At 32.9% G+C, this 72,089-nt stretch overlaps 2 protein-coding genes, 1 long non-coding RNA gene and 1 other non-coding gene across 5 annotated transcripts in view; 2 read left to right on the forward strand and 2 right to left on the reverse strand.

Annotated features, from left to right (window-relative positions):
* Nucleotides 1–22,516: 22,516 nt before the first annotated feature.
* LOC109790003 (peroxisomal adenine nucleotide carrier 1) lies at nt 22,517–29,241 on the reverse strand. The gene is made up of 5 exons (XM_020349088.3): nt 26,721–29,241; nt 24,958–25,189; nt 24,565–24,699; nt 24,083–24,240; nt 22,517–23,764 (listed from the first exon to the last, which is right to left on the reverse strand). Exons 1-5 carry the CDS (start codon nt 26,849–26,851, stop codon nt 23,479–23,481), a joined length of 942 nt encoding a protein of 313 aa, XP_020204677.2. The 5' UTR covers nt 26,852–29,241; the 3' UTR covers nt 22,517–23,478.
* Nucleotides 23,666–24,714, forward strand: LOC145955808 (uncharacterized). Of its 2 annotated transcripts, none has more exons than XR_014432508.1 (3): nt 23,666–23,799; nt 24,032–24,306; nt 24,576–24,714. It is a non-coding gene; the product is annotated as an uncharacterized LOC145955808 (long non-coding RNA). The 2 variants fall into 2 exon arrangements; XR_014432509.1 differs by having other exon boundaries at nt 23,677–23,799; nt 24,103–24,306.
* Nucleotides 29,242–34,523: 5,282 nt separating the features above from the next.
* On the forward strand, nt 34,524–36,502 carry LOC109789999 (berberine bridge enzyme-like 22). The gene has a single exon (XM_020349084.2). It carries the CDS (start codon nt 34,524–34,526, stop codon nt 36,111–36,113), a length of 1,590 nt encoding a protein of 529 aa, XP_020204673.1. The 3' UTR covers nt 36,114–36,502.
* A 34,153-nt stretch (nt 36,503–70,655) lies between these two features.
* LOC109790001 (uncharacterized) overlaps nt 70,656–72,089 on the reverse strand; it is a 1,598-nt gene continuing 164 nt past the window's right edge. The window contains exons 1-2 of the transcript XR_014432510.1: nt 71,056–72,089; nt 70,656–70,926 (exon numbers count right to left, since the gene is read on the reverse strand). The exon at nt 71,056–72,089 is cut by the window's right edge and continues 164 nt beyond it. This is a non-coding gene — a transcript (uncharacterized LOC109790001). The remainder of the gene's footprint in view (nt 70,927–71,055) is intronic.

The following is a 72,089-nucleotide window of genomic DNA, read 5'->3' on the forward strand; positions in this document are numbered from 1 at the left end:
GTTTAGACACTTCAGCAAGGTCGAACGAGTTCACACTCGATCATCAACAAAAGACAGTCATCACAATACTCACAAGGTAGGGGGCAACACCAGAATCCTTGTCAACCATAATCTACTTCTCTGCCCATCAACACAAGGGCACATCAAGCCCCTCCTACCCAACATCCTTGGGTCAGCATCTACCACAAATCAAGCAAACCAATGAGGGCACCGACAGTTTCCTCAAAATACAACAAAGGTCTAGAGAGACGGTACTCACCTCCCAATTCGGTATATGACAGAGCTGTGAGGGAAAGGTCTGGAGAGACGATACTCATATCCCAATTCGGTATGACAAAGCCGTGAGGGAAATGTCAAGAGAGACGGTACTCACATCCCAATCTGGTATACGACAGAGCCGTGAGGGAAAGGTCTGGAGAGATAGTACTCACTCCCAATCCAGTATACGATAGAGCCGTGAGGGAAAGGTCTGGAGAGACGGTACTCACCTCCCAATCCGGTATATGACAGAGCCGTGAGGGAAAGATCTGGAGAGACGGTACTCACCTCCTAATTTGGTATACAACAAAGCCGTGAGGGAAAGGTCTGGAGAGATGGTACTCACCTCTCAATCCGGTATACGACAAAGCCATGAGGGAAGTTGAGCTACGAAAATACTCCCTCTTTAACAAGCTACAAATAAAAGAACGCACTATCATAAGAGAAACAATGGAGCATCTACTTGAAGACCGAAGATCAGGTGTACAGTTTGTCAACCTTGTTACCCAATAAAGTACGCAACCAATACTCAACTACTCTAAAGGGTGAGGATACGAGCAAATACACCTATCCAAGGAAAACAACGCAGAAGCACCAAAGAGACGAGGAGAAGACCCAGACAAAATGTCTATGTCTTTACTTGCCTTTAGAAAAGCAACACATAGTTATTCCAAATGACAAGTAAAAAGGGGCAGCTGTAGACACCCAATTTCGTCTAGGGGCATACAAACAAGGAAATTGACTTATATTATCAAGGAAAGGAGCTTCCAAAGCATGGAAACAACAAAACATGACATCAGAAGACATAAAGCCTAACAAAAGGTGACTTAGTATCCTAGAACGGGCTGTTCCCAAAATGGAACGGCCCGTTCCCAAACTGGAACGAAATGTTCTTAATCTAGAACGGTCTGTTCTAAAATTGGAACGGACCGTTCCAAACCATCAAAAAGCCTAAAACCCTAGTTTGGAATAGGCCGTTACAGAACAGGTTATTATGAGTAAAATTTGAACCCAGAACGGACCGTTCCAATTAGGAATGGGCCGTTCCAGATTCTTATTTTACCCATAAAGGACTGACATAGAACGGGTCATTCCAATCCGGAACGGTCCGTTCTAGTCAGTTTTGACGTCTATAAATAGGCAGCTCGAGCACTGCTCCAAGGGCTAGAAAATTTTGTCCAAGACTCCTTAGAGCTCAAAATTTCTCTCTCTCCCCCTCTTATTGTATTTCTTGAGTTTTGTGAGGCATATTGTAGTGTGAAAGGTAGCTAAAAAGCGCCTAAAAGTCTCCATAGTACTTGAAGATCTATTAAAGCTTGCTATGAGGTATTGCTCATCAATTCTCTTGCTCCATCTTTCACTTTTTTTTTATTTTAAATATTATTATAATAAAAGCAAATATGTAGACATTTTAGGATCAATCGCTTAATTTAAATATTAGCATGTAAATAACCATTCATAAAGGGGATTAAGTATTTATATTATTATTTTTACTATGCTAACTTTATCATAAGGGTACCGATTAAGGGCGTTGTAGGGATGCTTAATAGCTTCCCTACACGTAACCGACCCCCGAACCCAATTCTGGTTATCAAGGCCATTATTGGATCTTTAAAAACCTTTTCTTTTCCCAATGTTTTGAGTAAAACATTGGTGGCGACTCCATGAACCTATTTTTCAAAACCTTTAATTAAGGATTAGTCTAGTGTCCGGACATTCCTAATTGATGAGATTTTGAAATAGATGTCTAAATCATAGGTCGCAAGATCAGAAATTTTTGGGTTGCAACATCCATTGGTCAAGAGACTTTTTGGATGATGTCCAAAAGTAGAATCGTGAAAACTTAGGTTAAAAGTGGACAACATCTTACTAATGTAAAAATAATGTGTGTGTGTGTGTGTGTATATATATATATATATATATATATATATATATATATATATATATATATATATATATATATATATATATGAAGAGTGTTATAATAACACCAGTGTAACTTTTACTAAAGATTACATCGCTCAATAACTTTATATTAAATATGAATTTTATAAATTTAACTGTTAGATTGAGAATTCATATCACTTTATATGTTTACAACTTGAAGGTAATCAAAATATACTAAAATATGAACTTTCAATCTAACTGTTAAATTTACAGAATTCACATTTAATATAAAGTTATTGAACGGTGTAGTACTTAATAAAAGTTACATCGATGTTATTATAACTATCCTCTCTCTCTCTTTATCTCTCTCTCTCTCTCTCTCTCTATATATATATATATATATATATATATATATACTTTTAAATTATCTTCATTCACTACTAGAAAAATACTATTTTACATCTATATATCTACATCAGTTTTTAAAGAAACGATGTAAATAAAAAATGTGGTGACAATTTAGTAAATAAATAAAAGGTGTAAGCATATTTACATCGGTTCTGTAAAAAAAACGATGTAGATGTGAAAAATTCTACATCAGTTATTTTATCGACCGATGTATAAATGAAATCATAGAGCTATTCTACATTGGGTTTAACTTTGCCCGATGTAGAAGCCAAGGCCAAATTTTTGTGCTAACAAACCCTCTCAACATCTCAACACTCTCACAAACGCTCTCAACGCTCTCAGGAGCGCTCTTCTCTTGTTGACCTTCAACAACCCTAGAGGAGCTCTCCCTCTCAGCATCTCAACACTCTCGCAGGTGCTCTCAACACTCTTTTGGGTGTTTTTCTCTTGCTGACCATTGACAACCCCGGAGGAGCTCTTTCAAAACGACATGGGGCTCCAAATCCACAAACGCTCCCGGAAGAGCTCTCTTGAAATGTGGTGGTGCTCGCGTGAGTTCGTCGCCGAAGGGAAGACCAAAAGATTCGTAAGTTTACCTAAAAACTATTTTGGAATTTGCCAAAGCTTGCTATAGTATGTGATATATTGTAGTTAGGGTTTAGGGTTGCGACGGACCCACCACCCAAGCCTTGCCGGAGAGCCTCGCCAGCTACGCGCCTTCGATTCCCGCCGTTGAAATGCCTCCAACTTTGGATGATGCGGAAGCGGATACCGTTGACACGATTAGTGGGTCTGACGAGATAGTGGTGATGAGTACCAATTCGGAGTCTTTCTTTGTGAGAAGGATTGTAAAAGAAACGCTTGGAAACAAATGTTACTTGCACCTATTCGGAATTGATTTGACCAAAGTTGCTTGCACCTGTTTGGAATTGTGATACTTATCCACCAGCAATGAATTGTGGAAGAAGAAATATGAGGAGGAGTTTGGAGAAGTAAGAGAGGGAAGAGGGCGCATTTTCAAGGATTTGTTTACTTTGTAAAAAATGTGATATTTCAATGCTAATCCTCATTATTGGGTTTGATCCAAAATCAGCAATTGCTATTTCATAGTGTAAGCATTTATATGTTCAGAATTTATACTGATGTTGCCAATTATTGGATTTCTTGGGAAGAAACTACTTGTTTATAAACTAGTATATTACTGAAATGGTTTCAAGTGTTTTGCCATTTTCTATGGTTATTTCAGGTATGGTCACAGGTGCAGCTATCTCAGCTGTATTCTTCTACTTGAAGCAAAAGCATCTAACACTTGATCAACCTCTTATTAATTATGATTTGATGCTACTTATCCAACCTATGCTCATGCTTGGATTCAGCATAGGAGTGCTCATACAAGATTGCACTTTTGTGAGGCAAACATTCACAGACATCAGCAACTATTACTGTCCTTGTCTGCAGACAAATAGTCAATGGATCTATATTGGTTTGGTTTTGGTATCTGCTGCTGTTATGCTGTCTCTGATCTTCTGGGTCATCTATGCAAGAGAGCGGCGGCACCGTGTTTACACTAAACAGTTCTTGGACAGCTAAATTTGTTGGAGCATAAACTACATTAGGTACATTATTTATGGTTCTCATGTACATTTGAGTTATAGATTGTACTGACTTGGTTCTCTTATTTTATGTGATGTAGATTATTCAGCTTACAATTACCTATAATTGAGTAGAGATGTGTGAAAAGTACTCAAGGAAACGGTTTAGGCGGTGAAACAAAGTATTGGTGTGTTTTGATGTCAATTTTTTCATTTAAAACACAATGACATTGTTTGATTGAGTTGCTCACTTTGCTTTCTTTCTGTTGTGTTTTGTTGAATGCAACCACTACTTGAGTATTCTGATAAACAAATCAATTAAGTCTTTAACTAATCAAGCTTTTCAGGACGTGAGTGTAGTGATTTTGATATAGAATTTTATTTCAATAAAGCTGCAATGAGTTTAGTACTTTAGTTAAAAGTTTATTGTAATTTTTTACTTTTACAAGCTCAACCTGAAAGTGCTGAGAATGGCTGAGTTTTTCTTGGTTTATTCCATATGGTGTGCGTGTTCTTAGTTTGACTCTTTTAAAATTAGAAAAAAAAACAAAAAAAAAGTAATAATATTTGTTAATTACAAATTTAAAAATCAATACTATAATTAGTTTTAAATTTTATTTTATAAAAATTTGATTTTATCATATTTTTTGAGTGTTTTTAATTATGAGTGAATTTTATCTCCTATGCTCATGCTTGGAATCCAACCTATGCTCATGCTTGGAAATTTTATCAAATTTTTGGGTAAATATTATTAGTTATTGTTAATATTAGCACTAGTGCAAAAAAGGGCTATTACGTCACCCGATTTACGTCGGAAACGAGAAGACGTTGTAAAAATGCGGAGGCAGTTTCGTAAATATGTGGAGACTAATTTACGTCGGACAACAAAGGATCCGACGTAAATTAGGCAATTAATGTCGGAAGTGATATTGTTTGACGTAAATTTACGTCCGAACCCCCATAGACCGACGTAAATTTACGTCGGACCCCCATAGACCGACGTAAATTTACGTCGGACCCCCCTAGTCCGACGTAAATTTACGTTTGAGATACCCATTCGACGTAAATATTCCACTATATTGGCCAACGTCTCATTTTCCATTCCCGCGCTCACAGTGTATACGAAATCTATTAGCTTTTCTCTGATTTTCTAAGTCTCCCATTGTGTTTATTTGTGCATTGAACGTTTCCAAGTCTCTAAGTGTCTGCACGTTGCTCGTTTGAGGTTAGTTTCTTGTCCACGCAATTTTTCTGTGTTTTTTTTTGCTATTTGTTCATCTGGAACGAGCCGTTCTGCTTGTAGAAAAGGCCGTTCTCCTTGCAGTACGGGCCGTTCTCCTTGAAGTACGAGCCGATCTGCTTAAATTGTTGTGTTTGTAAATTGTTGATCTGGAACGGCCTGTTCTGATTTCAGTACGGGCTGTTTCAAATGCATTAAATATTGACTTTTTTAGGCATTGACCTTTAATTTACCATCGTATTAGTAGAAATATTTATGGATTTTATCCGAAATTACTATCGATTTTTTAGGTTTGTAGTTTATGTTAGAAGAATTATGAATAACTAAGTCAATAGTTAATTTATGTTAATATATAGATAATGAATCGAAGTTGGATGAATGCAAGTCGCATTAGTCAAGAGTACAGAAATGGAGTCGCATTAGTTATTATGTTGCTATATTGTTATTATGTTTTTTACTTTATTTGTCTATTCAGTTAATTCATTGTTTTAATAATGAGAGTTTAATTTTTTCAGGATTATGGAGGATTCTGGGTCTGGCAGTGGAAGGAGGGAAGGTAGATCTGTCACCCGATTGTCTGGGTTGACAGCTGGGCGCATTGCCAAGGAGAGGACACCGGTTGAGGTGGATCCTCGTTTTGGCAAGGCATCAGGCCCAAATGCTGCCAAGTTTAAGAGCTATTTGGGAGTCCTAGCTCGACGACATGTTTCTATTATCATTCCATCATGGGATGACGTTCAGGAGGTTGACAAGAACCTCATGTGGCAGGATATTCAGGTATATACTTTCACATCCCTTGAATATTATATAACTTAAATACATTATTTATTAATTGTTGTTATTTTCATAGCAAAATTTTGACATTCCCAACACTGAAGTCATGAGGAGGAAGATGTTATCTGCCTTGGTCACTAGGTGGAGAGACTTCAAGACTTTCTTGACACGGGAGTATGTATTTGGAGAGCGAAAAAATGAGACTCCTTGTCTAAAGTACCAGATCACTGATGAGGAATGGATGCAATTTCGTGCCACTCGATTGGACCCTTCGTGGCAGGTTAGTTATTGATAACTCTTACATTGACACAAATACTTAAGGTATATTTTAATTAATCTCATTTTCTTTTTTGTATTATTGCAGGCTAAAAGAATAGCTGCCCAAGAACGACAGGCCAAGAATGATGCACCCCATCTATTGTCAAGAGGGGGATATGAAAGAAAAAAAAAGGAAATGAAGAAGGCTAGGACAGAGGCAGCAGGGGTTGAGTCTGCTGACCGTGTGGAGTCACCTCCCCGCCATGAGATGTGGATAGCAGCCCGGACAAAATCAGATGGGCAAATGACTTCTGAGTCTGCAAGGGTCATTGCTGATAAAATAGTAAGTAAAAATATACAAACTAAGACTCTTCATTTCAACTCATTTAATTCATAAGTGTAGTTTAGGGTATATTTATTGTTAATATGTTGTAGGAGGGTTTAGTTGATCAAAGCACCCAGGGCTCATTTGTTTCCGATGGTCGGAATGATATCCTCACAACGACCATAGGAAGGCCAGAGCACGGAGGCCGTGTGCGTGGTATTGGTGGTTCTTGGAGCCACCGAGATTTCTTTGGTGCCCGATCATCGAGGAGCACTGTTGACTCTTGCAGTTAAGAGGTTATGCAGAGAATGGAGCAGAGATTGGAGATGTAGTTTGAAGAGAAATTAAAGAATATTCAAAAAGAATTTGAACAGAAGTTTGAAATTTTGGCTCATTCTCAGCAACAGACTGCAGTTGCTCATGATGGTATTCGAGTCAGCACTAAAGGGAGTTGTGATGCTCCAAATCCCTCACCGGATCAAACTCACACTGATGTACCAAACCAGTGTGAGTTATATGTTGAGGATGACCCCCCACGGTTAGTGGCTATTGGCCGAGTATTTGAGGGTGGCTCAACCATCCATGGTGTCCCTCTACAGCTAGACTGGACACGGGTTGTGGTTGACCAAGTTCAAGATGCTGCTGCTCCAGTGCCTTTGCCCAATACAGAGGTTCAACTAGTGGGGCAGGCAACCGGCACATTCTTAGCTTGGCCAAAACATTTGGTCATGCCGCTTTCAGCACGGGCAAAGGTAATTATATTATTGCTCTTTTATATTCTTATAATTCTATTATTGTTTAACTAATTTTGATTATTTCTTTAGGATTTTATCAATCGTGGTAAGGAGGTCATGAGAGAACCTCATGTTGATGATGCTAATATCGCAGAAGCTGAGGGTGATCCCATATCTAAGCTTCTAATCATATTACCACGATTAAAGAAGAAGCCAATTCAATTGCAGTGGGACATTAGAGTTTTTGGAGTTGATACCTCTGATGTTCCACTATACATATCTCTGCCTGATGCATTAGAGATTGTTGGGGGAAACTCCATGTTAAATATATCTATCATACAGCTGTGGGCCATGTAAGTCATATTTTCTTTTATGAGTCTAAATTTACAATAATTACATTTAACTTATAATAATTATTTATGTTAGGTACATGGACAAATTGAGTGTGGAGCAAGCACAAGCAGAAGTATATGGATTTATTGAGCCTCAATCAATCCAAAAATCAGGAAACACTTAGGTCCAGATCCAGCAATATATGCAAACATGGATGAGTGACTCAAGAAGAGATATATACATGGCTCCATACATTGATGGGTTAGTTTTTTAATTGGTTTTTTAATCATGGTAATTTTATAACTAATTTGTTTGTCATACAATGTAGGTCCCATTGACAGTTAATGGTAATCATTCCTAAGGAATACACCGTGGTGTGGTTTTGTTCACTACATCGAAAACCAAGGCACGAAATTAAATGCCAATTACAAGGGTAACTAAATTTTTTCATTATGTTTTAAAACTGTAATTATATATATTGGCTAACATTTTTTTATTTCAATTAATTAGAATCGTGTCTGGAGCTAATATTTTAAGTGGAAGAGCCAGATCATCAAAGTCATTGCATTTCATATACCCTAAGGTTAGCAAATTAATTCATACAGTCAATAATATTTAAATTTATTAACTTTAGAAATAATAGTTATTTGTTTCTCATTTTAGTGTAATAAGCAACAAGACTCGTTTGAATGTGGCTATTACATCATGTATTGGATGAGAGCCATAGTTTCTGCGGGTATTATTGATTCTTGGGCGCATGTAATTCATATCAAAATTTATTTAACTATATTTACCTTTAGGATAATTAACATTGCATATTAATGACACTTAAATTAATGTTTCAGGTCTTTCAAGATCCATCTCCATTACCCGAAGATGAGATGCTCAAGATAAGAGAACAATGGACAACTTTTTTTCTAAGTTTAGTTAGTTAGATATTATGTTTATAGTTTGATAGTTAGTTAGTTTAGTTAGTTAGATAGCATTGACAAACATATGTTTTATAGCTTTTTTAGGATAATAGGATTTACATTGTCATAATTTATATTTTTTAAGATTTATATATTATTTTCTTTTTGTCATTCAATTTTGAAATATAATTTTGAATTTCTATTCTGGACTGCCTGGTTTAGATTTGGTATTCTGGACTATATTTATATGCAGGTGTTGGGTATATCAAAAATTTATAAACGTTTTAAAAAAAAAAACTCCCACAATTTACGTCGGACATCGCCATGTCCGACGTGAATTTACGTCAGACATGGCGTTGTCCGACGTAAAATTGTGGCATGTTTTTGGTCCCTTTTTACGTCGGTCTAGGTGAATCTCCGACGTTAATTTACGTCGTCTTTCAGAGACGACGTAAATTTACGTCTCCCGTATTAACGTCGGAACCTTTTCCGACGTAAAAGGCTCAAAATACCCGACGTAAAAGACCTTTTGTGTACTAGTGTAGTGAATACTTTCAACCAATAACATGATTAAAAAACAAAAAGTAACACACCAAAAACAAAAAAACTAGCTGTCTAAAATCCTGAAATCAATTAATATTCTGATATAAGCAACTGGGGCTGAGGCTGAAAGTGATAATCTGAGAAAACCTATCTTTGCAGTAGCGATAGTGTATTTTGTGTTGCTCGTGAAAACAACGGTTCATAATAATGGAGGAGGAAAGGTACAATGATTACCACTTACCCTCCCACGGTGGTGTATGAAACTGAACGAAGATAGCTACCTAGCATGCATCTCATAACAGAATGAAGCTATTGTTCACACCGTGGCTCATATCGATTTTATGCAAGGGTCACTATAGTTTCACCACCTGAGTTTAAGAACTAGCTCAAAGGCCAGATCAATCATCAAATTTGTCAGGTACGTTTTAATAGTTAATATTGGACTGGACTCTTCCGTACAAGACATCAATACAATGGTCCCTATCTATCCATGTGCTACACATACATAATTTCCAACTGCAGCAATAAAATGCATTGCATCATGCATGTGCCTGCGTCAGTACTCACCAAACAAAGGTACTTTTTGGTCATATATATTCAAATTACACTTTCAAAAAAAAAAGAAAAAAAAAAAAAATATATATATATATATATATATATTTTTTAAGAATGTAGATTTAACTAATTCCATTGTGGTATTTAATATTCTTACTAATTAGATTAAGTGTATAAAATTTTACATAATTTAAAACTATTTAATAGTTTATCACGTCATTTTATTTTAACAAATAAGATGATAATCAAAACATATAAATATTAATTATAAGATAACATATATTAAAAAATCTAGATTATGCGAAATTTTATAAGAATAATCACAAGTGTAATATTATATTACTTAACAGTTATATTTTAATTTGTAAAAAAAAATATGTCATTAACTTTAACACATGATGTAAAAGTTAGTGAACGAAAAAACTTTTCTTATACTTACATGAGCATGTATTTCTTTTTGGACTCATCAGAGTACAATATTACTATTAGTTTATTCTATACATTGTTTTTAGCTCCGGTTTTTTTTATTAAAAAAAATATTTGTTTTATTTTATTTTATTTTATAAAAAGGGTAGGAGAGAGTAATATATTTTCCAGCAATTAATAACTCATGAGCAGTTATAATAAGTTCGTTAAACCTAACCAGCTTTAACCAGTACTAAATGAAGTTAATTAATTAAATAGCTCTTATTGCATGTTTTGCCTCTTAATTGAAAGTGAAAAACTAATGCCTCTTTGAGAATACACGATTAACTCCCTCATAACAAAAGTTAAACCTTAAAGTATGAAACAATACGAAGCAACAAATTAAATCCCTCATAATACAAAATAACAAGAAACCGAATAGTAAAAAAATAAATACCTCAATACATAGGAAGAATTAATTCATAGGCGAAAACCGTCGCTAAAAATGTACGTAAGCGTGTTCCTTCCGATATCAAACCCTAATTAAGAAAGATAGATCATCGCAAAACCACACCATGAAACTCGCTCCTGCATGTGTCGGAGACGAACACACACACACACAATCGAAAAGCAAATTGGGTCCTACGTTGGGTTCATTTATCTCCGTAATGACGATGTTGTGGGTCGGAAAAGGCACCAAGGTTGGTGGCATTGGGAAGAAAAGCGAAATCGGTTTGACTCGCGTGTTGACCGGTCAACAGAGAAGCGAAGTTCATAAAAGATGGCATAACTGAGAGAGAGGGATTCATAGCCCAAACGGAATCAGCGTCAGTGACGTCGACGCCGGGAACGGAGTCCGTGCTTGGCACGTGCGAAATCATCTCGTGCTTTCTCTTTAGAAAGTTGTTATAATTAGCGTTGAAAAACGCGTTCGTGGAGGTCGAGGTTGAGGTTGTGGTTGTGGTTGTGAATGTTCTAGAATATTCTAGGGCATGGCGGTTGAAGAAGAGCGAGGGGGAGGAGAGGCTGGAGGCGGAGCTGCGGGCGGAGAGGTTGAGCGAGGTGAAGTTCGCCGGGATGGTGCCGGTGCCCGTGGCGGCGACCACCGCGGGCTCCGCCTGCCGGAGCAGCCACTCGATGGTTTCCCCGTCGGACCTGTGGCCGAGCTCGCGCGTCAGCTGGAAGACCCTGGCCGCGCAGGCCGCCGGCATCCGGATCCGCCGCCCCCGCCCCTCCACCTTGGTGTGGCGGTCCTTGGTCGCCGGGCGCTTCTTGGGCGGCGCGTCAGGCTCGTCTTTTTTCTGCAAGAGCTGTAGTGGGCCACTGGGCTTGCAAATGGCGTCTTCCATCATGTGATGTGTTATGATATCATATACGAATGAATCCAAATATCCTCTCTCTCTGAGGAACTTTGAAAATGGAAAATGGAAAAACGAAGTGGGGTTTGTTTGTAGTGATGTTGTGTGTGGCTAAGTGAACATGGAGGTGGCAGCTGAATTGTTCTCTTTTTCCAGAGAGAAAGGGTGAAAGAGAGAGAAAGACAACAAGCGAGAACAGGGGAAGCTAGCTTTAAGCGACATAAATAATGAGTGCTGATAATAGTACTGCTCTATATTTTTATCATTTTAATAAATAAAAATTGTATTACTTTTAGTTTTAGTATCAATTTCATTAAAATGCAATCATGGGGTGGGGTGGGTATCAGGATCAGTCTAACATATTTAAGGTGTGATCGGTGAATCTTACATTTTTAATGGATCAAAACGATCCATTCATGAAATAAACGATCAAAAATTTCAGGTTCGTATCAGTTTGCTAAGTTGACAAATAAACAAACCCGTTTGCATGTCTAGAAAAAAATGAAATTTAAAAAATATTTTTTTTAATTGAAGGATATATTAAATATCTCAATAACTACCCACTAACTTCTATACATTTAAAGAAAGGAACGAAGTGTTTTTTATCTACTAATATAGATAACATAAGTACATTTATAATAAAATGGGTTGGTATCTATCGGCTTAATATATTATAAAAAATATTACATTAATAATATATAAAAAATATCATTATAAGTACAATATATGTAGATATATATCTATTTAATATATAATTATATATAATTTTAGTGTTAATTTTGAATAAAATTTAATGCTATATTTTGTGTGATACTATAATCTATACCCACACTTTTTAATAATATACCAACATATATTATATTTATTATTTGGGTAAAAGTAAGTTTTAGTGATAAGAAATGCTACACACTCCGAAAAATGAACCGAAACAGTGTCTGAATCTTAAAATATTAATATTTTAAAATAAAATTAATATAAAATAATTATTTAATTTAATATTTTATAGTTAAAACTTTTTTTTAAAGGTTCGGAATATATTTCGGAGGATAGTTTTGAAGGCTCTAGAATTTTTCTTTAATAATATATGTTGTGTCACTATAAGATATCTGTCACTATGTAAAAATCTTTTTATAGTGACGGATTGATTGTTGGACTTTGACTCAAATACCCTACCCGTACTCATGTTTCATTCAATATCTTCAATCATTTTCACAAAATTAATTGTTGATACATTAATAATGTAAAATCTTTTTATATAGTAACTCATTCAAGATAAATTTATTATTAATTTTTATAATAATTATTTTCAAAATCATATTTATTATGTTTTTATTAATTTATATTATAATGTGAAAAGAAATTAAACTTAATTATCATATGTGATAACACTAATAGAAAAATGGTAATTTACATCATTACATTCACGTCGGAAAAAGAAAAATCCAACGTTAAAAAAATGTGGTGACAATTTTGTAATTATAATCAAGTTTTTTACGTCGGACCTCATAGAGGCCGACATAAAAAAGAAAATCTATGTCGGATATAGCTTGTGTCTGACGTAGATTTTCCAATTTACGTCGACCCCTATGAGGTCCGACGTAAAATATCTACAAATTTCAAATTTTTTCGCGCGTGCGTCAATATTTAAACAAGAGAGCTTTGAGTGTATGTGCAATTCGAGTCTTCTGAGTTAAGATTTCATTTGAGTGTATTGCATCTGAGTGTACGTTTGCGCGTTTGGGTGGTTTTTAAGTTTTTGACTGATTGCATTGGACTCGCGTTTGAGGTTAGTTTGGAAAATCATTTCTTAATATATTAACTAATATGTTGAAAATAAATGTATGTTTTGATCTATTAATATATTAGTTAATATTATACTCTTCTTTGCGTTTGGGTGGATCATCGTGTGTTAATATATTAGTTAATACTAAGTAGAAAATTTTTCGTGTTTGGGTGGATCTCCAAGCAGAACAGCCTGTTCTCCAAGCAGAACGGGACGTTCTCTAAGCAGAACGGTCTGTTCTACTTGCACGCGTTATGTTTTTTTTTGTTTATAACTTTTTTACGTCGGCTCTTGTAAATGCCCGACGTAAATTTACGTTAGCTATCACAACCGACGTAAATTTACATCTCCCACATTTACGTCGGACCTTTTTCTGACATAAAAAACTTAAAATAATCGACGTAAATTATTCTTTTTGTACTAATATAAGATTTTGAATTGAGATTTTGGATTTGTTTTCACTTTCTCGAATATTCTGAAATATTTTTTTAGTTTAATTTTCAAAATATAAAGTAGTCTTATGCATGAAAGATGTAATAGTCATAACTTCATTATAATAATGTGATCGATTTTCGATTGGATTTAGGTCTAATCCTCATAATTAATTTATGTTGATACAAATAATAGATTAGATCAAATTAAAAGTGTCCACTAAGTAAACAATATGTACAAGGCTTATTGTGAATAACACAACACTTTGGCCTTGAAGTACTACGTCAAAAACATCAATAGATGGCGCTTATTTTAATGATAGACAACGCTTAAAAAGCGCTCTCTATTTGAACGATGTCTATTAATAGATAGCGCTTCTAAAAAAGCGCTATCTATGTATATGCAAATAGAAAGCACTTCCTTTTAAGTGCGCTAACTATGTATATGCAAATAGAAAGCACTTCCTTTTAAGTGCGCTATCTATGTCTAAGCGCTTTGTATATTCTAGCCAATAGAAAGCGCTTCCTTATATAAACGCTATCTATATGTTTAATTCTTTTTTTAATAATTTTTTTACATCATTGACACTTGTTGATTTTGCTATGCATGCAAAAATAAATCCCAAGACATAGAACTATAACAATCAATCAACAATGTAGCCAAATTTGATTCAAAAATATAATGTATAATGTAATACATCAAAATTAAAAGATTAGTTTATATAAACCTAACATGTATTACATTTAGTTTGTTGCAATAATAATTACATATATCTAAACACAATCAATGCTTGTCCATTACCATGCAACTCCTAGTCTTAGACTCAAATAAAAAAAAAGGAAATGTATATAGACCTAACATATTACATTTAGTTATTTGACATTAGCTCGACAGTAACATATAATCAATGCTTGTCCAATATCATGTAGTTCTCTCTCTTAGAATATTCCACAGCCCATTGATTCTACAAAGAAAAGAAAAATTATAAGTCACCAAGATACAATATAAAATAAAATGTATGAAGATTAAAAAAATAGCATAAAAGAAAAGTGGCATGGCCTAAAAATGCTATAGCAGAACATACTAACCTACAAGCATTTTTTAATGACATATAAACACCAATCTTTTCTAACTTCTGTGATTTGATCATTAGAATATCGTTTCACGCTGCATCTAGGGAAGTACTGAAAAAAAAAAAAACCAACTGAGATTGTACATAAAAGGAATTATAAGGAACCGATATATTTTATACATCTTTTGGAATTGTCCCCCCTTCACAATAGGTGATAATTTCCTACTAATAATAAGGAACCAATATAAACCAACTGAGATTGTACATAAAAGTGTCTTAGCCAAAATCGCAAACCAGTTAAAGTCAATAATTTTGGAAAGAAAATTTAAACATATATAATAATTAATATATTATCATCACTACTAATAATATTGTTCTTGAATCAAAATTAGTTATTATCATATTTCATTTTGTTAAATTGCTGTTGGCTTTTCAAGGTAACCATACATTTTATCTTGGTAACAAAAATTGGTACACCAATAATTAGGAAAATAGTGCCACCGATATTTATGATGTGCTATATATTATATTCATAAAATATGAACCTGAATTAAAATAACCTTTTTTATTTATTTATATTAAAGTAGAAATTAAAGTGGTTATTTACTACATTTTTTTTACGTGTTTTATTTTCTTTATAGGCTGCAGCTGCACGTAAAAATAACTTTAGATAAAGTTAACATGCATGAAACCTTGTATTTATATTCTTTCATACACTTACACATGGTATAACATGATTTTGGGTGGTGCATATTCTACAAACACGTGGTATTGGAATCATGTTCCCACGAACACGTGTATATCATTAGGTAAGCTTGGATTTGCTTACCCATGTCCTCTCGAACACGTGTATATCAAAAAGGAAGCAAAGTAGTCAACAACGCATGCACTCAAAGGAAAAAGCCTACCTCTGTTACAGGCCAATGCAGAGTTACCCACAACAAAAGTTGAATTTCCCGAGTCTTCCAAGATGCTTTCCACCTCTAAAAAGGTTAAACTATTTGCAAGTTCTGGATTTGAGCTCCAACAGGCTAAACTGCGCCGTTCCGTTTGCGCTGTTCGAGCTTCCCGCGCTACAGCAGGTGACGCTGTCATTCAACGGGTTTTGGTCGGTGGAGGCTTTATAGTGCAATGGCTGGGTGTAACTGCACATTTACCGGTTGCAACTGAAGAAATCTCAGAAGGGGATACATGTGTATCAATGTGAGAAGATTTTGTTCTAGGTGGTGTCTTTGGAACCGGTGAATTACTTGGAACAGATGGTGTAGACTGGTTGAATAAGCATTTAGCAACATTGGATCCCTGAACTTGTGATTGCCTGGGTATGCAGTTCTCTGATGAAGACTGAATGGCTGAAGGCTGAGCTACAATTGTATTATTGACAACGTTATCAGATTGTTGAGGAGCATTATTTTGACCTTGGACAGGGATTTTCCTACTGGATGATCTACCACGAGATTTTTTAGCAGCGGGAGGAGCATCCGCAGTTTTAGTATCCTTTCTCTTTCTGTCAGATACATTCACTGTTGGTACTGTCGACATGTTTCCACCCTCGGCATTTGAATTGCTAGATTGAGGCACTGGTGGTGTGTTCAATTTGTTTTGCACAGAAGTAGGATTCCCTGGATGAGATTTGTAACTAAAAGTTGGTTGAGGAACCGCTACAACCGCTGATTTTGCAGCAGGTGCAGGGAGGTTTCCACTGGCATTGTAAGCAGTCATCACATTATGCATGCCTGGCAACAGCATCTGAACCCGGTTCTTCTCTTGCTCCATAACGACCCGATCTTGATCCAACATCACCTTCTGCTCCTTCAAGTAGATATATATACTCATCCAGCATCTCACCCAAAGTCAACAAACTCTTCGGTGCCTCGTGAATGGGTGAATTGGCGATGAGGGAAGAGGCTTCGTTTTTGAAGGTGGAGCGAGTGGAGTAGAAGTTGTTGTCGTAGAGGTATCTGTTGACGATGAATGAGATCTGAGTGGGAGTGACTTTGCCTTTGCCGAACACCTTTGGCTTTCTGGCTTTGGATTGTTTCCCACCATTGTTGTTCGAACACCTCTGGCTTTCTGCCTTTTGGGCGGTGGATCTGAGCAACAACGAGATTGGAGGGGTTGTGCCGATGTTCTTGCCGCTGTTGCCGAGGCTTGCGTCGTTGTCGTTGGAGGAGAATAGGCTTGTGGGGATGTTGTCGATGGAGTATGCGTTGAAGGTGGTTTTTCCCTCAGGTGGAGTGGCGCGATTGGAGAGGCTTCTGTTGGGGGGAACTACTTGTTCGGGGGGATTCCGAGTGCCCTAATGGCACTTGAAGCGGGTGAGGTGAATGTGAGGCTTGTTGATAATTGCTTCTATAGGTGCCTCGTGTTTTCTTCTTTTGTCAGGGTGGCGAACAGAAGTCTTACGAAGAGTAAGAGATTCAACCACTTCATTTTCCCTTGTACATATATTTGATAATATAGGAGGCAAAGCTTCTTTTTTTTTTTGTGCATTTGTGTCTTGTGATTAATTGAATGTTTTTTTGTAAAATATGCAAATTACCAATCACTACAACCCTATGAACTAAGCCCCTTCTTATTCGGTGGCACAGTGGTAAGTATAAAAGGTTACAGAAAGAATGCAATAATAGTAAGTGTAAAAGGTTACAAAACCAGAAATTCGAATGCAATAAAGCAGAGATAATCTTGTCTAATTATTAAAATTTCAAAACAACACAAATCCATCATACATCATTCGCAGCAAACTCGCAACTAAAAACAAAAATAGTAAATATAAAAATAAAAAATAAATGCAATATTTGACTAAAAGAAGGTAATCGCATATACAAGAACTCACCTTTTTTATTTCTTATAAGAAGAAACGAACGTAACTTCAATGAATCTTGCAAAAAGTCTAGTCAAGGATGAATCTTGCAAAAAAAAAAACCCTAGATTTTTCCATGGAAGAGATTAGCATCTTAAAATTTGTCATAAATTAACGTCTTCATCACGTAATTTGTCACGGTGCATTGCATTCATCTATTGATCAAAGAAAATTGATTAAAGAAAAAGTATAGAAAGAAAAGAAACAAATTTTAATATACAGAAAGAAAAGAAACGAAATTTAATATTTGTTTCAAACTTGTATCAAAGTTAAGCATTAATGGAAAAAAAATATTTGATAAAGAAACAAAAAAGAAACACCTAATGATAAAAACCTGAAATATGAGTCAATAACGTGATTGTTGAGCGTAACTTGAGATACACTTTACGATCGAACAACAACGATGGTGAAGGAAGATTTCACAATCGGGAGGGATAAAGATGATTATGGCATGAAGGTCGAGAGGGACAATGAATAAGAAAAGAACCGAGAGGGACAGTGAATAAGAAAAGAACCGAGAGGCTAGAGAATAGGAAAAGAACCGAAAGGCTAGAGACAGTGAATAAAAATCTGAACAGTGAATAACAATTAATGTGAACGTCATCAGGGACCAATTAATAGAAAGTGTGAATAAAAATCTGAACAGTACGTGAATAAAAATCTGAACAGTATAACAATGTGAACATACGTGAGGGACCAATTAATAGAAAGCGTGAATAAAAATCTGTTCAGATTAATTTTTTTAATAAAAAGCATGAGGGACCAATAGAAAGCGTTTTTTTAATAAGTGCTTTGTTTTTATTTATTTACAAAACTGATTTTTCAATGAGCTCCATAATAATTTTTTAAAAAATAATTAATTTATAAAATTTTATAAATGACGCTTCTATTCACACGCGCTATCTATTTATTTTCTTTAGAAAGCACTTTTTTAGAAAAGCGCTATAACATATTTTTTCTAAATAAAATAATACAAAGAAAGCATTTTTTTATTAAGCGCTCTCTATATAAAACTTTTTATAAAATCTTATAAATAACGCTTCTATTTAAACGCGCTATCTATTTATTTTTTTTAGAAAACACTTTTTTAAAAAAGTGCTATAACATATTTTTTCATAAATAAAATAATACAAAGATAGCATTTTTTTTAATAAGCGCTCTCTATATAAAACCTTATTATGACGCTTATTTAATTAAGCGCTCTTTTAATGTTTTATGTTTTAAAACATAGCACTTATTAATTAAGCGCTCTCTAAATAGCGCTATCTAATGCCACTTTTGGTGTAGTTAGTCCAATCCGGTTGATTTCACTAATTTATAATAAATTAGATTAAAATAAAATATGTCAGTGGTTGATTTCACTGACCTTCCTCATACATATTAGTTAATTCAACAACCAACAAAAACATTTTTAACTCTATTTCTGTGATAAATTATAGGTTTCTTAAAAATCTTGATTCCTTCGTGAAATTTGTTTTACATGCATTAAGATTAGAGATCTAAAATATTGACCAATAAGACTTATCCTATTCCTATTAATAAGGGTTATTAGTGTTATTTTTTCAGATTATAGTTTTAAAAAAGTTTTTCAAGCTCAATTAATTCTATAAGATCATGCAATGGGTGATCAAGTAAAAAAAAATTAATAACAAAAGAAAAATAATTAACTTAATAAAAATATCAATTGAATAAAAACATGAAAAATTACATGGAGTATAGGATAGCTATGTCAACACTAAATAACGACTCTATTTATTCTTTTAAACTTGTCTAAAATATACTATATATGGAGTGTTTTTCTATTCTCTCCCTATCCTATTTTTAAGACTTTTGACAAGCGTATCAATTGTTGTAAGTAGTAAAATAGATAGAAGTCTAAGTATTAAATCCATGAGGACTTGTGCAACAACTAATGAATCTTATTTAATACTAATTAGGGAAAAGAAAAAAGATAAATATATTTGAAGAACCCAATACAGATAAAGAACATATTTTTAGGAATTTAGAATAATTAAAAGACTGAAAAAATAATAAAAAATTTAAAATAAGAGATGTCAGTGATCGATTTCATTGACCTTCTTCTTATGTATCCTTCCTAGTTATTATTCAATTTCAGTAATTATTAATTAAGTTAATTCAACAACCAATGAAAATATTTTAACCATAATGCCTTAAGTGAGAAATTCTGAGTTCCATAAGAAAAATCACAATTCCTTAGTGAAGTTTGTTAAAAACTCGAATTAAGATCAAAGGTCTAAAACATTAACTAATAAGACTTGTCATATTCATAATAATTAGCCTTATTAGTGTTACTTTTCATATTGTAATTTCAAAAGAATTTGCCAACCTCAATTAAATCTATGAGATTGTGAAATGAGTGATCAAGGTAAAACAAACATCAAGAACAAAAGAAAAACAATTAGTTGCATAAAAATATCAATTGAATAAAAATAGGAAAAATTACATGAAGTAAGATAGTTACGTCAATATCCAACGTACAACGACTTTTTTTACTCTCTTAAACTTATCTAAAATATAATATATAGTGTTTTTCTATTCTCTCCCAACTCTATTTTTATAAGATTTTAATGGATTTTTTCCAATTGAACTTGTAATGTCCATTGCTTAGAGCGACCAATTGACTTACTTTAAGTGAACTCTTTATGGTACTTCACGAATATCTTTTAAATTAGAGCATCAGATAACTTACTTTGAGTGAGCATAAAGTTGTTTAGAGTGAGAGTATGCTTCCCTCTTGCTATAAGCAAATGCTCCTAATATTCAATTTCTTTGACATTAACTCCTCCCTTCCTTATCTGAGAACTAAAACAAAATCAGAAACACCTAAAATTAAAATAACTCTACTAATTAATGACATGAAATTAAAATATTAAATTTTGATAAAAACAAGACTCTAAAACATAAAATATATTACCTAAAATTATTTAAATTAAATAAAAAATATTAACATATTTAACAATTATCATAAATAATTAACCCTTTCAATACATCATACCAATATATTTTAGATAAATCAATGAATAAAAGAATCAAATTTTACAAAGAAAACAAAAGAAACAAAATAAGTCAACAATAACAATTGATGTGGTAAAGAATGTCTGAATTCAGTGAGGAAAAAAAATATTTATTTACTTGTGTACTTTAGTTTTGGGAGAAAGAGTGGGAAGAATGAAATAGAATTGGAAATGAAGATTGTATTACAAGGTGTTATTTGATTTTCGGACGGGTTTTAAATTGCTCCATTACATTGTATAAAAGCTTTTTGTTGTCAGACACCTATACATGGATTGGAGGGGTCTTAATTATACCACGTTAATGAACTTATTTTCTTTTATTAAAAACAGGGTGTTTGGTGGTTGAAGATCAGTGGCTTGATTAAGACTCCACGTGTGGTGTAGTTTATTATATGATTCATTAGAAACCATAAAGGAAGAAAAAAAAAATCAAAAGTGAAAGACTGAGTAATAAAGAAAAGAGATAAACCAAGTGGATCCCATCTCCATCAATCATTGCCTTTTTATCTTCATCCTTTCTTCAATTAATTTGCTCCCAAGTGCTTCTCCTTCCTCGTAAATCCTTTTATTACCTCTTTTCTAATTTCTACCTTCATATGGGGAAGTTGTCAAGGAGTATTATTTCCTTGTTTTCTTTAATCATAAATTATTCTTTTTAATTTATGAATATTAAAATTAACCATAATCTTGAATCAATAAAATATTAAATTCTTCAAAATTATTTTATTAAAAAATACTAATAATAATGATTTTCCACCATAATTATGAATGTGTTTAAATAAATAATTTAATATTTACCTAACAATTTTAATTAATATAAAAATTGATTACGAAATTTATCAAAACAAGTTATTTTTTTTATAATCATTTACACTAAAAATTGTAACACTATGATTTTATTAAATTATATATATATTTAATATATATGTAATTAAAATTGATGCTTTTTTTATGTTGTTTTGAGTTTATTTTCTATGTGTTGGAATGAGAGCTAGAGGATAACCATATAGTTAAGTTATAGAGATTATAATTGAAGTGTTTCAAAATGGTGATGAAGAGGATTGAGATATATATATAATGAGAAGTGAAATTTATAAGTTTATAACTCAAGATTTATAAAGTGAAGTTAAGGTCTCTAGCTAGGAATTACAAGTTGTTCAAGCTTTTGAATAAGTCTAAGGTGGTGGATCTTCCTTAAAGTAAGAGATTGATAGATCTTAAGGTCTAAGAAAGATTGTGGAATTAAGATTTTTGAGAATTAAACATAAAGGAGCTCTATTGAGAGTTGCAAAGGAAATCTTCTTCTACATCAATTTCTTTTATCTAGGATCTCAATTGAGGTAGGGAATAGTTTGATTGTAAAAGCATAATTGTGATTTTTTTTTTGGTTGAATTGATGGATGAAAGTTGTAGGTTGAAGAGTTGTATATTCTAGAGTTTCGAGAAATTTGAACCCAACTTTATAATTTTGATGATTCTTGAGATGTGGTGGTTGGCTGTTTCTTGTGAAGGGAAAGGGGCGAAGAGAAGGGAAAGTGGTTGGGGGAGAAGATGAAGCGTATGAAGAATAAATAAGGTTCTGGAGATTAGAGAGGGATTGGGTGGAGGGAGAAAGAAATTAAAAAAATAAAAAAAATAGAAAGGAAGAGCGATGTTGCAGAGAAGTAATAAATAGATAAAAGTAATAGCAGTTGAAAAATAGCCGTTTGAGGGAAAGATTAAAAAAGAAAAGAAAAAAAAAAAAAACGCAGCAATGCAGTACAAATATGTGCATTCATATTATGTATTTTTTTCTCATATCTTCTCCATCTATAAAATTAAAGAAAATAAAAATATAAAATTATAAGTTACTTAAATTTCATAGAAGCAAAATTTAGTACGAATTGTTTATCTATAACACATTACGATAAAAATCATTAATCACACATTTAGATGTATTAAACAAACTTATGTGAGATGCTTCCATTGAAATTGTCTTTATAACATTAACCAGAAGTTGCTGCCTGCCAGTTTCTGTGGACCTTTCAAAATATTAGCTAAGTTGGGGGAAGTTGCGTATAAGCCCAATTACCAGAACAGACAAGGATTCATCTATAGTTTTTCATATTTCCCAATTAAAAATGGCCATCGAAGATTTTCATGTGCAAGTTAAGCTGCCACAAGAGTTGTAGGTCCAAACTGATCATTAATCGTCAAAAAACAACTAGCCATAACTGATAAGTATCGGATTAATTAATTAATTTGGCGCCAACATTTGATCACGTTTGAAACTATATATAAGGAAATTGTCCACTCTTTCATTAACATGAAAATAAAGAGAGTGCACATGGAAGAAGTCATTATTTATTATTATAGGCTCCCAACCTATCTTTGAGGAGGCACTTCCACAACATATACAAGAACCGACCATATAACTAAAACTAATAAATAATCATTTCATGACTCTTTTAAAAGCAAGTAATGGAACAATGAAAAAGAAAAAAAAAACGTTCTTTCATTTTGAAGCCTTTTAATTAATTTCCTAGGTTTCTTGATAAAATATTGGCCTAGTTTTTTCACATTATATAGTAAACCTTCAGAAGGGCACAAAATAGAAGCAACAGAAACAACCAAGTCACTGACTTTAAAAGAAATACGATATATCCATATAAATAAATGCATTGTGTGGTCCAACAAAATAATTTTTCCACTATGGTTATGAACTTATGATTTCTATTTAAAGTTTTGTAGTCTAAGTCTACCCCTTGTGAACAATAAATACCTTCTAACAGCTAGTATAAGAAACCAAGAAGATGCAGATATCTTCTCCTTGATCATTAAAAGCAGTGCTGAGCTCAAAACAGTTTTTAATATCTGAGCTTGCAACCCTTTGAAGTATCCCAGTATACCCTCCCTTTTCCATATTGCATAGAGAACCCCAAACACTGTTTTCTGTGATTTTTTCTTTGTTTTGGAGGTTGCTTCATCCATGTCTGCAGCTTGAATCATGACCTTGCACCTACATGTAGAAAGACGTCAGAACGATCCCAACAAGTAAGATAGGATCTCATTGGATAAACTTTTCTAGATGTAGTTTTAGAAGAGAAAAATAGGAAGAAAAATTAAAACAAACTTCTCCATAAGTCATGCTCAAATTAAAAATAAAATTTTGAAGAAAATTTTTAAAAATTAACTTATATATAAAATAATTTTTACTTATAAAAAAAATTGTTTAATTTTTTTTCCTATTTTTTTCTTATATTTATGGAGAAGTTTACTCAAACAGACTCGTACTCAAATCTGGATGTGATAACAATTGGAAGGTAAAGTTACTGACCTGATAGCAGGATATGTTAGGAAGGTAGCAACACTCTTTGAAATAGCACCTAGAAGAAAGGCCATGAATGCAGAAAGGGATGATGTAGATAAGCCCTTATCATCTTTGTCTCTTGTACTCCCCAGTGCTCTTTGTTTCAGCTGATCAAACACTGTATACTGCAGATCGTGGAGTTACCATATTCATCAGTAATGGTTCCTCAAATCAAGCACTGTATTGATGAGGTTATTTTTATGATATTTGTTTGAAGGAATATTTTATGAGAGTTATTTTTATAAGGTTATTATACAAGCATACTCCACAATGATGAGATATTGTCCGTTTTGGGTTTAAGCCCTCACGATTTTGTTCATCACCAAAAAAATTTATTAATCATTAAAGTATTTTTGTACTATATAAATTTTTATTTCTTATGTTATTTTATTGATGTGGGACTTGTTTGTATCTCAATATGTATAAAGTAATCTATTGAGTTCAAGTACCTGAATTGCAGGATTTGAGCTCAGCAACAAGGAAATGCATGCATCACTCCATGTGCCTTCTGCAAGGGTCTTCAATAGCCCTTTAGACTTTCCAAAGGCACTTGCCTGCATCCTTGAAGAGGCTCTATCCAATGGCTACATCAATGGCATATTCTTTAGTTAAACTCAAAAAGTTTGATAAGATATCTTGGATATCATATGAAGTTATGTGATTGTAATATATATTTGATCCCTGTGATTATTTTTTTTTTCTTCTCCTTCCTTAATATCATGGATCATTGACTAAAAGGTAGTATAAAAGATTTATAACTTTGATCATGATTTGTTTTCCCTATAACATCATAGCATATGAATTTTGGTTATGATTTGGATGAGAATTGCTGGGGTTCTAACCTGAGTCACAATGACTGTGCAGGCCCCGGCAATAGCAGCAATTACCAAGTTCGCTTTGGCTCCAATGGATTTAGAACACCTTTTATCCATATAGAGATTTTTAAAGTAGCTGTAGCCATAGAAGTAAACAAACTGCGAAACAAAAGAATGAAGATTTTTGGTTCCAATTCCTTGGTAAAGCGAAGACACCTGACCGCTAGATATCGCTTCAGTTAACACGTCACAGAAGTTCCTACAAAAGTTTAAACAAAATTAAGAATAATAATAATAATAATAATAATAATAATAATAATAATAATAATAATAATAATACTAATAATAATAAATGAATTTTAAATCTTATATTTTTTTTTCCAAAATTAATTTTAGTTTCTATACTTTAAAATCGATAATTTTAGATATCGTGGCTTTTATAATCGGTGAGGTTCTTTCCTCACCCTTATTATATCCGAAGTTCTATAGAGAAACAAAATTTATTATTTTCTATACTAATGATTAAAAATTACTTCAATTAATGTGTCCAATTTCTTCATATATTTTACCCTTAATAATTAGGAGTCGTTACCAATCAAAAACTTATTCAAACCGAAAATTTTAGGTTAACAAAAATTATTAGTTTGGATTGGATTAAAAAAATATAAATATAATAAATTTATATTAGATTAACAACTTTGAGTTAAAAATTCAATCTGCCGATCAATTATTATATTATTATTATTATTATTATTATATATATATATATTATATTTTTCATAAAAATTTAGAATTTATTAAGTGTACAGATCTGCTACATACTGCATACGAATGAATATAATTAGGGATCACAAATTGATGAATTGAATAATATTTTAGATAGCTTATAATAAATTGGATAAAAACACTTCATTAACTCATTCAGATCCATTAAAGTTTCACTTAAAAATTCAAGCCATTCAATCTATTAAAAGAAAAAAAATTAATCTATTTATTAATAATTTTTTAATAGATAGATATCCAATCCATCCATAAAAATAATGTTTTAATTTTTTTAAAAAAAATATTTTTGAAATATTTTATTTTTCTTTCATTTATTTATAAATCACTACATTCTTATATAGTATTTTAAAATTCATAATATTTTTTTTATATTAAAATAATGTTTTAAAATTTCAATCTAATAAATATCTTATATTATAATCTAATGAATTTTAAAAAAATAGTAGATGAATCATTAATCATCCATAAAATTGAATGGATGGATTAGATTTGATTCATCCATTTAATGGGCAGGTTTGATGGATTGGATGGATGATGAATAATTGATTCCTTTAGTCACCTCTAAATATAACATTAATTAACTTATTTTTTTTTCAACTTTATGTTTTAATTTTTAATTTTTAAATGATAAATTCAACGATCTAATCCAAACCAATTGAATTATAGTCGAATTAGTTGAGTTTAGATTGCAATATATTTTAGAGAAATCTAATTTGAATCGATCCAATTAAATTTAATCAAATTAGTTGAGTTTTAATTTTTTTTTTTTTTTCTTGCTAGTAAAAATTACGAGGATCAAAATCATCATAACTTCTTCCTAGCTTAATTTGGTAAATCATCGTAGAATATATATATCCAAATCAAATATAGTGAATTACTAAAAATATCGTTGGTCTTATTATTTGGTGGTGCCAGAATTACAAAATCAGTAATTGAGTCACATTTAGCACAATAGATTAAGAATTGAAAAATGATTTTTGAAAGAGAAATCATTGAAAGGTACCTACCTATATTTTGGGTGGTGAAGGGAAGGAACCTGAGCTTGGAATTTGGTGGTGCAAGTGTCAAGAGGGTACAATGTAGTGGTGCTCAAGATTGAGCCTATGGCTGCCGAGGTTGCTTCAGCTAAGGATTCCATATCAACGTAGGTTTTGTGTTTGCAGGAATCAGAGAATGTTTGCGAAATATTTTTATTATCAGATTTTTTTTTTTATCAGAATAATTTTATGTTTTTTATCAGTGCGTGAGCAATATTAATATTTGTTTGGAGGAAAGGGAGAGATGAATTGGTCCACTGCACTTAGACATAGACAGTTAATATAAACACCGACCAAAATAGGAACCATGACATAAAAGTTGGTGCATGAATTACGTTTAACATTTGACTTTGACTGAATACTTATCCAGTAAGACTTTCTTGTACACTGACTCAAAAATATGAGATGCTGAATCATTGCCACCCCATTAATTATATTATAAAATAATAATATCAAATTAAAAAGAAAACTGAAAAAAATAAAAAATAAAAACAACAGTTCATGTGTTGAATCTGCGAGAGATGAAAGAGAAGCATGAAATTGTTCTAGTGGGTACACCTCCGTTACTATTAGATTGCTACAATTTCAAGTTTGTTCTTGTTCTTACCGGAGATCGGTTAAAGGAGATGATCTGCTGGGCAAGATTGGTGAGCCTTCTTTGTTGGGTACGTCGGCTGCTCCGGAGTGGGGGTGGTATCTGCAAAAGAGACTCCGATGCTAAAGTTAGTTTTTGTAGGTGTGTGGGTCTCGTATATGTAGTATACGTACCTTAGTGTGAATTAGGGTTTATCTGGGCTTGAGGTCGGTTGTGGCCCGTTCAGATAGTGGGCCTTTGTTTTGACCGATGTCATGCAGGGCTTAGTGCCGAGTTCAAGCTCGGTGCTTGCACGCGGATAGTACACTAGCCCCCGAGCTCTGAAGATCTCGGGTCGAAGAGTTAATTGCCAAGTATGTGGGGGGTCGTGACCTTTCATTTATGCCCCTTGGGTGAAGTGCCATGTGTTACGAAGCGTTGCCTCGTTTCTCGAAACGCATGGGCGGTGCGTAGTGGGGGGTGACGGTTTTACAATGATGGGATATACCCGTCATTATGGGCCTCATTTAATGCCCTGTCCGTTTTGTCATTTTCTGCCCTCGTGTCACTTCCGTTTTCATTTTTTTAAAACAGTTCTCATCCTTGCTATTGTGGCAGGAAAACCAATAATCTAGCCCATTTTTGCATTCCTGTTCTGTAAATTATGAATGAACGAATTAATGCTGAATTTCTGATAAAAGGTGTAAGCTTCATCTTAACAGTAATTACATGTTAAGGTTAGTGCAGAAGATTCACAAATACATATTGTACCAACCTGACTTAAAGCCGAGCTCAACCGAGTTCATAGGGTAACTTGACCGAGGTGATCACTTAGTCAAGCTAAAGTAAATATATGAAACGCTGAGGTGTTACATCAGACAAAAGATACTGGTGAGACACCTCGGCATATTGACGACATTAAATATAATTCAACCGCCAATAATCCTCAGAAAATAACCGTACGACAATTACACAGTTACTCGAGGAACCACCATAGGTAGTAATATAAGAAATACATGGAACCGAGAAGAGATAACTAAATTGATCGTCAGAGTCTTTTTTGTAGGTACATCCGAGGCGCGTGAGGAGATTGCTGATTGAGAAGACTAATCTTGGAGACCAACTTCGCTCAATCCCTAACAAGACCGAGATGAAGAGGAAGAAGACAACCCCTCATGACTGAAGAACCAACCTGATTCTTGTAAGAACACATATCAAAATATACGAATGTTTGGATAATACTTTAAAAATCACGTTCAATAAAAAAATATGTGCGTTCTTATAAAAAAAAATCTTGTAAGTGTAGGTTTTTTTCAATTCAACTGATTTCAAACACATTCTATTCAATTGCGATTAATTTCATAAGAGTTTGCAACATCATCACATCTTAAATTTGTAAAGCCTGGTGCAAGTGTGGCTTTAGCATATCATAATACAAGTCAAAAACCAGTTTTTAACATTACCCATCTTTCAATATCGACCCATGAAAGTCATAGAAGTGTACAACGTCAATCCATTTGAGTATTTGACCCTTTTTGTAAAAGCCCGGGAGGAGAATAATGCAAACCCCAAGCGTGAGTTCAATACCCATCTCAAACATTTCATCAAACACCTTGCGCGTGTTGCAAAAATCACCTTGGATGCCACAATAGATCAAAAAGTCACAGGTTCTCATTTCATTGCCTTGGATAAGAAGCTAAGTTGCGATTCAGATTTGCTTCTTGTTATCAAGAACCCAAGAATTGGTAACAAAAAAAATGCAGAAATTGATGTCAATATCAACGAAGTTGTCAGAACTGGATCTAGAAAATGATGAGGGGTGATTGAGAAGGTTAAAAGTGAGTGCAACTGTGCAAGGTTCAAAGCTGCAAGGTTCAAAGCTACAACCATGAATAGGTGGAACTGTGAAGTTATCATTCCTTGTGTTTTGAATATACTTTTGATATATTCACCAAAACAAGAGAATATACTTTTGGTTTATTCTTTTTAAAACAGAAAAAAAAAGTTAAATTTGAATATACTTTTGCTACATCTTATAATGTTATTTTTTTATTTTGAATTTTATAATTTTTTGACATAATTTATGTAAAAAGTTCTTTTACAATTTAATTTTAGTTATTTTGATTTAATTCTTGTAATATATTTTTTATATTTATAATATAAAAATAATTTATTTTAAGTCTTTATAATTTTTTTAAAAGAACAATTCAAAATGATTAAAATATAATAAGGATTAAAATGAAAAAAAATTGGTATATTTGGGATTAAAATAAAATTAGAATGACTAAAATAAAAAAAAAATACAAAAATTATTTTGAATAAAATATGAAGATAAAAAATATTAAAAAATAAAAATATACTTAAACCAAATAATTTTCATGGCAATTTACAAGGCTTTTGTATTATTTCTCATATTAAGTGAATTTATAAAAATAATACAATGAAACTATTAGTATTGGTGATGGAGTTATTACATATTCTCGTTGTGGTGAAATCACATATTTTGTGGAATAATAAAACATAATATGATAATTCATTCTTAAAAATAAATATATTCTATTTTATCACTTAAAATATTCAAAGAAATAAGACATGACATTAAAATTAATAACTAAAAAATTACTTAAACCAATTACATAATTTTTATGTCTATTAATTTATTACGACGTGTTAAAATTCAAATCCAAATCAAAATTATAATTAATCAAAAGTAAAAAATGATAATTGAAAGGAATTCAAAAACATAAATATAAATAAAATAAAATGCTAACTAAATCAAAAGAAATCATGTATCTTAATTTGAAAAAAAAAAATAGTCACTAAGATTAGTCTAATATGATGAGGATATGGATAAGGAAAAGGAGAAAAAAATATACACAATATTTTAGTTTTGAACATTATGTAATTTTTCAATTAATAAAAAAAATGTGAAAAAAGATACCTCTAAAATGTCTCTTTTTAAGATTGAATATTAAGATTTAATTTTACCATCATTCAATTACGATTTATCATAAATGATAAAAAAAATTGTTTGATTTGATAATAATTACATTAAAAGTCATACAAATGGTGATTTTTGATTGGTTGACTATGTGAAACTTTTTATAATAACAATGCATGACTATTAAACTCATGTACATATCCATATTCAATTCTTGTCTATGTTAAAATAATGCATTACTTGCAGAAGTCATGCCTCGCAAACATAAATTAGTCATTAGTTGTTAGTTTTGAGATACCGCATAGATCATGTCTATAAATAAATAAAAAAACTCATAATGGTGATAAATTAAATAATACTTGTAGCTCATTTTGTGGTCAAGATATGATAAATTAGAGTAAGAAAACAAATAGACTTAAATATGTTTTCAGTTTGTGTAAAATGATTGAGTTTTAATTTTGGTCTCCATAAATTTTTTTCCTTGTTGTTTATCTTTCTAAATTTTGTATACATTATTTTTTATCCTTATAAAACAATTAAATTTTGGTTTTGGCTTTGAATTTCATTCCTCTAAAATCTAAAGTCACTATTTTTTTTTCTATCTCTAAGAATGATTTTAATATATATAAATTACATTTATTTTAAGAACCTATGAAATTTTATAGAGGTATCACATACTAAAATGATACCACTAACAAATGTGAGTAACACTTGAAATAGTCATTTAACTTTTTAATGAACAAACAAGTAGTTAAAAATGATTAGATAATAATAAATACTTAAAAAATTAATTCTAAATTTTAAAGGGATGAAAAACATAAAAAAAAAACTCTCTTTCTAGGTAGAGAATAGGTCCAAATTATGTAAGTCCATCATATCTCACTTAACCAAGTAGAGAAGTCAAATTAGAGTAGAGAGAGTGACTTATTTTGAGAGAAAATAGGTGCAAAACACGGAGAGAAGAGAATAAAGAAAGTCTCGTTGTTCAGGTCCATATCCACCTGACAATGTTTGTTGAATTACAATTGGAGACTCGTTCACTGCTGGATCAGGCTAATTTTTTGGAAAGTAGGCTCATATAATGTGGCATTTCATATTCAACGGTTGGATTGTCAAAAGAAAGTCTAGAGCAGGAAAAAATCAGTCAAAGCAAAATCGAACACAATTGGTGAATATGTGTTGTGGTGCTTTAAGAGCCCAATTGTTAAAAAACACTTCTTGAGTATTGTTGTCTCTTGAAGTGGAGTATTGAGTCTTCGCCAAGTCCTTAGTTGATACCATATGAGGGTAGGGTCAAGCCATACTGGTTTAGAAGTTAACCAAATTGAGTAATGTTGGGATACAAACAAGTCCTACATCGATAAAATAACATAACAAATAACAACTTATATAATACAAACATACTTCAATGATTGAGAGGCCTTTTGGGTGATGACCAAAAACAAAACCGTGAGGGCTAAGGCCCAAAGCGGACAATATCTCATCATTGTGGAGTATGTTTGTGTAATAACCTTATAAAAATAATTCATAAAATATCCTCTGAGACAAATACCATAAAAATAACCCCATCAGTGATATCAGAGCCGCAGGTTGGATTCGGTGACAACCAATAACCCTATAACCCCTCATAACTCATAAAATATAATGTGCTATATAAAGACAGATTCCGCTGCATGAAAGGTTAGGTCCCTTGTTTGAGAGGAGGATTGTTGGGATACAAACAAGTCTCATATCGATAAAATAATACAACAAATAACAACTTGTATAATACAAACATACTTCAATGATTGAGAGGCCTTTTGGGTAATGACCAAAAGTAAAACCGTGAGGGCTAAGGCCCAAAGCGGACAATATCTCATCATTGTGGAGTATGTTTGTGTAATAACCTTATAAAAATAATTCATAAAATATCCTCTCAGACAAATACCATAAAAAATAACCTCATCAGTGGTATAAGAGCCGCAGGTTGGATTCGGTGACAACCAATAACCCTATAACCCCTCATAACTCATAAAATATAATGTGCTATATAAAGACAGATTCTGCTGCATGAAAGGTTAGGTCCCTTGTTTGAGAGGAGGATTGTTGGGATACAAACAAGTCTCACATCGATAAAATAACATAACAAATAACAACTTATATAATACAAACATACTTCAATGATTGAGAGGCCTTTTGGGTGATGACCAAAAGCAAAACCGTGAGGGCTAAGGCCCAAAGCGGACAATATCTCATCATTGTGGAGTATGTTTGTGTAATAACCTTATAAAAATAATTCATAAAATATCCTCTGAGACAAATACCATAAAAATAACCCCATCAGTGATATCAGAGCCGCAGGTTGGATTCGGTGACAACCAATAACCCTATAACCCCTCATAACTCATAAAATATAATGTGCTATATAAAGACAGATTCCGCTGCATGAAAGGTTAGGTCCCTTGTTTGAGAGGAGGATTGTTGGGATACAAACAAGTCTCATATCGATAAAATAATACAACAAATAACAACTTATATAATACAAACATACTTCAATGATTGAGAGGCCTTTTGGGTAATGACCAAAAGTAAAACCGTGAGGGCTAAGGCCCAAAGCGGACAATATCTCATCATTGTGGAGTATGTTTGTGTAATAACCTTATAAAAATAATTCATAAAATATCCTCTCAGACAAATACCATAAAAAATAACCTCATCAGTGGTATAAGAGCCGCAGGTTGGATTCGGTGACAACCAATAACCCTATAACCCCTCATAACTCATAAAATATAATGTGCTATATAAAGACAGATTCTGCTGCATGAAAGGTTAGGTCCCTTGTTTGAGAGGAGGATTGTTGGGATACAAACAAGTCTCACATCGATAAAATAACATAACAAATAACAACTTATATAATACAAACATACTTCAATGATTGAGAGGCCTTTTGGGTGATGACCAAAAGCAAAACCGTGAGGGCTAAGGCCCAAAGCGGACAATATCTCATCATTGTGGAGTATGTTTGTGTAATAACCTTATAAAAATAATTCATAAAATATCCTCTCAGACAAATACCATAAAAATAACCCCATCAGAAAAAGGCCTCTCAATCATTGAAGAGGCAAAATCCTTAACTAATTACTGAAATGGTGCATGGTATCACAATGATAGTTAGCGGGTTATATCAATAGGTGACTTGGTTAATGGATGCATATGTCATGGCGGATCCATATCCAAACTATGTTATACCTGATGATAGGTACTAGACTTTCCTATTTTAAGTGACTGAGATATTATGTTGTGTTGTGAATTAATATTCAAATTTGCAGTTGATTTAGCAAGCCTAAAAGATCATGTTGCCAAGCTGGTTCGATAAGGTCAATTTACATAAACTTTTCACCTGTATTGTAAGAGATCTTTTAGATGAAATGCATGGCGATGCATAAGTTGCTTGTAGTTGAGATGATTGTGTCGTTTAGTTGATGTGTTGTATTGTTCATATGCTAAGTTGATTTGATGATAAATTATGTATAACTATGTTAAGTTGAAATAAAAACAGATTTCTATCCCAACTAGCAACAAATTAAAGTAACATCCAAAAAATAAATTATAAGACTTGGTCAAAATCATTAAAAGAATAAAGTAACAAGCATTTAATTAAATTTTAAATTATACTAAAATTCTCAACATAATATCAAGAGTACACGCAATGGGCTCGAACAATTATGAAGATGTTCTTTTAGAACCTATGTCGAAAAGTTGGCTTGCAACTGCATGCTATAGGCTTTGAATAATGTTGCCGTTGAGAAAGTGCTACTATATTTACACAAATCATAAACGAGAAAGCCGGGGTAAAAGACAATTATATAGTGCATTACAGACAATTATTTCTTTCAGCTTTAAGACATTAACTAATTATTTTCTAAAATGAAGCTTAACCAAACATGCTTTATTACATAATTGACATGACAAGTGAGAGCGAGATTATAATTGCTGAACATATAGATTTTGTAGCTTAATACTTAAAACTCTATTTTATGTGGCTGCCGATTGGGGTATGCTAAGTACAAAGTCGTACAAACATTACGGTTTCAAAATCTTCTTTGGAAATATCACTACGCCTGGTTTATTTATTTCGAGATGTTTTGGACTCAAGGAAAAAACAACTTCAGCATGTTCTCTACAACAATATTCATTATTCTCATGTGGACAAGTGCTACACTTACATGTACGTATATGTACATGTAACATATGAAGCATCTTAGAGAAAAAACAAAACATGAAGATGAGTTATTATCTTGCAGTGTTTCTGATGCTGCTTCTTTCAATCTCATGTGCAGCTTCTACCTTGGTTGAGACCAAATTCAAGGCATGCTTGTTAACCCAACTTCATAGCAATTCTGAATTCATTGAAGAAAACATATTCACCTCATTCTCCTCATTATATCCACAAGTTTTGGAATCACTGGAACAAAATCCCAGATGGCTGAATTCCTCAAGGAAGCCTCTTCTAATTCTAACACCTTTCCATGAGTCAGAAATTCAAGCAACCATTCAATGCAGCAAAGAACTTGGTTTGCAACTCAGAGTGAGAAGTGGTGGCCATGATTATGAAGGGCTATCATACCTTAGCAATGCCCCATTTGTGATGGTTGACCTCATCAACATCCGTTCCATTGAAATTAACCTTTCTGATGAAACTGCATGGGTTCAGGCTGGGGCAACATTAGGTGAACTTTACTACAAAATTTCAAAAGCAAGTGAAGTGCATGGATTCCCTGCAGGAACATGTCCTAGTGTAGGGATAGGGGGGCACATAAGTGGAGGGGGTGCTGGTACCATGTTGAGGAAACATGGTTTAGCCTCAGACCATGTTGTTGATGCTTACCTCATAGATGCAAATGGGAGGATCCATGATAGAGAGTCAATGGGAGAAGATGTGTTTTGGGCCATAAGAGGAGGTAGTGCTACTAGTTTTGGAGTCATTCTTTCATGGAAGATAAGGTTGGTTAGAGTTCCACCTATTGTCACAGGGTTCAACATTCACCGAACACTAGAGGAAGGAGCCAGCAAACTCATCCATAGGTGGCAACATATAGCACATGAATTGCATGAGGATCTTTTCATTAGAGTGATTGCCCAAAATAGTGGTGACAAGTCAAAAACATTCCAAGCAACCTTCAACTCTCTCTTCCTTGGAGGAATACAGAAGCTGATCCCACTCATGAATGAGAGCTTCCCAGAATTGGGATTGCAGGCCAAAGACTGCACTGAAATGAGTTGGATTCAATCAATTATGTTCATTGATGGACACAACAAAGAGGACCCTCTAGAACTCTTGCTCAACAGAACTACCTCATATAAAAGCTCTTTCAAGGCCAAGTCTGACTTTGTGCAAGAGCCAATACCAATAGCTGGTCTAGAAGGAGTTTGGAATAAGCTTCTAGGAGAAGAAACATTGGCCATGCTGATAATGGAACCATATGGTGGTAGAATGAATGAAATTCTTGAATCTGAAACCCCTTTTCCCCACAGAAAGGGAACCTTGTACATCATACAATACTTGGTCAAGTGGGAAGTGAATAGCATTGAAGCTTCTAAGAGGCATCTAAACTGGGCTAAAATGGTTTATAGATACATGACTCCTTATGTCTCTAAATCTCCAAGAGCTGCATATTTCAACTACAAGGATCTTGATTTGGGCAAAAACAAGCATGACAACACAAGCTACTCAGAAGCTAGTGTTTGGGGAGAGAAGTACTTTAAAGGAAACTTTAGAAAATTGGCACAAATTAAGACAAAGTTTGACCCCCAAAACTTTTTCAGGAATGAACAGAGCATTCCTCTCCTAAATTCCCATCATAATTAACATAAAGGGCAAAACATTATTTGGAGCACCAGAAACATTTGGGTAGTGTTTATATTATGTTAACCTTCTAATTTGTGTGATTGTTAAGAGGCCCAACCTGGAATGGTATGCTGCTCTTGCAGACATTTCAGAAGTAGGAGATGCAAATTCAAAATGGATATGATGTATTTGCTTAATGGGTGTGGACTTGTCACTTTTGTAACATATAATGAAGTTATAAAATCTCATAAAAATGTACCCTTGCCAATTATGTGTTATTGACCTTCACGTAGGGTCTAGTCACGGGCCCAGACACGAAAGATTCCTTCTTTCGACCAATAGTGAAAGCAAGATACATACTTTGACAGAGTTCTCCTCAACTAACACAAGATTTTCTGAAATTATTTCTCATTGATTATATTTTCATGGCTTTCGGAGTGCAAAAGAAAATTGTTTATCGCTTCTGTTTCTTTTATTTAATCATTTAGAGATTTCAGTTTAATTTGTGAAGAATCCTTTATCCCTTTAGAAGAAAGTTTTGAAAATAATCTAATTTTCTTTTATTTTTATAATTTATTTTACTTATTCTTAATTAATGTCACGAAAGACAGTCATGTTTGTGTTTAATTTTTATTTTATTTTATTTTAAACTTAAAAGATTTGTATAAAACTAAACTTCATATTTGGAAAGGTATTTGATTAGTTGCATAACATTGTCTAATTATGTAGCTCAACATATTTTAAGCTTTATAAGGGTTTATTTTAAAGTATGTTTGAAAAAGATTTTGAAAATATAAGTTCACCCTCTTATATTTTCTGTTCAACAACATATTTCTTATATAGAATTATGGAGATCACAAAATTCAACAAAAAAAAAAATCTTCACATATAAGATAGTGGGTATGTTTACATAATTATTACAAATGGTTTGAACTTAAATTGATAATAGACCACATTAGAGATAATGTCATCATGAAAATAAGAATATTTTTAAGTTAAAAATATTATCCTCAACTAATTAAAGAGCACTTCTGCTCCTATTTTTAAGGAAGTAACCAAACATTCTCCTACTTAATCCATTTAATTCATTATCTAGTTGAATAAGAAACAAAAATATATAAATCATGGTGACAAGTCTTCTATCATTATATATCAATAACTTGTTTAGATAAACAACTTATTTAAGATCTAATTTAATAAGCTCTTAAGTAATAAAGACTTATAACAATATAAGTGCTTAAAATTCAATAAATTTTCGCATTTGGATATATATGTTAATAATCACTTATAGAATTTTAAAATATTTGAATATATCATTATTTAAGTACTTATAAGATATTATTTTATTTTTAAAATTAAAAAAATTACACATTAAATTTTGACCAAAAATAAAATATAAAGACTTAAAAATGTTTAGTCCCTACAAGATTAGTTTATTTTGATTTTAATCATTGGAAAAAAATATCTTTATTTCTTATCCTTCTAAAATTGAAACTATTATTTTTAGTTTTTTTTTTATCACTTTAAACTACTTTTTTTATTAAAATATTAAGTGAATATCCTAGTGATATTTTGATAAGAGAATCTTTTATATCTATATCCTGCATTTTAAATTAAATGGTCAAACTATCTCTCCTCCTACATTATTTCTCAAACTACCCCCTTTTTGATGTATTGAGAAGTCGAGTATCGGGGCCAACTTCTCAATGCCTTTTCTTTTTATTATCTTTTATTTTTAATTTATAAAAGTATATTTTTAATATAATAAATATATATTTTTAAAGTATGAAAATATAAATTAAAAAAATTATTATAGTAATTAAAATAAATAAATAATATATTTTAATTTTTTTAAAAATAATATGAAAATATAAAATAAAAAAAATAAATATTTATTTTTTTATTTAGATAAATTTTTTATGACTATTATAAAAGTTATTTTTTTGTGCAATTTTATTAATGTGTATGATATTTTAATGAATAAAGTATAATATAAAAAAATATGTAAAGCATAAATTAAATTTAAATATTATAAATAATAAAAATATACATGATTTTTTAAATTTTTAATTATTCAAACATAAAATATATAAAAAAAATATCATAATTGTTGAAGTTGTGGACATTTTTTTCTTGAGTGTCCAACAGTTTTACAATAAACACATCTTTTGAGTTGATTCTTTTTTCTAAGGTCCATCTCAATGTGTATGCAAGTAGATTTAGGGCAACTTTTGGGATTTCTTTTTGGATCATGACACCATTCATCTCTGTTATATTATGGCCACTCATTTTCGTCGGCAGTAATCTGAATGAAGTGTTATACACATTAAAAATATTTTATAATTTGTAAATCAGATAAAGGAATGACATGTGATTCAAGTGTACATGTCCAATGCATCTATGACATGTGAACAAGGCATATGTATGGCTTGAAATTTACCACAACCACAATTTTTTGTTTGGAATAATACTTTGAATCTTTTTTGTGGTCATCCATGTTAAGTCAAAAGACAATCTTAGATTCCTCAATGTTCAAAAGTTTTAATGATAACAAACATTATGTCTTTCGAGAAGAAAATGTTTTCAAAAATTTGTTATTTCAGACTTTGTAAGACGAAGTAGCTATAGCATCTGTAAGATGGAGCAAATCAAACGAAACATACAATTATTCTCAATGTTCATTATTTATTATGATTGATGTTTTCAAATTTTCAAAGTAATGCTTTATACCTTAACAAATCGAAAGTCATTGTCTTAGAACTCATATTCTGTTAAAAGTGTATAAAAGCATGTAAAGCATTAGAACAAAGGACAAAGATCAAATTTCACAAAAAAGGTGTAGGAAAAGGACTGCATCCTTGCTGCACACTAACTTTGCTTCCTATTATTCCCATTTTGCTACTCTGCTATGATAAGTAGCTTGATCTATCAAAGACAAGGAGTATGTTGAGGTTAGCGGAAATACACATAAAAGGGAGAGGTTGAATATGTGTGTGTGTGTGAACACAGAATTTTAAAAACGTTTTCGCAAGAGTGGTGTTCTTCGTCCAGTGCACTTTTGAATATTAGACGGTTATGCAAATTTTGCGTAATACAGAATTATTGCGTCTGAAAGATTTATAGTCTGCTTAGGAAAATATTTCATATAACAATAATGATTAAGGTTCTTGTATTTTCCTTTTCAAGATAGTTTCGTTTAAGAATAAGCAGTAGATGAAACTTCCAGTATAATATGTTTGTTAAAAGAAATTTGCGTCTTCGTCTGAAAAATGGTATTAATGAGAATTATATAGTTGATGAAGTTTTCAACAAGGTTTGTCAATTAAGAAGTGTTCGCGCCTGAAGAATAAATAAAATAGTGCAATCATTTTTATACTGGTTCGCTCAATCTGAGCTACGTCCAGTCTCCTTCAACTGAAGGGTTCCACTAGATATGAAATGAAGTACACAAGTATTATTGACCACTTCTGGCCCAAGTATTCTCGACCACTCCTGGCCTGCCAGCTTAACTCACCAGTGCTAGTATTCTTACACCACTTCTGGTTCAAGTATTCTCGACTACTTCTGGCCCGCCAGCTTCACTCACTAGCACTAGTATTCTTAAATCACTTCTGGTTCTCCAAGTATTCTCCACCACTCTTGGCTTGTCAGCTTCACTCATCAGCGCTAGTATTCTTAAACAACTTCTGGTTCTCCAAGTACTCTCAACCACTTCTGGCTCGTCGGCTTCACTCACCAGCGATAGTATTTTCTTATCAGCCACTTCTGGCTAGCAGTGAGTATTCTTTGACAAGCCCCTCCGGGCTTTAGAATTATTCTTTTCCTAGCCTCTTCAGGCTTTACGATGTTGGCTAGAGAGTTTTGGTTTGAGTGTATACATAACTCTCATAGAGAGGATTGGGAATTTCCTACACTCACTAAGGTTTGTTACCTTAGTTTTATAGAGACTTGTGTTTTAGTGTTTGGGTTACTCTCATGGAGAGGATACATAGGTTTACAACACTCACTAAGGTTTAGTCCATCACCGAAATTTTGAACACCTTAGTTTACAGAGATAAAAAGTACAATATAACATTATACATATGACTATGTATGCTCATCTCGTGGGCTTGATATCACTCTTTTTCTTCCAATCAAAAAGCCAACCTCTTAAGGTTTGAGATAGTGATATATATATATATATATATATATATATATATATATATATATATATATATATATATATATATATATATATATATGTAGAATCTACCTGTTGCTTGATTTTGAATTTGTCCGTTGACGCGGAGCTTCCCGTTGCATATGTTCGTTGATGCTGATATAGTTGTTCATGACTAGTTTGATCCTTTCATTTAATGCATTTGGCCTTACATTAAATGTTGCTTCTTGTTCATAGACATTGCGTGTATTCTACTTTGGCCTATTGTCAGTGGTCTTTGACTTTATCTGAGACCTAGAAGTTGTTTGTCTTTTTCTGGTTATGCAGCAATATAGTCGTTGTCCTTTTCTGAAAAAGTAACGCATTTTTTTTGACACATGCATGCTTTCTATTTTGACTCGTTTCTCTTCTCCTTCTTCCTTTCCTTTGACGTAAAGAGCTTCTTATATGATTGTGGACGATGTCTGAGTTTTCCTCTGAGACTTGATTCTTCATATGCTTTTTTGGCAGTCTTTGTCTTTGTCTGTTTGTTCTGTGCATCTCAATTTGACCTTTGTCTCAACGTTTGAGTTTAGTGGCTTGCCTTTTCTTGATCTGGTCAAAAGTGTGAATCAACCTTGTTTCCGTTTGGAGTGTCTCTCAGTCTGTGTTGTCCTTCGTCTGATGCATGGTTGACTTTCTTTAGACCTTAGACATATGCCTTGTCTGATTTGCGCTTTATGATAGTTGTACTAGACACGTCTTTGTCTGAGTATTTTATGATCGTCTGGCGCATACTCGTGTTCCAATTATTCTCCTCTTGACGCTTGTTTTCCTACACCACTTGCTTTATCTGTCTCGATTTATCTAGTTCGTGTCTTGCCTTGACTATTCCTCATAGGCTTCGTCTGATACTTCAGTGTCTCATTCTGATGGTAGTCTTCTTCCGTCCGTGAGCAGATTTTGTTTTTATGCTTGAATAGTTTTCATCTGATTCTTTCATCTAGTTTATACCATCTTCGTGGATTGTTGCATTTAATGCCTTTAATATTGCATTAAATGTTTACTTGTTGAATCTGCACTTCTCAAGATCTTTTGTACTATTTCCTTGTATCTGTGACTGATATTAAGATGTCTTTGTATTTCCCTGATACTGTTGCTGCAGAGGTGTTGTCTTTTCCTGGATGGTAGGTGTACTTGCTCTGACACACGTTGTTTTGATTTGTGGATAAGCGCTTGTCCATTTGTCTTATCTTCCTTTTTCTATTTTGATGTCTTCATGCATTCTTCCGAAAGTGTGGATGCTAGGTAGTTTGTCTCATCGTGTCTTCAGATGCAATACAGCTTTCTTGACCATCGTCTATGGTCTTGTATCGTCTGAGTCTTCATTATTTCCCTTCTTATGCTAGGCTCGATTTCGTTTGATTGTTTGATCTCCTTATCTGATGTCTTGTTAGCTTTTTCCCTTTATCTTGGTTTCTCGTGTCCTGTTCTTTATTTCTTGTGTAGGTGTCTTCATATGATGTATTCCCTTAATTTTCTCAGCCTTTATCCAATGCTTGCCTCATATCTCCTTGATTCTGGTATGGATGTATATTCTCTATTCAGCAGTTTACCTGTACTTGTATCTGAAACACTAATACACTTGTTAGTAATAACAATATGTATTATATTTGTCTCATTCAAAACCCTACTAGGAATTGCTATCGTCTTCGTCTGACTTAACATATGTTTAGGTGAAAGACATTAATTGAAGCATTTAATGCACCAACATGCACTTTCTCTCTCTCTAGATCAGACGAAGGAGTAAGACGAAGTAGTTCTATGAATTAGACTCAAGAAGCTGTAACGATCATCTATTTCAAAGCTACTATATAAGAAGCTCTAAAACTCAAGAGAACTAGAATAAGTGATACATAGAAAAACTTTGAGATATAGAGAAAATATACAACTCATAAAATCTTCTTCAAGAATTTTCTTGTACTTAAATGTTTGTTGTAATCATGTCTAAAGAAGATGACAACTACAACCTAAAGTTAGATTAGAAACACATAGAAAGGGGGTTGAATATGTGTATGTGTGAACAAAGGAAATTTAAAATTTTTTTGCAACAAAGCTCTCTTTCGTCCAGTAAAAATAATATTAGTGAATGCTTGAACAGAAACTACCTAGGATCGGTTTAACAAAATCATTTTTCGACTGGGGGTTTCATCGTCTACTAATAGAGAATTATTTCATAAACGAAAATCGTTCTTTTAGTATAATCAGTTGAGAAAATATGGTTTTTGTTTTAAGATAGCTTTAACAGACGATTATCATTGGACGAAGTTTTCTATATTTAAGATCAATCAAGTAAGGTGTGTATAAAACATTAAAGCATAGAACATGTATTTTTATACTGGTTCACTCAAATTGAGCTACGTCTAGTCTCCTTCAAATGAAGGGTTCCACTAGATAATCAATAAAGTACAAGTATTGTTTGTTCAGCCTCTTCAGGCTCGTAGTGAGTATTATAGACCACCCAGGTCATGACCACTCTTGGTCTCAAGTATTCTCAACCACTTCTGACTCGTCAACTTCACTCGCAGACGTTAATATTATTAAACCACTTCTGGTTGCCCGAGTATTATCAACCACTCCTAGTTCGTCAACTTCACTTGCTGACGCTAGTATTCTTTGATCAGCCACTTCTGGCTCCTAGTGAGTATTATCGACCACCTCCTAGCCCGTTGACTTCACTCATCAACGCTAGTATTCTTTACTCAGCCACTTCTGGCTCGCAGTGAGTATTCTTTGACAAGCCTCTCCAGGCTTTACAAGTATTCTTTCCCTAGCCTCTTCAGGCTTTACAATATTAACTAAACAGGTTTGGTTTGAGTGTATGGGTTACTCTTATAGAGAAGATACATATGTTTCTACACTCACTAAGGTATACAACCTTAGTCTTTACAACAATTGAGTGTTTGGCCTGCTCTCACAGAGAGGATACATAAATTGATACACTCACTAAGGTTTTGTTCCTAAGATACACATGTTTGGAACTCCTTAGTTTACAGAGATGAATACACTATTGGTACATTCGACTCTATACGCTTTATCTCTGGTTTCGTTGTTTCATAGGCTTGATATCACTTGGTTAAGAATGCAAACATGGAAGCCAACACTCCAAGGTTTGAGATAGTGATATATATATTGTCTTGTAGAATATGCCCGTTGCAAGTGTCTGTTGAAGCAGATATAGTCATTTATGACTAGTTTAATTTAATGTTTGAGTTCTTGCATTAAATGTTGCTTCTTGTGATAGACCTTGCGTGAAGTCTTCTTTGCCTTGTTTGTAGTAGTGTTTGAATTTAGCAGAGACCTAGGAACCTTTTTATCCTTTTCTGGTCACATAGCTGTAGAGTGTTGTTCTTTAACTAAAAAAGTGATGTCCTTTTTCTCACACATGCATGCTCTTGCTTTTGTGTTCTTTTCTTCTTTTTTGTTTCTTTATCTAGATCACGTGTTTTACGTTAAGAGCTTTTGTGTCATTGTAGACGATGCATTGGTTTGTCTTTTGAGACTTGATTCTTTAATTGCTTGCATGGTAGTCTTTGTCTGCCTCTGTTGGTCTTGTGCATCTCAATCTTGACCTTCGTTTGAGCATCTGAGTTTAGTGCTTTGTCTTTTCTCTTAATATGGTCAACATTACAGGTGGACAGACTTTGTTTTCCGTCTGGAATACCTTTCAGTCTGTGTTATCCTTAGTCTGATACATAGTTGACTTTCTTTTGACCAATGCTTCATCTGATTTGCGCTCTAGGTTGTTTTTGACACACTTTTGTTTGATAATAGACTCATAGTTGTTTGGCGCACATATCAACCTTTATTTATTTAGTTAGCTTGATTTGTCTGATTCTCATGATGTGTCTTTCCCTGTCTATTCTTCATTTGAGTTGGCCATTTGGCTACATCTTATGTTTGTATGGACTTCATCTAATTTTTAACCTATTTTTGTCTTGTTCTAGATTTAGCCTTATTTTGGCCTTTTGTCTGATGCTTCAAGGTTTTGACTGGTAGCAGGCTTCGTCTAGTGTTTGTTGATTGTTCTTCCGCCTTTGATTGGACCTGATCTTGATGCTTGAGTAGCCATCATCTGATTCTCTTGTTTAGTTTGTCCAGGCTTCGTAGATTTTTCATTTAATGCATTTGTTCTTGCATTAAATGTTTGCTTTCCAAATTTACGTTTCTCGAAGTCTTTTGTACCATTTGTTTACTTCTATGTCTGGCATCAATCATGACCTAGACATCTCTGTACTTTCCTAGCATTGTAGCTACAGAGGCGTTGTCCTTTGTTGACTGGTAGGTGTACTTGCTCTGACACATGCGACTTTGATTTGTGGATAAGCGCTAGTCCATTTTTCTTTTCTCTCTTCTTTTATTTTGATGACTTCATGTTTTCTTCTGAGAGTGTTGATACTAGGTAGTTCTTCTTGTTGTGACTTCGGACGCATTCAAGCATTCTTGGTTTTTGTCTGTGTATTCAAGCATTCTTGGCCACCAAGTTGCATCTAGGATTAATTTGCATTTCATTTGGTGTGCATTTGGCTTGTGAATTTCAGCCATGCACTCTCCAAATGCAACCCTAAATGCCTCCCACTCCTATAAATACCCTAAGCTATGCATCATGTAAATACTTTGGATATTGAATATAAAAAGAGCCTTTTGTGCCTTTATATCTTTCCTTAGTCACCCTTGGCTAATTCGGCCACCTCCCTCCCATCTCCACCTTGAGAGAAACATCCATAGAAGTGGCCTTCATCATCATGAAGTGAGCCAACTCTAGAGTACCCTTCTCAAGCATTTCCTCAAACACCTTCTACCCAACCTCCATTTTCATCCATTCCATCATCATCTACCCTAAAACCTTGTGCCACCTTTGAAGAACTTGATCCTTGGAGAAGGCGTTCTATTCTTTGTTGATCATCTCAAGTTCATGCAAGTAAGGATGCCATCATGTCCCCACCCTTGACCTCCGTCAAATGCTTGAATCGATTGTTCCTTAGGTATCTAATCAAGCCAATGGGCAGCATCTGAATTTTTAAGTCGAAGATCATTATAATAATAGTGGAACATGGTTCCCATTAATACATATCTTGAGAAGTTAGACAACATATAATATAATATTTTTCAACATTAGAACTAATCACATGAAAAATATAATTTAGATAAATTAGTTACTTACCCATGTTGACAACAGATTTGCGTAGATCAACATTTTTGTATCTTTTCATGAAATTTTGTGCAATATATCAAACACAAAACACATGCAACGTTTGATTTCGCTCTCACTCACTGTCCTACCAGTTGTATGCACTTTTAACAGATTTATGTTTGTATGAGATCAAACAAAGTCCACTTTGGGGTATTACATGACTTCTTAAAGTTTTTTAAAAAAAGAACCATGCATCTGCTGTCTCACCCTCGATGATGGCAAAGGCTATCGATAACATGTGGTTGTTCACATCTTAAGCCATAGCTAGTAATAAAGACCTTGTATATTTATTGTATTGCCTTGTTCCATCAACTTGAACAATTGGCTTATAGTATGCAAACCCGTCAATGCATGGTTTGAAAGTCCATAAAAGTTAATGGAATCTTCGTTGCCAAGAACCAAAACATCATTTTCAAGGATTGGGTGTATTTGACTTAGATGATTGTTCCAGGAACATAAATTTATAAGGCTTGAAGGCACTTGGCAACAACTTATGCAATTCTTTCCAATTTCCAAATGTCTATTCTAATGCCTTTTGCTTAGCCTTCTAAGCTTTTGCATAGGAGATGATGTACCCTACTTTATCTTTGACTACTTCAATCAATAGTGGTACTATAGCCATTGGATCCATTTTCACTATCTACATGATGTATTTAGCAATCTTCTTTGGATCCAACATTGCATGATCTTGAGAAATCACCTCTACTGCACATGTATGTGGATGAGGTAGTGAACGAATCTCCCACATTCCATTTTTGCAAAAGTATGCTCTATAATACCAACTACATCCCTCTTTCGGACAATATGCAACTATATGTCCTATATCAATTCTTTTTTTGAATTCAACATGGTTCTTGATGTGAAATTCTTTGATTGTAGAATCCATGATATATTTATTTGGAAATCATTACCCAATAGATAGAGCTCCCACCTTAAGTGGAATTCTTTCACGATCCAATAAGTGTCTGAATTCAGCATCATCAACATCTATCTGATCTGATTTCAATTAAAGCACGTGTAGAGGGGGATTGTATGTACTTGGAGCAAATGATGGACTTGCAACATTGTTGTCATTTTCTGCATCATCATCATCATCATCATCTCATCATCAACATTGTGTGCAAGCTCGTTGTCTTAATGTTCACTAATGAGACCAATATATTCTTCATGTATTCCACCAACTTGAAGTTGTTGTTGTTGGATTGTTGGGGTTGTTGTGGTTACCTCCCAATCATGGTGACTGGCATGATGTAGATGTGGTTAACTTTCATGAAAATTGAGTGAGTGAGATGCAAATAATTAGGTAAAAAACTTTTCAGCAATTAGGAGTTGGCTATATGAAGATGTAGCTCCTTCCCATTCAAAGGAAAAGTTTATAGGTTTAGGTTTGTTGTAAGAGAGGTCATGCTTTATTTCAATGCAATGTGCATTTAAAGAAAAATTGGCTTGAGAACTTGGAGGCTCAAAAATATCCTCCAATATTGCATATACCTCAACACACCCAAGACTATTGTAATTGTCTTTAGCAATAAACATCACTTGGATATCTTCCTCATCTCTGATGAGCGTCGATCCATGGTTAACATAAGAACCTCCATTAGATAAAGGGTGGCAAAAAAAAACATTAGCAAATTGGGTAGGGGCAATTTGGATTCATTGTTCAAGCTTACGTTTCAACTCTTCTAACGACAAGCCTCGCCTCAATATTATCCAAGTTGGGTGAAGGCATCTATACAATACCCCCACTTTCTCGTCAACAATCATTTCACCATTGTAGTAAACATATATATTTTTTCTCTCCTAAAACTAGCCATATTATTGAAAGAGTGTATATGAGTCGAGGGGTAAAGGGTTGTGTTTAGCTATATTGAAGGTTGATGGTGAGTAAGTCTTACGTAAAAAAAAAACAAAAGAGTAGTCTTATTTAAAGAAGAATGAACAGTGTTTCCATTTGAATCGGTGCGATCTTAGTTGTTGATTTGTACGGAGTGATCTCAACCGTTCATTTGTCTGTTATAAGAGATGAAATTCTTTAAAGCAGTCTCACACCTAAGTAGTGTTTGTGTTTGAATTGGTGAAATCTCAACCGTCGATTTATATGGATCTCGACAGTCCATTTGTCAGTCACAAAAGATGAAATTCTTTAAAGTAGTCTGACGTCAAAATAATGTATGCATTTGAATTGTTGCAATATTAGTCGTCAATTTGTATAAAGTGATCTCGATCGTCCATTTGTCTGTCATAAGAGACAAAATTCTTTAAAGTAGTCTAACACCTAACTAGTGTCTACATTTGAATCAGTGCGATCTTAACTGTCAATTTGTATAGAGAGATTTTGACTGTCCATTTCTATCACAAAAGACCAAATTCTTTCAAGCAATCTGATGCCAAAATAGTGTATGCATTTGAATCGGTGTGATCTCAACCATCGATTTATACAAAGTGATCTCAGTCATCCATTTGTTTGTAAAAAGAGACAAAATTCTTTAAAATAGTCTAATGCCTAAATAGTGTTTGCATTTGAATCGGTGTGATTTCAGTCATCAATTTGTACAGAGCGATCTCGACCATCCATTTTTTTGCCACAAAAGACAAAATTCTTTAAAGTAGTCTAACACTAGAATAGTGTATGTGTTTGAATCGGTGCAATCTCAGCCATCGATTTGTAGGGAGCCCTGTCAATCGTCCATTTGTCTATCATAAGAGATGAAATTATTTAAAGCAGTCTGATGTCTGAATAGTGTTTGCATTTGAATCGGTGTGATCTCAATCATCGATTTGTATAAAGCGATCTCGATCGTCCATTTGTCTGTCACAAGAAACAAAATTCTTTAAAGTATTCTAATGCCTGAATAGTGTTTGTGTTTGAATCGGTGCGATCTCAGTCATTGATTTGTATGGAGCAATCTCGACCGTTCATTTGTCTATCACAAGAGATGAAATTCTTTAAAGTATTTTGACACCTAAAGAGTGTTTGCATTTGAATCGGTGCAATCTTAGCCATTGATTGATTTGTATAGAGCGATCTTGACCATCCATTTATCTATAAAAAAAGAAATTCTTTAAAGTAGTTTGACACTGGAACAATGTTTGCATTTGAATCGATGCAATCTCAATCGTCAATTTGTACAGAGTGATCTCGACTATCTAGTGTTTAAGATTGAACCGACGATTTGAACGATCAAAATCGATCATTTCTATAAATAAATATCCTCTTTCTACTTAGACATATAAATAAATGATCATTATCGAATTCACATTTTCCCCTTTATAATACATAACATTGCTTAACTTCACAGTAACATCAATGGCTACCCCATAGTTGTTGAGAAAATAATATGTTCACATAGTTGGTTGCATAGCCTTAATGGTAACTTATGTTACATTCAATCATGTTTAATTTATACTAATGATTTTTTTTTTAATTTGCAGAGTCCAACAGATGATGTCTTCCAAGCATACTACCATACAATCCCTCTCCAATTTCACTAATTATACCATTGTTGGAACAAGCTAGATTCAAACAAATCTCACTCATAAGACAATGTAAGATAGATTATTCATTGATCACAACTATAGTAGAGAGATGGAGACTTGAGACACACACGTACATTACATCTACCATGTGATGAATGCACTGTGACATTAAAAGATGTAGCTCTACAACTAGGACTTAGGGTGGATGACAGCTCATTTTGGGAAGCAACTTTATATGCATTTATTTGGCCTTTTTGACTTTTGTATGTGTCTTATATTTTTATTTTGACTTAGATTTATGATAATGGTATTATTTGATTATTTGTGGCAAATTTTACTCAATTTTTTGATTTTTATCCACTTGAACATTCTGTCTTGTGCAGACCATATCTAGAGCTCCCAAACTCGGATTGGGACACTCTTGGTACTTTTGGAAATCTTAGAGAGAGTTCTATAACTTCTCTGTTAAAGTCCAGAGCCAATTCAGATCAGAAGAGGTTCTAAAAGTTAGTGCAAAGTTGCGGCCCAGTGTAGTTTTATTTTTTTATTTGTAGTTTAAACCTTAATGTCTTTTAATTAGTGTATTAGGATTTAATTAGTGGATTGGGTCTTATTTAGTCAGACTTAGACCCATTTATTTGTCTATATGTAGGTGTAATTATATAGAACTCAGACACTTTTACATCATTTTTCAGATTTTAGATTTCTTGTTCTAGAAGCTTCTCTCATTTTCTCTCAACTCTTTTATTTTCTCTCTTACGAATTCCTCTCTATTTTGGATGAGACTCTTCATCTTCTCTTCGAACATATTTTTGCATGGACAATGATGGAGATGCATGGCTAAGTTCTCTTAATCAATTCAAGTTTTCAATTATGCGGTAAAATTCTCTCAAATTGAAATTCCTCTTTCCTCTCCTTTTCTGTTCTTTAATTAATTTAAAATTAAATTCATAATTATGGATTTCATTTTTAATTAATTGAAAAACATAATTAATTCAAATTAATTTTAGAATACTGAATTGGATTCAATTCAGATCGGAACAATACGAAACAAATTTGTCTTTGTAAGGTTTTTCATATAGCACATTTGTGTTCTTCGTTCTATAATTTGAATTAATTATTAAATGTTGGAATTCATATTATATTTTTTATACTACAATAATCAAAACTTGAATTGGTGTTTTATCTTATTGGATTTTAAAATTATTGATTCTGTAGAGTTTAAATTTCAATTTATAATTACTGCCCATAAAATGTTCGATAAAAATTCCCTAGCTAACTTGCAAGTCATTATTCTTCTTCTATGGTTTGTGATTCTAGATTCTGACCTAGGTTCCCTATGTTACAAAACTTTTAAGGGAAACTAGTTTTATTTGATAACGTTCAACATCGTTATCAGTGAACGAAAGAGTAGTTACTATACCTAGTTATCTAGATAGGGATGAGTTGTGTGAAAGAATTTTAGGTATGATTCCTCCATTAAGAGTGCAAAAATGGTCTACAATCAAACTAGTCTGGTTGACAGAACTTTTAAAATAAGAACTCCCAAATGAGCGAACCCAATTTTAGTTACAAGTCCATTGTAGAGCCTACATAATGTACCAAATTGGGGGTATTATATTTCTAGACAAATCAACCAATAGAGTTAACCTTAAGTATCTAAGCTTATTAATGGATTTTAACAATATTAGATGCTATAGTTGGGGATCGACATGTTTGGCAACATTATATAAAGAGATGTGTCTAGGAAGTCTTGCAGGTGCACGAGTTATAGGTGGGTGTGCATTGTTGTTGCAATCTTGGGCATGGTATTACATGCATTTCATAGCACCATAGGTCAATCATCTACAAAGATTATATCCTCTTACAATTAGGTATATAAAATTTAAAAACACTCACTAGTGCAAAAAGACGCTTTTACGTCACCTAAATGACGTCGAAACAAGGAACCACCGACGTTACGCGGTGGCAGAATGGTAAATAACGGGAACTAATTTACGTCGGACAAATGGGGGTCTGACGTAAATTAGTTGATTAACGTCGGATCTCTCACTATGCGACGTAAATTTACGTCGAACCCCCCTTTGTCTGACGTAAATTTACGTCGCACCCCACATACCCGACGTGAATATGGCCCTATATTCATGCAAGTTTCATTTTTCATTCCTGCGCTCCCTGTTTACGGAAACTAATAATCCCTTTTCTCTCATTCTCTAAGTCTCCCAGTGAGTTTGTGTGTATATTGGACGTTTATAACTCTCTAAGTGTCTGCACATTACACGTTTGAGGTTAGTTTCTTGTCTACGCAAATTTTTGGTTTACTTTCTTCTGTTTGTTCATCTGGAACGAGCCATTCTTCTTGCAGAACGGTCCGTTCTGCAAGCAGAATGACATGTACTGCTTGCAGAACAGGCCGTTCTGCATCCAGAACGGCCTGTACTCCTTGCAGAACGGGCCGTTCTGCAAGCAGTACAAGCCTTTCTGGTTGCAGAATGGCCCGTTCTACTAAAATCTTTTGTGTTGCAAATTGTTGATCTGGAACGGGCCGTTCTGGTTTCAGTACGGGCCATTCCAGATGCATTATTTGTCTATTCAGTTAATTCATTGTTTTAGTAATGAGACTTTAATTTTTTCAGGATTATGGAGGATTCTGGGTCTGGCAGTGGAAGGAGGGAAGGTAGATCTATCACCCGATTGTCTGGGTTGACAGCTGGGCGCATTGCCAAGGAGAGGACACCGGTTGAGGTGGATCCTCGTTCTGGCAAGGCATTAAGCCCAAATGTTGCCAAGTTTAAGAGCTATTTGGGAGTCCTAGCTCGATGACATGTTTCTATTATCATTCCATCATGGGATGACGTTCAGGAGGTTGACAAGAACCTCATGTGGCAGGATATTCAGGTATATACTTTCACATCTCTTGAATATTATATAATTTAAATACATTATTTATTAATTATTGTTATTTTCATAGCAAAATTTTGACATTCCCAACACTGAGGTCATGAGGAGGAAGATGTTATCTACCCTGGCCACCAGGTGGAGAGACTTCAAGACTTTCTTGACACGAGAGTATGTATTTGGAGAGCGACAAAATGAGACTCCCTGTCTAAAGTACCAAGATCACTGATAAGGACTGGATGCAATTTCGTGCCACTCGATTGGACCCTTCGTGGCAAGTTAGTTATTGATAACTCTTACATTGACACAAATACTTAAGGTATATTTTAATTAATCTCATTTTCTTTTTTGTATTATTGCAGGCTAAAAGAATAGCTGCCCAAGAGCGACAGGCCAAGAATGATGCACCCCATCTATTGTCAAGAGGGGGATATGAAAGAAAGAAAAAGGAAATGAAGAAGGCTAGGGCAGAGGCAACAAGGGTTGAGTCTGCTGACAGTGTGGAGTCACCTCCCCGCCATGAGATGTGGATAGCAACCCGGACAAAATCAGATGGGCAAATGACTTCTGAGTTTGCAAGGGTCGTTGCGGATAAAATAGTAAGTAAAAATATACAAACTAAGACTCTTCATTTCAACTCATTTAATTCATAAGTGTAGTTTAGGGTATATTTATTGTTAATATGTTGTAAGAGGGTTTAGTTGAGCAAAGCACCCAGGGCTCATTTGTTTTCGATGGTCGGAATGATATCCTCACAACGGCCACAGGAAGGCCAGAGCACGGAGGCCGTGTGCGTGGTGTTGGTGGTTCTTGGAGCCACCGAGATTTCTTTGGTGCTCGATCATCGAGGAGCACTGTTGACTCTTGCAGTCAAGAGGTTATGCAGAGAATGGAGCAGAGATTGGAGAGTCAGTTTCAAGAGAGATTGAAAAATATTCAAAAAGAGTTTGAATAGAAGTTTGAACTTTTGGCTCCTTCTCAGCAACAGACTGCAGTTGCTCATGATGGTGTTTGAGTCAGCACTAAAGGGAGTTGTGCTGCTCCAAATCCCTCACCGGATCACTCACACTGATGTACCAAACCACTGTGAGTTATATGTTGAGGATGACCCCCCACGATTAGTGGCTATTGGTCGAGTATTTGAGGGTGGCTCAACCATCCATGGTGTCCCTCTACAGCCAGACTGGACACGGGTTGTGGTTGACCAAGTTCAAGATGCTGTTGCTCCAGTGCCTTTGCCCAATACAGAGGTTCAACTAGTGGGGCAGGCAACCGGCACATTCTTAGCTTGGCCAAAACGTTTGGTCATGCCGCTTTCAGAACGGGCAAAGGTAATTATATTATTGCTCTTTTATATTCTTATAATTCTATTATTGTTTAACTAATTTTGATTATTTCTTTAGGATTTTATCAATCGTGGTAAGGAGGTCATGAGAGAACCTTATGTTGATGATGCTAATATCGCAGAAGCTGAGGGTGATCCCATATCTAAGCTTCTAATCATATTACCACGATTAAAGAAGAAGCCAATTCAATTGCAGTGGGACATTAGAGTTTTTGGAGTTGATAGCTCTGATGTTCCACTATACATATCTCTGCCTGATGGATTAGAGATTGTTGGGGGAAACTCCATGTTAAATATATCTATCATACAGCTGTGGGCCATGTAAGTCATATTTTCTTTTATGAGTCTAAATTTACAATAATTACATTTAACTTATAATAATTATTTGTGTTAGGTACATGGAAAAATTGAGTGTGGAGCAAGCACAAGAAGAAGTATATGGATTTATTGAGCCTCAATCAATCCAAAAATCAGGAAACACTCAGGTCCAGATCCAACAATATATGCAAACATGGATGAGTGACTCAAGAAGAGATATATACATGGTTCCATACATTGACGGGTTAGTTTTTTAATTGGTTTTTTAATCATGGTAATTTTATAACTAATTTGTTTGTCATACAATGTAGGTCCCATTAGCAGTTAATGGTAATCATTCCTAAGGAATACACCGTTGTTTGGTTTTGTTCACTACATCGAAAACCAATCCACGAAATTAAATGCCAATTACAAGGGTAACTAAATTTTTTCATTATGTTTTAAAACTGTAATTATATATATTGGCTAACATTTGTTTTTATTTCAATTAATTAGAATCGTGTCTAGAGCTAATATTTTAAGTGGAAGAGCCAGATCATCAAAGTCATTGCATTTCATATACCCTAAGGTTAGAAAATTAATTCATACAGTCAATAATATTTAAATTTATTGACTTTGGAAATAATAGTTATTTGTTTCTCATTTTAGTGTAATAAGCAACAAGACTCGTTTGAATGTGGCTATTACATCATGTATTGGATGAGAGCCATAGTTTTTGCGGGTATTATTGATTCTTGGGCGCAGGTAATTCATATCAAAATTTATTTAACTATATTTACCTTTAGGATAATTAACATTGCATATTAATGACACTTAAATTAATGTTTTAGGTCTTCCAAGATCCATCTCCATTGCCCGAAGATGAGTTGCTCAAGATAAGAGAACAATGGGCAACTTTTTTTCTAAGTTTAGTTAGTTAGATATTATGTTTATAGTTTGATAGTTAGTTAGTTTAGTTAGTTAGATAGCATTGACAAACATATGTTTTATAGCTTTTTTAGGATAATAGGATTTACATTGTCATAATTTATGTTTTTTAAGATTTATATATTATTTTCTTTTTGTCATTCAATTTTGAATTTCTATTCTAGACTGCCTGGTTTAGATTTGGTATTTTGGACTATATTTATATGCAGGTGTTGGGTATATCAAAAATTTAAAAATGTTTTAAAAAAAACACTCCCACAATTTACGTCGGACATGGCGTTGTCCGACGTAAATTTACGTCGGGCCTTGTAATGGGCGACGTAAATTTACGTCGGACAACACCATGTCCGACGTAAAATTGTGGCATGTTTTTGTCCCTTTTTACGTCGATCTGAGAGAATCCCCGACGTAAATTTACGTCATCTTTCAGAGGCGACGTAAATTTACGTCTCCCATATTGACGTCAGAACCTTTTCCGACGTAAAAGGCTCAAAATACGCGACGTAAAAGACCCTTTGTGTACTAGTGACTTTTGTCCTTATTGTAGTTATTGTTGCTTATTTACTCACGTCATGTATGTTGTACCAGATGGAGTGGTGGGGGTTTGAGGCATTCAAGGACACCAAAAGGTGACCTAGTCAGTATAGGTTAATAATTGATCACATGCAAATTACAAATATTTGTATATATATATTTGTTAATTGTCACATATTAAGACGATAATATTCATTTTTAATCTTAGAATTTGTTTGGATGCCTTATAAAGGTTATGAATGTATGCTTCCTGTAACATCCTAAATTTTTAATTAATTAAATTTTAATTAATTACTATTTTTATGAAAATAATTTATATCATTTTATTTAGTAATTTTATAAAATTGCAGTAGATTCTAAATAATAATAATTATATTTACGAGAGAAACTTGAGTCTAGTAGTTATTTATATTTATATTCTAGAGAGCAGAAAATAAATTAGTATTTTAAATAATTATAGAAGTTGAAACTGTTTTATTTTTTTTAATTATTTATTTACCATTTTAATTAAATAGAGGGGGATGGGCGGGTGAGTATGGGCCTGGCCCAGTCGGAATTATTAGAGGGGTTTTGGGGGTAGTCAGTTACCTAATATTCATTTTAACGTCAGACGCTTGAAGGAAGAGGGGAGAGGAGAAAATTCTTGAAGGAAGGCGTAAAGTGTTCAGATTGCTCCGTCGTTCTTCTGTTGGCTTTCGTTCATCATCCTTAAGGTACGGGGGGATGGGTTTCTTCATATGTGAATATAGGGGTGTTCGGGTAGTGAGGGCAATCCCTAAGTCCCTCTAGGAACTCTATTTAAAATTCTGAACGATTATCTGTGCAATCGATGTTCTAAATTCTTAATTCATTTGGAAGAACTTATTTCTTGAATTGTCTTTGAATTCCATTGGGGCTTTCTTGTTAATTCTTTATCCTTAAATTTGATGACTTGAATTTTATGTGTTAAGAAGAGTTTAGATTTTTTTTTGTAAAACCAATGGAAACCAATTTTTGAGGCTTGAGATGTGTATGGATTGATTTGGAACGTATGAAGAATATAAATGGAGTTAAACTGAACCAACGGGGTGTAGAAGTAGTGAAATTGGTAAAAACCTTGTTGGAACTCGTAAAACGCAGGTTTAATTTCACAGAGGGGAGTCTGGGCAGAGATTTGGGCGCTCAGCGCCAGTTTTGGGCGTCGGGCGTCGGGACCCCGACATACGTTTGTAATTTTGCGATATCTTTCTGTGTAGTTATCCAAATCGAGTGCCGTTTGTTTTTTTAGAAACTAGACATCTGGGGCTACCATTTAGACACAAGAATCGTGTAAACATATTAATATTTGATCAAGTTATGTGAGTTGAAATTTGAGCCTTCCAATCTGTGTGCGAACCACAACATCAATTTTTGTGAGCCCTGAATGGTAACCTAAAAGACTTTATTAGGATTTGTGTTCTTCATGAAAGTTGTAGATATTGATGTTAGGATTCTAATGGAGTTGGGATCACTTAGAAAGGATATGTATATCTCGAGTTATGGTTAAATTATTAACTGAATGTCATAGATATTGTGATGTGTGTGAAGAATTATGTGAAATTTGTGATCTATGATGTTGATAACTTAATGATAGGTACCTAGCATGTGAGGATGATATTGCATGGATTTTTATTGACATGTGATGATGTTATATAATGGAGATGCATTAATTATGAGTTATGTGGGATGCATGAGTTGCATGAGACTTATGAGTTGCATGTGGTGCTTGAGAAGCCAGACGTGGCTATATTGCATTGGACCCTGGGCCCAGAGAGGGGTTGAGACAGGGGGGACCATGACGGGAGGCATTCCATGCGTGGGCCGTTGGGTGTTTAACTGCGCAGCTCACTAGCCACATAGGGTTTAACGGTGGGTGGATTGCCTTTGCACGGGCCGCTGGGTGTTTAACCGTGCAACATACCGGCCCTGGGAGGGTGTGAGAACGGTATGCCCGCATTGGCAACAACTAAGGGAATTGACGAGGTACGCCCATTGTGCGGAGTGCCAAGTTGAGACTCTTAGGAGAGGAGATGTGTATGAGCATATAGTGAGCATGTGTATGAAAGCTTGTATGATTGAAAAAAAAAATGATGTTTGGTAATTATATGAGATGTATTTGTTGTTTATATTTAATGATGATATTTTGGTGCACGGTGTGGGGTGGGAATTGGGTAGCTCTATGTTCGTATATGATGTTATCTATCTCTCACCGTCCTGTTTTTATGTGGTTTTCTTTTAGGTGAAGATGAAGGCATTCATAGTGTTGAGTTCTAAAGGGAAAGGGTTCTGCTCTGATAGGATGTGACATTGGGGCATGAATTTAGGATGCTTTAGTTATGAATTGTTATTTGTCGTTTGAGGAGACTTATTTTTAAGAGTTTTATATTCACCTTATATTTGTAAATTCTGGATTCCTTTCATTTTTCTTTAGAGACCTTGATAATTTTCTTTTAAGAGTAAAACTTTATTATTATTATTATTATTATTTCTATTTATTTCAAGACTTGTGAACCTATGAGTTTTTATTAAAATATGTGGACCCTTCTTGATGTTATATTTATTGAATTATTCTTATTGTTGTTACTTATTTATTATGGGGTAGAAGGGTGTCACACTTCCAAAAAATGCATTTAAAAATTAAACAATGTAGAATGCTTGTACTCCTTTAATTTGTTTTATAATGGTTGAATGGAAACAAGTTGATAAGATAAAGCTCCAATTTGATTTATGTAAGGATATACCACAATCGCCTATAAATTTTTATCAACAACATGAGACATCCAGGAGGGAAAATGCTTACAATAATTGGGCAGAAGAACATGTCAATTGGATCCAACAATGGATGGAACGCCGAAAGAATGTTCTAGTAGGACAACCTGTCAATGGTCACTTATCCCACACGGATGAATATATGGAAAAATATAATTCTTTGTTTATTTGTACCCTAATAATTACAAGACCCATGATTTGTAGAGAACATTGATGTTGGCCAAATGTTGCAAGTGTCAATATAAATTTTAACACTACGAGAGTATCCACAACAGAATACAACTCCAAATCGCAACCCCATTATTATTGATGATATGCAAAATGATAGTTGGAAACCACAATGTAATTAATTTGTTGCAACTCCTTCATCACAACAACATCATGATCACTACCATGACAATTATCAGCACTCTTTTGCATCAACAATAGAAGAATTTGTTAATAATCTATTTGGTGCAAATGTTGGTTTGCCACAATCAGCTGCAACATATTTGCAAAGTATGTATCCTAACAGGGTTCCATTTTTTAACTAATATGAATCTTATCTCCAGCAAGAGACAAATATTTCTTCTGCTTATGTCGATGATTGTCATAAGGCTGTGTTGCAAGATGGCTAGATTATTGATGATGAAGACAACCATACACGATATCCAAGACAAACTCATCCTCATTGTAATCTTCCGTGAAACAGAAATCCGTCACCTTGTGAAATTGGTATTCTTCTTTGACATTGATATTTTTTGCATTACTTTTTGTATTTCACTTTTTTTATTGTAATTTATGCTTGAATAATTGAGAGATAAAAATAAGAGTCCATGAAAATTAGTGAATGACCCTCTAATATAATGTTTAAAGAGTTAATACAAAAATTATAATTTTTTAAAGTCATTTTGAAGATTTTTTTCAAAACAAATTCAAGACTTAAAAATAATACTATTAGATTCACTAACATAAAAAAAATGAGTACTAATCATTTATAATACCCATAAAAAACTTATCTAAATAAAAAAATAAATATTTATTTTTTTATACTTTTTGAAAATGTATTATTTATTTAAATAATTTAGTTACTATAATAATTTATTTTATTATAATTTATATTTTCATATTATAAAAAATATATTCATTACATTAAAAAATATTTTTATAAATTAAAAATAAAAATAAAAAAAAATCATTGAGAAGTCAGATCTCTCATCACTAACTTCTCAATCCATCACAAAAAGGGAGAGGGGGTAGTTTGAGAAATAATGTGGGAAGGGAGATAGTTTGACCATTAAATTTAAAATCCAGGGTATAGATATAAAAGATTCGTATTTGACACCTCTAAAAATTTGTTTAGATCCTTAAAATAATTGTTATCTATCTACCTTAAATTATTCATTAGAGACAAAAATACTAACATTGAATAACTTATGTCAATGACAAGATTCAAATTTAGGTATTTCTCAGTAAGTTTCTACATAAGGTCAGTAATAAGATATATTGAATAACTTATCAAAATAAATTCAAAACATCTTATTGGCTATTTGTAAAATATTTTATAAGTTTCTTTAAACACTGTCATAAGTACTTATAGAATGAAATAAGTACAAATAAATTGTTCATAAGTTCTTTTTAACAGGGTCTAAGTCTCCCTCCAAAAGAGTTCCAAACCCTTACTAATAATACACGATGATGTTGTATGTTAGGTTGGAAATATAATTTAATAAAGCACAAAAAAATACTTAGATTTATCAATAAGACCAATATCAATAACACAATGAATACTATAAAATTAAAAATATAACAATAAGTAACAACTAATTAAATACAAAGAGTAAATTAAAATATTAAATAATAAGATTAGAGTAGCCTAGGCTGAAGCACACAGAGCGCTATCTTTAGAGAGAAAGTGCCCCAACTGCACTAGTAATTTTGAGTCTTATAGTGCGCTCATCTCTCAAGATACGTCAACCCATTAGACCGTTCGACTGTAAGAAAGATCCCTGAACCAAAGAACACTACTCCAAAAAATATATTTAGTAGTAGAAATAATTTTGAGGGAGAGATAAGTGAGCTTGTTGTATGTATATTTTCTTTTACTTGGGCTCCTATATATAGATGCAGTCACTCGTAGTTGTTTAGAAAATATTATTTATTTATATATTTAATCTTGGAGGCCAAGTGAGTGGTGCTTGATCGGTGCCATACCCAATCAAATGAAATATGATTTTTGTAATACTAGGGAATGACTCCTAGGTCATCTCTCAAGGAGCAACAAGCCAGTCAGAGGTTCTTGCAATACAACCAAGCACATGAATAAGGAGGTTTCATATTCAAATAAAACGCGTGAACAGTAAACAATGGAACAATGTACTCTCTATTTCTGTTACAACACCCATATTATTGGCTCGAAAATTATCTTTTACTGATCTAAACGTTGGTTCAGTTTCTAATAATCACTAAGCGTTATTACCATTGTCGAATGAATACAAATGAAGCATTAGCATACATTCCTATCTCTATTCACGGGATTAAGCAAACCATAAGCAGAGCCATTCAGTCTAGTTGAACCAGAAACCATTAAGCATGGAGAAAAACCATAACAGGTTAACAAGGATTAGAACACAAAGACACATTGAAATGAATATACCTCAATGGTGCATTTATACTGAGTTCGAGAATGTTACAAATTAGCCTTTCATGCAGGAAGAAATAGAAGAAGAAAATAAAAGAAAACAGAAGAAAAAGATAAGGTAATAGCACACTGAAAATACAAGCAGAAGAGAAGGAAAATAAAGATCCCAAAATGGTCTAGGTCAAAACTCATCCAAGACCCATAAAAGGAGAGTGGCGACTGTCTTCACTAAGTGTTTCCTCATCTGACCTAAAAACCTAGTATCCACTTTGACCCCCTCCAAAATTCAAACACAAGGAATCCGAAATGTTGGGCTGGCCCATCTGGCCCATTATAAGCAACAAAACGAAATTACAAAATAAAATAAATTTTAGAACGTGCTCAAATAGGTCCACGTGGCAGTGCTCCTAGTCCATTAAGTGCTTCCAAATTCTCTGTAAATGATTATGAGATTAATTAGGCTAATAAATCCAATTAAATGCAATTCGAAATTAATAGCTCAATAAACCTCAAAACAATGAAATATGATAGGAGAGAACAATTAGGCACTAACAATATTTAATAAGAGCTTACAAAGGTAAGAAAATGTATTAAAATTGCAACGTTACTGTGCATGCCGTTGGAAGGAATAGAGAATAAAAAGATAAGGATACCTTTTCGGAAGGTAAATGTATGTGAGAGAGAATGTGATTTATAAGCTCTATTATATATATACATATAGTTAAATATTAAATTAAAAAATACTAATTTCTAACATTCCCCCACTTCCCACTAATTTAAAATTTAAGTATGGAAAATGATGATATATATATATATATATATATATATATATATATATATATATATATATATATATATATATATATAACTTAAACATTTTAATGGAGCATGATATATTATATTTTCAGTATAAGAAACTTTCTAGGTTTGAGCCTTATACCTAGTGCATATGAACTTCCATCTGAGAGAGTATGTTGAACCATATCCCTTTGACCAAATTTTAGAACATAACACGTATAATAAATGTGTTCATTTGAGTTCTAATCAGTGGAGCGCATTACGACCTTGTGCATGTATCTTGTTTCATGAGTATCACTTAGAGATTATCCATATCTCATAATAGCGACCCCACCACCACACTCACTAGGTGAACCCTTCCAAGGGTGGTCTGTGACAACCACCCCTACAACAATTGTCATTGGGTCCAATAAAAGGTATTTTTTAATTTTAACACAATAAATATAAATATTTGAATACCTCAACCTTATTATTGTCACAGTTTACTTTAGAGTACACCTCGTCATAGGAATGAAACATGCAATAATTTTGCAGTTTACAATAGTGCACTTAGTTAACAAACAATTTCATTATTACTCATTGAACTCCATTTATGGGATCGCCATTTCTGTCGAGACGGGTGTTCATTGTTGCAACTAGTTGATAGACTTTAGCTACATTCCCCTCGACGATTCAAGTACTTGTTGACGCGTCAACCCTTTTGTGAGTGGATCCATAAGATTATTTTTAGACCTGATAAAATCAACAGAAATAACACCATGAGTTATCAAATTTCTGATAGATTTGTGTCTTATTCTCAAGTGCCTTCTTTTTTCATTAAAGTTTTTGCTAGTAACTTTAGCAATAACAACTTGAATATCACAATGCATTGAGATTGGAGGTATAGGTTTAGTTAACAAGGGCAATTCTTATAATAAATTTTTAAGAAATTCAACCTCACTACTAGCAATATCTAAGGCAATTATTTTAGCTTCCATAGTAGAATGAGAAATAATAGTTTTTTTTGCAAGTTTCCAAGCTATTGGACCTCCAGCTAAAGTAAAGACATAACCACTAGTAGATTTAGGTTCATCAGAGTCAGAAATCCAATTTGCATCACTAAAACCATCAATTATAGTAGGATAACATGCATAGTGAATGCCATAATTAATAGTTCCTTTAAGATATCTAAATAACCTTTCTAGAGCAAGCCAATGTGAATGATCATGATTATGAGTATATCTTCCTAACCTACCAACAACATATGTAATGTCCGGTCTAGAAAATTAGAAAAATGCAACAAGGAACCAATAATTTGAGAGTATTTAAGAGGAGAGACACTTTCACCAATATTTTTCTTCAATTTAATACTAGAATCAAATGGGGTAGAAACTGGTTTCACATCAAAATAATTAAACTTTTTAAACAATTTTTCAATATAATGTGATTGTGTCAAAACAATACCATCATGATTCTTAATTAACTTAATACCTAAAATAACATCAACAAGGCCAAGATCCTTCATTCAAAATTACTAGACAAGAAAGACTTCACATCATTTATAACATGTAGATTACTACCAAAGATTAAAATATCATCCACATAGAGACATAAAATAACACATGAATTATCATCAAATTGTTTCACATAAACACATTTATCACTATTATTCAACTGAAATCCATATGAAGAAACAACTTGATCAAATTTAACATGCCATTGTTTAGGAGCCTGTTTTAAACCATATAAGGATTTAACAAGCTTGCAAACTTTATTTTCCATTCTAGGTTCTATAAAACCTTCAGGTTAATTCATGTAAATTTCTTCTTCTAAGTCACCATTTAAGAAGGCAGATTTTACATCCATTTGATGAATTTCCAAATTAAAAACATATGCAAGTGCAATTAAAACATTAATAGTAGTAACTTTAGAAACACGAGAATATGTATCAAAGAAATCTACACCTTCTACTTGTTTATAACCAATAACAATAAGTCTTGCCTTAAACTTATCTATGGAGCCATCTATTCTTAATTTTTTCTGAAAAACCCATTTACAACCTATACTTTTGCAACCAGGAGGAAGGTTAGTCAAAAACTAAATTTTATTGATTTTAAGAGAATCTATTTAATCATTAACGACTTCTTTCCAAAAAGGTGCATCAATAGATCTCATAGCTTCACTATAAGTTTTAGGATCATTTTCAAGTAAGAAAGAATAAAATTCAAGACCAAAATCTTTAGCTTTTCTAATTCTTTTACCAATTCTAGGTTCAAAATCCTTATTAACAATACTACTAGAAGGTAAAATAGAGCTAGAAGCATCATAAAGAGGTTTAGACAATTTATTCTTCAAAGGAAAAATATCTTCAAAGAAAACAACATCTCTAGATTCCATAATTATATTATTAGAAATTTTAGCAACTTCAGGATTAATAACTAAAAATCTACAAGTAGTACTATGTAAAGAATATCCCAAAAATACAATCAACAGTCTTGGGACCAATTTTTCTTTTCTTATTAATAGGAATATTCACCTTTGTAAGACACCCTCACACTATGAGATATTTCAAATTTGGTTTTCTATTTTTCCAAAGTTCATAAGGGGTTTTATCTGATTTTTTTATAAAGAATTCTATTCAAAATGTTACATGCAGTAAACAAAGCTTTCCCCCACAAATTATCAGGTAAACCATAACTTATAAGCATAGCGTTTATCATGTCTGACGGAGTACGATTTTTTCTTTTAGCAATTCCATTAGATTGGGGAGCATAGGGAGGAGTGACTTCATGAACAATGCCATATGTTTCAAAAAATTCACCCATTTCATTAGAAGAATATTCTCTTCCTCTATCAGAACGAAGAATTTTAATACTCCTTTCTAATTAATTTTCAACTTCTGCTTTATAAACTTTGAATTTATCAAATAACTCACTTTTATGAATAATCAACTATACATAACAATATTTTGAGAAGTCATCAATGAAGGTAATCCGAGCTAGTGACGTAATACCTGTTAGATGGGGAATCTGAGCTAGCATTAGCGGTAATAACATTAGGTTGAGACTGAGACAATGATCTGGGATAAGATGTAGTGTCTTTTGGTTGACGATGATGATGAAAACAATCTTTAGCAAAATGATTGTTTCTCCCACAAACAAAGCAGAAGGACTCATTTCCTTGAATTTTACTCTTTGGTTTGTAGTTGTTATTAAAAACCTTGTTTTTATTTTTGGAGAAATGGGAGCTTTGACCAAACTTATTATTATTGAAAAAACCATATTTTTTTTGAAAATTTTTTGTTTAGGCTTATTAGAGTTTTCCACTAAATGAGCCTTAGCCTGAAAAAGGTGTTTACGAGAATCCTTTTGCGAAATATGATGCTTATCTTCAATTCGCAAGGTAACCAATAAATCAGATAAAGTGAAATGATCAGGTTTATGCTTAAGGCTTCTTGCAAATTCAGACCAAGAAGGAGACAATTTAGAAATTAACAAACTAACAAGCATTATGTCAAGCAAAGTAATTTCTTTCATCTTCATGTCATAAATAATATTTTTTCATCTTCCATTTGAAAATAAATCATTTTTTCACAAGAGTATATCTTCTTAAACCCTTTTTAGCAGAATCATACTTTAGTTCAAGAGCATCCCATAACTCCAAAGAAGTTTTTGTATGACAAAATATTTTATAAATATTATCAGATAGAACACTAAAAATATGACCATGACACAAAATATCTTTATCACTACAAGTATCATCAGAAGAACTAGCTTCAACCAAGGTACCATTAGAAGATTTTTCAAATTTTCTATTTAAAAATAACAGAAAATAAACTCAGCTCCATAAGCCAAAATTTCATCAGTTGTTGCCAGCATAAAAAATTTTCACCATTAAATTTTTCTGGCTTACTGCTTAAAGACTTAAAAATATTCATTGCAGACATGTTGATATTGAACAAGAAATGATGTAATGTATTTTCTCTCTAAGATTGTTGGAAATAAAATTTAATAGAGCACAAAAAAAAAGCTTAGATTTATCAATAAGACCAATATGATCAACACAATGAATACTATAAAATTAAAAATAGAACAATTAGTAACAACTAATTAAACATAAAGAGTAAATTAAATAATAACATTATAGTAGCTTGGGCTGATGCACGCAAAGCGCTATCTTTAGAAAGAAAACGCCCCCACTGCACCGGTAATTTTGAGTCTTATAGTGCATTCCTCTCCTAAGATATGTCAATCGGTTAGACCGTTTGAGTGCAGAGAAAGATCCCTGAACCAAAGAACACCGCTTCAAAAAATATATTTAGTATTAGAAATAATTTTGAGGGAGAGATAAGTGAACTTGTTATATGTATATTTTCTTTTACTTGGACTCCTATATATAGATGTAATCATTCGTAGTTGTTTAGAAAAGATTTATTTATTTATTTATTTAATCTTGGAGGCCAAGTGAGTGGTGCTCAACGTGCAACACTTTTTTTTTGGAAAAATTGCAATGTTATTATGCATGCCGTTGGAAGGAATAGAGAATACAAAGATAAGGATATTTTTTCAGAAAGTGAACATACGTGAGAGAGAATGTGATTTATAAGCCCTATTATATATATATATATATATATATATATATATTTAAATATTAAATTAAAAAATACTAATTTCTAATATGTTATAGATAAAAACGAATTTGCTGAATGAAAGGAAGAACAATACACTCCTTGTATAGAGTTTTGACTATCACATAACTCAAAAAAAAAAAAATCTCTACATATAAGATAGCGGATACAATATATCCACATAATTGTTATAAAATAAAAAAATAGGTTTAGACCGACAATAGACCACCTTAGAGATAACATTCTCATGAAAATAAAAAAGTTTTAAAACTAAAAATATTCTCTACAACTAAGAGTCACATCATCTCCTATATTTAAAGAAGTCACCAACAAAAGCATGATACCAAAATCAACATACCAATGAAATAAATTAAAATCAGGTTCCGGAACTATAATTGGTCCAATAAAAGAACATTAAAATTACCTAATCTAACCCAACAGAAACCAATGCCTCTTCTACCTGGATTTTTGCCACCCTAGTCCATTCATCTTAGCTAACTAAAGTTTGTCTCGAAAGACCTAACCTTTGTCGCGGTTTAATGAACCTATATGCCACCAAAAAGTCTCCCCTCTTGCAAGAACATAATTTGTGTCACGTAATCAAGAACCACCCCTTGATAAACCATGGTTCTTCTACGTATGTTCTTAGTAGAGGTCGAAGTAATTAACTCATTTTTCTTATTGTTAATAAAAAATTATAAGAAAAAAGAACACAAAAAATGTCATGGAAAAGAGAGAAAAGATGAAATAGACATAACAAAGATGAACAAAAGCTGAAACACTTGACCCAAAAGGAAATGGTAGAGCCGACAGGAGGATGAAAGTATATAAACATAAAATTGTTCTGAAAATTCTAAGACAATAAATGAGCTCATAATCCAGAACATTCCTTTACACTTGTTTGTCGTATTAGACTAGTTTAATTCTGTGAGCCGTATAAGCGTGTGATCGTGGCAAATAATGATAAGATGAGTTGCAAGAACTGGTCCCAAGTTGTTGTTTTGAATTTAAATATGGGACCCTTCACAAGATCGAGGTGTCCATCCTTGTAGAAGAGAAATTGTTTTGAGAACAATAGTGCATTAATTTGTTTAGGGATGACAAAAATATTCGTACCCGCGGGTATTTGTGGATAAAATCTGCTACAGATAATAAATGGATAGGCTAATTGGGTATGCGCGGATAATGGGGACGGATAACTTTTTACCCGTTTATAAATGGGGCGGGGGCGGGTATGATGATATCCATACCCGCGGGTACCCGTTTAATAATATTTCTTAAATATCCTAATTATCCTTGTACCACATAATTCTAAAACTACACTCTCTCATCTTATTTTCTTACAAAAGTGAGGTTGATGAAGTTACCGACATGTATTAAGCATGTTATAGAATTATGTTGGATGTAATTTGATTAATTTTTTAGCTTTGATTGGACCAATAAGATTTATGTATTTTAAGTTGTTTACTCTCATTCATAATTCTAAAACTACACTCTCTCATCTTATTTTCTTACAAAAGTGAGGTTGATGAAGTTACCGACATGTATTAAGCATGTTATAGAATTATGTTGGATGTAATTTGATTAATTTTTTAGCTTTGATTGGACCAATAAGATTTATGTATTTTAAGTTGTTTACTCTCATTTGAAATTATGAGATTGAATTATTGTAACTTTGTGATGAGACTTTAACTTGTGAGATTGATGTATTTTAAGTTATTGATTATCTTGAATTTTTATTATTATTTCAACAAAATTAACGTTAAATAAAAGTTCAAAATTAATATTAAATTTTTATTTTTAATATTTCAATGACATTAAAATATAAACTTAAAATTATTTGTAATATAATTTTTTTAATTTCTTAAAAATTTTATAAATATCCATGGATATTCGTGGATATTCAAGAAATTCATTGATACCCGCTTAATGGATACCCGCGCGAATATGAAGATGGGTATGAGGCTAATTTTCATTCAGAGGGGCGGAGATGGGTTTACTATACCCACCCCATTGGGGCCCATTGTCATCCCTAAATTTGTTAATGTGCAATCACAAATTTGCTAACAATGCACGTGTACTTCACGTGGGTCAATGGAATTTCATATTGCAAATGCCAAAAGTGTTTGTCTTCTGCGGTGTGTGAAATGAAGATTGTAGATATCAAACTATATTTACATTTAAGGGGAAAGATGTAACGTGTCAGTATACATATATAATTAAAAAATATCATATATGTATATTTTTAAAAAATATATTTTTAATTGTTAAATTAAAAAGTATTTGAATAATGAGAATTTTTCTTAATTATTGTTTATAAGCTTAGTGCTTATTGCACCTTATATGTCTTTGTTTCGCATAATATTAACCTTCGATCACTTCCACAAAGTTAAAAAGCTATTAAGAAAAAATTGGTATGATCACGAATTTTTAGTTAGAATTCAAAAATTGCTACCTAATAAGAATGTGAAAATGCACAATGATTTTCTTTCTTCTCTTTTCTCTATGTTTGTTGTTGTTGTTGTTTTTTTTTTTTTTTTTAATAATGAGTCTTTTTTCTCTCAAACCTGATCTAACTACTCTCCACTTATTAAGTAAAATACTATTACACATTTAGCTTATTGGTTATGTAGGAAGGAAGTACAAAACTCAACAATTTTGACCATATCTTTAATTAATATGTGTTTTTAACATTTCCATCACAAATTTTATAAAATTTGGACATAAATCCATTTCAAAAGTTAACTTAAAAGGTAAGGGTTGCTCCCTCACTAATATACTCTATTTTTTTTATCACATCTCTAATTTAATGTCAACTAAATAAGATTTTCACTTTTTTTTTCTTAAAATTTCTTTAATCTACACTTGCATTTCTTCCATCAACAATTAATATATATAAAAAAAAATATATTTACATACCATCAATAAATTAAATTATAATTATATCAACTTTGGAGATTTTTAAAATTAAAATAGTTGTACTTCATAGATTTAAATTTATTTTTATAATTAGAATAATATTCATTAGTGAAAATAAAAGCTTCAAGTATTATTCTAATTTATTTCTTACATTTTTAAAAATACACAAGTAATGTAAAAAATACTTAATAGTCATAAATTCATAAAAATAAAGGCAAGAAAACATTATTAATTTTCTTTTTTAAAAGAAAGAATTCTTTGAATGAGTTGTCAATTTTGAATAAGAGAAAGAGTAAAGGAGAAAAGATTATTTGAAGAAAGGAAAGGATACGTGTGAGTGGGATGGGCAGTGTTAGTATGAACACAAGTATGCCGAATGCAGTGACATATTGTCCTCAACTTTTGAAGGAGTTGGAGAGATATGCAAAGTGATAATCACGTCACTTTCTAGTGAGATAAAGAAGTAACACCTCTAAGAAAGAAAACAAAGAATCAAGAACTGCAGAATTTAGATCATTCTATCAGCTATGGATTTTTCTCCAACATTATTTCTCTTTCATGCCCTCCTTGTCTTGCTTATTTAGTAAGGGTATCTCAACCATCTCAAGTGAGAACATGAGAAAAGTTAATATTCATAGTTTAATTTTATATAAACACTCAAAATTAAAATTAAATAAATTTAATGTTGAAGTCGCACATTATTTTGTTTGGTATGCTTTGAAATATTTATATATGAATCTTTCTCTTTATTTTTCAAATAAACTAGTAAAATCAAATGCACCCATGTGAATGTGATTTGCCCCCACTGTGCACCCAATATAGGCCTCTTGGATTTTACTTTTTATTTCTTTTATATTAATTATTTAAAAAAAATTAATTCAATTTTAAATTTGAATTTATCCTCTCCAGACTTTTATCCTAAAAAATGTGTATTTTTGTTTTTCCATTTTTCATTTAAATGTTTATCTAGAAAACCATTTTTACATGAAACATAACTTAGTATATGTTGAAGTTATTTTACCTGTTTGTTTGTGGATTATATTTACCAAGAATATATATATTATTTTTTATTGATTATTTGCATATATAATTCTATAATGATAAAATATTATTCACTTTAACTTAAATCATTTTATTTTTTGTCATTATCCAAAATATCTCTTTGCAAATTACAATAGACCTTCTTGTTCAAATAAAGTGGAACTTTATTTATATCTTATCAGTATACTCGTTTCTCTCTTCTTATATTATTTTTTAAATTTTGAACTCCCGGTTTTATCATTATTAATCTTTATCAGCTATCAGATCTTGAAGTCCTTGACAATATGCAGGTATCATATGTCTGAGGCTTGATTCTTGATTTTAAATATTGGTTCATGATTTTTGTACAGGGTGACAACGAAAGTCACTTCTGAAATGGTCCAGACTCTACCCTGATGACTTTGCTTTCTATCACAAACATTCCCTAGCTATTTCACACCTGGAGAGTAAGATCTGATTTTTTAATTGACCAAGTACGCTAGAGGTTGATGGTAGCAAGTTGTAGAAAAGAAAAAATATCCACTAGTGACAATTCTCACAAAGGGGTAATCAAATATAAGCTATTGATTAATTAACTTTGCTGCCCCTTATAACATCTCTATATGTAACACTTCATGTTTTCATATGTTGTCTCACTATGTCACAAAATGAAGATTTTTTAGTGCTATACTTTGTTACTGTAGCCTGCTATTTCTAAGTGGTAGCTCTTAATTAATGAAGTAAAGATACAGACTTTTCTCTTACATGCTCTTGTCGCATGGTTCACAATTTACACATCCTGTTTTCTCTTGCTATAATAATCATGTTTAAGGCCCAAAGTGACCTTGTTCTTAGAAACACTTTTCAGTAAAATCTCTCGGCCAAAATTTTATTGACATGTAAAGTGAGCAATAAAAAAGAGGAAAGAAGAAAATGATTGTTTATCTTTCTTACAATATGAACACAATACATAGTTTGTGCAATAACTCTTATCTCAACAAAATCATGAAGAAGTTGGATCCTATCCAACATTTCTGAAATTTGATATTATACACCCCTCAGCTGGTATCTGCCAAAACACCTTTTGTTCAAGACAAGAAATAAAAATATTCAAGTCAACAAGAGAGAAATGATGCAAAGAACCAGTTGAAATGCTTTATCAGTTGCCACCAATTTGAGGAAGGATCATCTTTCTGAAATGAAAACAAGAAAGAAATTAATTTGTAAGGCTAACATATCAATCATAAATTAATTTGTAAGGCTAACATATCGATCATAGACTCACTTTAAAAGGAAAAAAGAAGCGAAAAGCATAAGCATACCTATTGATCTTTTACAGTGGAGGACTGCTTCATAGATTGAGTTCTCTTGATCATGCAAAGCACCAATAGGGTTGACACAAATTGATTTAGGAGATACATGCTGTGAACTGCTCCAGCTATTAACTAGCCACTCTTCCTTATCAATATCATCAACTTTAGTACTTTTTCTTGACCCTCCAACTTTCTGGCATAGTTGGTTTACATACCTAGATAAGTTTCTCAAGGTTCCACATGTAGAGGCTTTCCACCTTGTGAGGAAACCATGATGAATTTTTAGAGTTATTGGAGAAACAATTCTAGAAGAAAAGGAAGAAATAGTCTTGGATTGTGTGGAAGCTGAGATGGTATTGCTATTGCATGACTCTAACTTGGAATGGTCAACAAATATTGGTTTGATGAGGCCATTAGAGAAAAGTTCATCAGCATGAGCAAGGACAGAAGGGGAGTGAGTGATGGAAATATCAAAGTTGAAGTTTTGGCATTCTTCAAATAATGGGGAATTGTAAGTAGATTCTCTGAGAGGCTCATTTGCAAGGGGTTTGAAGTTTGGTAACCAACTATATGAGAAGCTATCAGTGGCCAGAGGAAGTGAGGTTTCCATTTACAATGATTTGGCAAGTTTTGATGAATAAAAAACTTATATACAACAAGCATGTTATTGGTAGCTTATAAGGACAAAACAATGATGACCACAAGGGGAAAGTTCGTCTATTCTATCAAGGTCAAGTAGGGGACAAATGGAACAACATAAGCGAGAAATTGTATTGACTTTAAGTAGTAAGTTCAACATGCTTTCTCATCTAGTTATTGTCTTCAATTTTATTGGACAGACATAGGATAAATCTAAATCAACCCTCGTGAAAAAGTGATTTAAAGAAAGTGATTTCTTTTCATTGCGTAAATTAATTTGCCTGATAACCATTTTTTTTTAAGTGACTTTCTGTCAAACCAAACAAGAACCAATATGTTTATGTGTCAAAATGTGATTTAAAATGTTCAAACATGAACAGCATGATAATTTTCATACACTGCAT

The sequence above is a fragment of the Cajanus cajan genome, chromosome 3 (assembly GCF_000230855.2).
Source record: "Cajanus cajan strain Asha chromosome 3, NIPB_CcT2T_4, whole genome shotgun sequence".
Classification (NCBI taxonomy): domain Eukaryota; kingdom Viridiplantae; phylum Streptophyta; class Magnoliopsida; order Fabales; family Fabaceae; genus Cajanus; species Cajanus cajan.

What these genes read in the sequence shown, in the direction of transcription:
- LOC109790003 (XM_020349088.3), bottom strand. Translation starts at nt 26,851, where the DNA reads ATGGAATCCTTAGCTGAAGCAACCTCGGCAGCCATAGGCTCAATCTTG. An exon ending in CTTCACCACCCAAAATATAG is followed by an intron (nt 25,190 to 26,720) that starts GTAGGTACCTTT and finishes AAACTTTTGTAG; the next exon opens with GAACTTCTGTGACGTGTTAA. An exon ending in CTAACATATCCTGCTATCAG is followed by an intron (nt 23,765 to 24,082) that starts GTCAGTAACTTT and finishes TTCTACATGTAG; the next exon opens with GTGCAAGGTCATGATTCAAG.
- LOC109789999 (XM_020349084.2), top strand. Translation starts at nt 34,524, where the DNA reads ATGAAGATGAGTTATTATCTTGCAGTGTTTCTGATGCTGCTTCTTTCA.